This window comes from Lycium ferocissimum, chromosome 4 (assembly GCF_029784015.1).
Source record: "Lycium ferocissimum isolate CSIRO_LF1 chromosome 4, AGI_CSIRO_Lferr_CH_V1, whole genome shotgun sequence".
Lineage (NCBI taxonomy): Eukaryota > Viridiplantae > Streptophyta > Magnoliopsida > Solanales > Solanaceae > Lycium > Lycium ferocissimum.
The window spans coordinates 32,622,872-32,692,018 of NC_081345.1; the positions used below are offsets into that span (position 1 = coordinate 32,622,872).

The 69,147-nt window shown below is 35.5% G+C and overlaps 5 protein-coding genes, 1 long non-coding RNA gene and 1 other non-coding gene across 9 annotated transcripts; 4 read left to right on the plus strand and 3 right to left on the minus strand.

Moving 5' to 3' along the window:
* Positions 1 to 3,055: 3,055 nt before the first annotated feature.
* Positions 3,056 to 14,298, minus strand: LOC132052357 (agamous-like MADS-box protein AGL8 homolog). 2 transcript variants are annotated; one of them, XM_059443861.1, is made up of 8 exons: positions 13,949 to 14,295; positions 8,583 to 8,661; positions 8,369 to 8,433; positions 8,166 to 8,265; positions 8,037 to 8,078; positions 4,517 to 4,558; positions 4,291 to 4,403; positions 3,056 to 3,322 (listed from the first exon to the last, which is right to left on the minus strand). In XM_059443861.1, the coding sequence occupies exons 1-8, from the start codon at positions 14,131 to 14,133 to the stop codon at positions 3,208 to 3,210; spliced, it is 741 nt and encodes a 246-aa protein (XP_059299844.1). In that variant the 5' UTR covers positions 14,134 to 14,295; the 3' UTR covers positions 3,056 to 3,207. The 2 variants fall into 2 exon arrangements, with proteins under 2 accessions (XP_059299844.1, XP_059299845.1); XM_059443862.1 differs by lacking the exon at positions 4,517 to 4,558 and having other exon boundaries at positions 13,949 to 14,298.
* Positions 14,299 to 27,027: 12,729 nt separating this feature from the next.
* LOC132052359 (uncharacterized) lies at positions 27,028 to 33,225 on the plus strand. Its single transcript, XR_009413978.1, has 3 exons — positions 27,028 to 27,421; positions 31,846 to 31,964; positions 32,781 to 33,225. It is a non-coding gene; the product is annotated as an uncharacterized LOC132052359 (long non-coding RNA).
* Positions 33,226 to 34,339: 1,114 nt separating this feature from the next.
* Positions 34,340 to 43,865, plus strand: LOC132052360 (uncharacterized). The gene is made up of 6 exons (XM_059443863.1): positions 34,340 to 34,529; positions 35,482 to 36,445; positions 38,013 to 38,153; positions 38,938 to 39,694; positions 39,807 to 41,928; positions 43,358 to 43,865. The coding sequence occupies exons 2-6, from the start codon at positions 35,590 to 35,592 to the stop codon at positions 43,385 to 43,387; spliced, it is 3,906 nt and encodes a 1,301-aa protein (XP_059299846.1). The 5' UTR covers positions 34,340 to 34,529; positions 35,482 to 35,589; the 3' UTR covers positions 43,388 to 43,865.
* A 3,036-nt stretch (positions 43,866 to 46,901) lies between these two features.
* On the plus strand, positions 46,902 to 52,240 carry LOC132052361 (uncharacterized). Of its 2 annotated transcripts, none has more exons than XM_059443865.1 (7): positions 46,902 to 47,058; positions 47,943 to 49,530; positions 49,614 to 49,695; positions 49,825 to 49,891; positions 50,900 to 51,088; positions 51,174 to 51,234; positions 51,693 to 52,240. In XM_059443865.1, exons 2-7 carry the CDS (start codon positions 47,985 to 47,987, stop codon positions 51,899 to 51,901), a joined length of 2,154 nt encoding a protein of 717 aa, XP_059299848.1. In that variant the 5' UTR covers positions 46,902 to 47,058; positions 47,943 to 47,984; the 3' UTR covers positions 51,902 to 52,240. The 2 variants fall into 2 exon arrangements, with proteins under 2 accessions (XP_059299848.1, XP_059299849.1); XM_059443866.1 differs by having other exon boundaries at positions 51,696 to 52,240.
* Positions 52,241 to 52,727: 487 nt separating this feature from the next.
* Positions 52,728 to 52,799, plus strand: TRNAT-CGU (transfer RNA threonine (anticodon CGU)). Its single transcript has one exon. It is a non-coding gene; the product is annotated as a tRNA-Thr (tRNA).
* Positions 52,800 to 58,507: 5,708 nt separating this feature from the next.
* LOC132052362 (transcription factor TCP5-like) lies at positions 58,508 to 60,704 on the minus strand. The gene is made up of 2 exons (XM_059443867.1): positions 60,184 to 60,704; positions 58,508 to 59,805 (listed from the first exon to the last, which is right to left on the minus strand). Exon 2 carries the CDS (start codon positions 59,776 to 59,778, stop codon positions 58,819 to 58,821), a length of 960 nt encoding a protein of 319 aa, XP_059299850.1. The 5' UTR covers positions 59,779 to 59,805; positions 60,184 to 60,704; the 3' UTR covers positions 58,508 to 58,818.
* A 6,898-nt stretch (positions 60,705 to 67,602) lies between these two features.
* Positions 67,603 to 68,463, minus strand: LOC132053950 (uncharacterized). Its single transcript, XM_059446039.1, has one exon. The coding sequence runs from the start codon at positions 68,461 to 68,463 to the stop codon at positions 67,603 to 67,605; it is 861 nt and encodes a 286-aa protein (XP_059302022.1).
* Between the last annotated feature and the right edge of the window lie 684 nt (positions 68,464 to 69,147).

Here is a 69,147-nt window from a genome sequence, read left to right on the forward strand (position 1 = left end):
CTAAAATTTGAGTATAATAAAAAGGATAAGAATATTGGTGCATGCATTTGTCTGTAAAAATGAAGTCTAATATTCTTTGTGAAAAATGTTATTTTCTAACTTACAAATACTTTATATAATTTAATGTTTTAAAGACATTGAGAAATTTGTCGAACTGCCTTTACAACTAATATAGTGTTACAAAAACAAAACAAAAAGTAAGAGCAACAAAAAAATATGCAAAAAAAGCTGTAAATATAAATTCTAATGTAATTTGAGCCCGGATTTAGCACGAGCCAAATGACACTAGTTATAGTAACAATTTAATTTCCCTTTCAGAGAGTCAAATGTCCACATGGAAAACAAAGGAAACATCCGAAGTCCAAGTAGTTTTTGGAATTAAGCCCATCGATCGACTGCTAGGACGCAATGTCCTTAATTATCAATTCATCAATCATCATAATCCCAAAAGTCAAATATTTGGAAAAATATGTAGTACGGCCATGGAAAATTCCTGCTGCCCATTCATGGTTTTTGATTTGACCACTTACAACCATTTAAAAATGAACTTCATTTTTTGTAGTACCAATCAAGAAGAGTCCAGAACTTAAATGACCCAATAAAAAATGAATTGAACCAAAATACCTCATGAAAAAAAAAAAGTTACCAAAGTACCTTTAACACATATTTTTTATGCGTTATGTAAAAATATGTTAACGTTGCCCGTTTACATCCGTTACCCAAACTTTTAAAAAAAAATTTAAAAAAAGAATTTTTTTTTACATAACGCAGCATTTTGCTGCGCTATGCTGAGTAGCTAAGAGAGATTTAATTTATGATGATAAGGGTTTATGGGTTGATACAAGTCCTATTCATGTTGAGCTTGATGATGATACAGCCCTAGGTGATGGTAAATCTAGACAAATTTAACCAACTTCTACTTCTACTCTAACTTTCACTTTTTTAGTTTTACTTCTAATATCCTATAAAATTTTGTTAAATTTAATATTCTAAATATTAGTTAAAGTTTTAAATGTTACTACAGTCTTATCCAACATTGAAATACATTTTCAAGAAAAAATTTAATTTTCAAAGGGCATAAAAGGCGATCAACATTTTGAGGATATTTTTGTAGTTCAATATTTAGCGTTTCAACATTCATGTTAATTAATTTTAGAAATTTTTATAAAATAAAAGAAAGTAAGACACTTAAATTCGTGTTGTGGGGATATTATTTTTCTTAAGCATAAGCTAAATCTTATATATAAGTATATATTTTTAAAATAATTATAATTATTTTCTATAAAAGAAAGCAATACACTTAAATTGATACCGAAGAGATATTGTTGTTCCTAAGCATAAGCTAGGTATTCTATTTTTGTTTTCTTAGAAATGATTCTTAAATAATAAATGTTCTTGAAAATAGTAATTTTGATTAAAATGTAGTTATTGAAGATAGATAGGGGTAAGATAGTAAAATACATCTTTTATTTATAATTTTTTAAGGGGCGTGTAAAAGGAAAAGTAACAATTAATATGGGACAGAGGGAATATATATTTTACCATAATATTCATATTTATTGGTGTAAGTCTCAATAGCCTTGGAAAATGATTTGAAAATGAGTAATTAATGTGAAGGGTAAAATTAAGAATAACAACAAAAATTTCTTTCTCTTAATATGTTAACATGGACAAGTAAAAGTGAACGGAGGCAGTGACTTTTATCCTCCTTTTCCTTCTTTGTCAATACGTTTGAAGAGAGGACGAACAATAGCAATGCAAATTTGTACCAAAAGTTATATATATTGAACACTTTAACCAACTATTTTTTAATCTCACTTGGACATATGTCATAATACTGAATATTTATTCCCTTTCATAGTACTGAGTATTTATTTTCTTCTCGTGTATGCACGTATACACTTCAATTTTAATTCTTCTACCCATATTTATTCCCTCCGTGCACTTTTACTTGTGCACTTTTGACTTTTCACGTTCTCTAAGAATTAATAAATGAATATCCATAATTATAGTCATTTCTAAGAAAACAAAAATAGAATACCTAGCTTATGCTTAGGAACAACAATATCTCTTCGTATCAATTTAAGCGTATTACTTTCTTTTATGTAAAATAATTATAATTATTTTAAAAATATATACTTATATATAAGATTTAGCTTATGCTTAAGAAAAATAATATCCCCACAACACGAATTTAAGTGTCTTACTTTCTTTTTATTTTATAAAATTTCTAAAATTAATTAACATGAATGTTGAAACGCTAAATATTGAACTACAAAAATATCCTCAAAATGTTGATCGCCTTTTATGCCCTTTGAAAATTAAATTTTTTCTGAAAATGTATTTCAATGTTGGATAAGACTGTAGTAACATTTAAAACTTTAACTAATATTTAGAATATTAAATTTAACAAAATTTTATAGGATATTAGAAGTAAAACTAAAAAAGTGAAAGTTAGAGTAGAAGTAGAAGTTGGTTAGATTTGTCTAGATTTACCATCACCTAGGGCTGTATCATCATCAAGCTCAACATGAATACGACTTGTATCAACCCATAAACCCTTATCATCATATATTAAATCTCTCTTAGCACTCAAAGATAGCGCAAAATAAAATGTTATGTAAAAAAAAATCTTTTTTTTTTAATTTTTTTAAAAGCTCGGGTAACGGATGTAAACGGGCAACGTTAACACATTTTTACATGACGCATAAAAAATATGCGTTAAAGGTACTTTGATAACTTTTTTTTTCAGGGGGTATTTTAGTTCAATTCGTTTTTTATTGGGTCATTTAGGTTCCGGACTCCAATCAAGAAAAGATGCCAAAGAAAAGGCAAGTCTTTTTGCTTGCTTCTCTGACATTCTTGCTAATTAATTTACTATATTTTATTCTAGAACAAGAGTTTATGGATAAGTTAAAGGATACATGACAAATTGACAACCTATAACCAACCAAAGCATCATTTGAAGAAAGAATATCCATCAATCATTCAAGCATATATCTTCTACAAGGAGATCATTCATTCAGAATATTTGGTTAAATCAAGGCAAAGCTCATACAGTAAAGTTCATTTTAACATATAATAATGTTTTACAGCAATCCATCTATAATATATATATTGTATAAATATAAATTAGAGATAGAGTTGACATATATGAACGTTTAGACAATACGTAGCTTGATAATGACCATCAATTTTTTCCACAGTTTAGCCATTAAGGTGGCGAAGCATCCATTGTGGCATCCCAGTACTAGTAGGTTGCTGCTGTGAATTAGCTCCTTCTACTTCTCCATTGTCTACTCCCGCACTCTGGTATGCTTCCCTGCATTTTGCATTTTAAAATCAAAGGCAAATGGGGTTTATATACAATGGGTTAAACATAATCCAATAATTTTGACACAACATAAATATATAATGAAAAACCACCAAAATTTTCAATAAATAATACTCCTCCGGATAAAAAAGAGTGTCCACTTAGCCATTTGCACACCCTTTAGGAAAATACTTACTGCTACACAAAAATAGATAATTTGACTAAAATGCTCTTAATTAAATAGGTATTGGGATTTGATCACTTAACACTTAATAAGGGTATATCTGAAAAAGTAAGGTTAATTCTTTTTTGATTTAATAAGTGGACACTCTTTTTTAACCAAAAAATTAAAGGCTAAGTGGACACTCTTTTTAATCCGAATAGAGTAAATCCTAACCTGTAATTTCAAAGTAATATGATTATAGTGCTAAGAACATTAAATTTTGGATCTACTTATGTGGTACTCAGATCACATACTTTAGTGTTCCCACGAAAGCTATCCCCACCAAATATGCATCTTCATTTTGATAAACGAGAAATAGAATTCCCAAGGTCCAGCGGTGCAAAGTCCGAAAATCGGTAGATAATGGGTGTATCCCTTTATACTTCTTCACTTAAAGATAAATAGATAAATTTTTTGTCTGCTGTAGAATTTAAATTCATGAAAATTCGTAGCCCAAACATCATGTGTTGTGCTCTTACTATTAGACCGAAGCCCTGAGGCCACATGCATCAATTTTTTCTGGAGTACTTTATGTTACTTTTTATTTTTACTCTATCATTGTAATTTGTCCGATTAGAACAGCTAATTACAGAAATCAGTGTATAAAATTTAAAATCTTGATTAGGTGATTGTCATTTGAAGGTTTTCTCATTTCATGATCTTCTTTTTATGCTGCTCCTTGCCTAGCCAATAGCATTAATATATATACCGAAAGTAAAATAAAGAGGGAAAGAGATTGGGGGACTATATATACCCAAGGTGAGGAGAGTCCAATTGCTGCTGCAAAACAAATGAAGATGAGTTGATTTCATGGTTCTGCTGATCCCACTGATTTTGCTGGGCCAGCTCTTTCTCCCTTTCCTTCACCTGTTTAAATGAATTCAACATTTAGAAAAGTCCAATTCATAAGCATTTCTATTGGAGAGTTTGTAATTTGCAGGGAGAAGTAGATGCATTTTGGGGATAAATAATGTAATAACCTTCTTGGAAAGCTGGTTGTTTTGCTCCTGCAATGCTTTGTCCTGCATACCGTGCAAATTAAAGAAAGTTACAGAAATAATTTAGTGGTACTATATATCATGCAATATCAAATTTTTCTTTTTCTGCTTCCAAGAAAAGATATTGTTGATCATAACTTGTTTGATACTATGGGTGTGTTTGGCATGATGGATGATGGTTTCCCCGAAAAATGTGTTTCTGGAAATAAGTTATTTTCTTACTTATTTCTTGTGTTAGTGTTACACCTCGAAGTTTCGTACGTTAAGATTTGTCGTATGTTAGTTGATCTAGTCTTGGACTGGGATTACCTTTAAGGCTACATGACACTAAGCATGTTCATGTTATGTATGTGAAGGTTTAAGTTTATGCTTAGCAAGTATTGGAAGGATTAGAGGTTAAAACGAATCAAAGAAAGCAAGTTTTTCGGAAGGGCATTTTGACACCCCATTTGATGGACCGCAAAATAATTGACGGCCCGTCAAATGGTGGATCCTCCACCGTGAAATGGTCACAGAAAGGTGTGGCTAGTTGGGCTGTTTGACGGTCCATTTGACGGACCGCAAAATGTTTGACGGCCCATCAAAGTGGCCGTCAAAGTATGTCGGCGGGATTTCAAGTGAAGCTTTATATTTCGTTTTTCCCCATTTGGATTCATCATTCCCCATTTCAGACCCTAGGGCTCTCTAAAACCCTCTCCTCAAGTTCATATGCTAATCAAGGTCAAACCCAAGAGGATCAAGAGATTCAAGTGCAAGAAAGCTTACTAGGGTTTGTAGAGTTCAAGAATTCCTTTGGTGTTGAAGTTGGAGGTTTCACTCTAGTAGAATAATTTGATCCAAGGCTTGTTCTTGTGTGATTAAGGTAAGTTTTTACATCTATTGCATGTTGTTAAGGTTGTTTGATTGTTATACAATTTGGTTGAAGGAGGAAAATGAAAAAAAGAGTTCAAATATGAATTGAGGATATTTTGAGCTATGAATTCACTTGAGTTATAATTTTTTGGCATATTATGAGTATAATCTTGTTATGAGCGGTAATAATGAAGATAAGGAAGTGTTGTATACAAGTGTATGTGGAGTTGTGTTGAAATTGTTGTTATAGGTTGATTATGAAAAGGAATTTTGGGCGTTGAATGGAGTATAACTTGAATGAAGTCTCTTAATTATGGTATTGTTAATAATGTTATTGTTGATTGGGAGTTGTTTTGGAATTGGGTAGAAATGGATGAAATAGGGGAAATGCTGCCCAATTTTCGCTAGCTCACAAATTACTCTAGTTTGAACATTAAGTGTGTTTTTAAGACTCAACCTTAGTATGAATCCTCTTGAATATAGATTTGCGGGCTTGAGAGGAGAACGTTAAGTAGTTAAGAAAACGTAAAGGTATGTTAAGGCTAATCCTTTTCTTCTTAAGGCATGATTCTATTGTTGTGGACCTATACATGATATTCATAATGTCTTCCATGATGACTCCATTCCTAGAAGTGCTAAAGCTCATCGTTCTTGATACTCTCATGATATCATTGATCTCATTGCTGCTGCTTTTACTTATGTATTCCTATATGTATATATATATATATATATATATATAGCCATGTTGGGACACCGAGCCTATATGGCCGGGTATGATATTTATTGCGTGCACACCACTGCAGTTGGGTATGGACAACACCGAGCCTTGTTATGGCAAGGAACGAGTGACACCGAGCCTATACGGCCAGGTATGGTATTATTATTATTATTCTATGTATATGTATGAAACGTTTCCTTTAGAGAAAGGTTAAGTATGCATGACAGTCTTCCTAAGAGGTATGGCAAGGTATAAAAGGGTTCTCTTTATCTTATGTTATCTTCATATTTCCATCATGTTACTTTTCATGCCTTACATACTCAGTACATTGTTCGTACTGACGTCCTTTTGTTTGTGGACGCTGCGTTCATGCCCGCAGGTAGACAGGGAGACAAACCAGACCTTTAGGCTGCTTCATCAGAGATTGCATAGAAGTGCTCCATTTAATCCGGAGTTGCAATAGTTGGTATTATTCTTTTGTGTACATACATGGGCATGGCAGGGTCCTGTCCCGTCTTTATGATATTACATACTCTTTGTAGAGGCTCGTAGACAGATGTATATAGCTAGGTATCCCGTAGCCTTATCGGTTCACATTTTGTATATCATTTTAATGGCCTTGTCGGCCTATACATATGGGCATAATTAATGATGTTTATATAATGTGCCTACGCTTGATGGAACTTATGTCATTTGGTTCATGGTAATTATGAGTTAGCCATGTGACTCACCTAGATGTGATTATGAGAGTATGCTAGTAGGTGCTCGGTAGGGTAGTTCCGGGTGCCCGTCATGGCCCTTCGGTTGGATCGTGACAGTTAGATAAATAAGCAAAAAAATATTGAGCCAAGAGCATTGAAATATACTCCTAGAAAAAACTATGGGGGTGGGAAGGTAAGGTCGGGGTCAGATGCAGGAGGCAAGAGGAGTGAGGAGGAGACAATTAGTGTAGAATGTCAGTTATGGAACTTGTTTTTCATACTTTCACTAGTCGAAAATCATTTTCTTACTCCATATGTCACCATTTATGTGACACTTTTCGTTTTTCGAGACTCGAATTATATAAACTTTGACCAATAGTTTTAAAAGTATTTTTCAATCATATTGACACGAGAAGAAATGTAGCCTATAGACTTTTGTTATAATTTTTTAATATCTAAACTTTAGTTTCAAAATATTAAGCTGATCTAAATTGGGAAGCAAAAAGTGCCACATAAATTGGCACGGATGAAGTAAATTTGAAGAAACTTATTTTCCTAAAGAAAATATTTTTCGAAACACTACATTTCGACTGGGAGTAGCATCGGTGGAGGACAAGATGCGGAAAGAGAGGCTGAGATGGTTCGGGCATGTGAAGAGAAGATGCGTGGATGCCCCAGTGTGAAGGTGTGAGAGGTTGGCTATAGATGGCTTTAGGAGAGGTAGAGGTAAGTCGAAGTATTGGGGAGAGGTGATAAGACAGGACATGGCATAGTTCCAGCTTACCGAGGACATGACCTTAGATAGGAGGTTGTGGAGGTCTCAAATCAAAGGTAGAAGACTAGTAGGTAGTAGAGTGCTGTCTCGTTAGTAGTTGTAGTATTACTCATGTAATTACTTGTCCTTCGATGTTTGTTATTATCTATTATTTCTTGTACTTCTTGTAGTTACTGTTCCTTTTTTCATATGCTTTAAACATGACTTCTTCACTTTCATTATTTCTTTTTCTACTTGTTTGGAGTTGCTTTTCTTGAGCCGAGGGTCTATTGGAAACAGCCTCTCTATCTCTCAAAGTAGAGGTAAGGTCTGCGTACACTCTACCCTCCCCCGACCCCATTTGTGGGACTATACTGATTACTGGGTATTTTGTTGTTGTAGTAGTATTACACTTAAGTTTAAGTTGGTAGCCACAAATCACAATCAATTAAGTTCACTTAAGAGGCAAGTTCTCACCTTTTTTTGAAGCACAGAAATGGACTCATGCATCAATTGGTTCTACAAGAAATTAAAGACATCAGCTAGAGGGTTTCTGAAAGAAAATCCACATTATACATATATATATATATCATGTTGTCTAAATACCTTTCTTGAGCGAATGTGTTTAAGAGCAGAATCAAGCTGGTGCTCCACATTATGAAGTTCTTTCATACTTAATGAGTCCAAGTCTTCTCCCATATAATGCCTGCAATAGTCCAAATAATAGACCAAACAAAATTTTAGGAAATGTTTATACAAAGGGGAATATTCTATATTTCACGTAAAATTCTTTAATGTGTGGTGTGTACTTTTGGTTTCTTTGCAAAACCTCAAGTCTGGCCTTGAGTTTTGCATGTTCCAGAGTCCAGCTTCCCTGCACCGAAATAATTTATGTAGTCCTCAAAATGAAAATTGAAGCCCTCTCTGAAGAAATGAGATTAAGTTCTATACACCGACAGTGATAGAGAGTAATTATACGTTAAATTTAGAAAAAATTAGGATCAGAGATTTAATAAGGCATACCGGGGAGGTAGGATCAGTGGGAACAAGCTGCCTCTCAGCATATGAGTATCTTTCATATCTTTCAAGGACCCTCTCCATGCTGATACATAGTATGACAAGAGAGTGGTTATATTCAGGATGGGAGCTAATTTTTTGTAATCAAACAACCACTTAATTAAACTTTGCTCAAATGACACAAGAAGCCACTAGAATGATTAAAGGAGAACTCCAATATAAATAATATATATATTTGGACAAATTAACTTAATCAAATTTCACCGCTTAATCATTTTCTTCCGATAATTTATTTAATGTACTAATTGTTGACAATCAACTTTTGTAACTTTTAACTTCTTAAAGTTGATTTTGGACAATTTGACTTGAACTCAACAACAACAAAAACACACCTAGTGAGTCCCACAATGTGGGGTCTGGGGAGGGTAGATTGTACGCAAACCTTACCCCTACCTTAGGTACGGAGGCTGTTTTCCGGAAGACCCTCGGCTCAAGAAAAAGCATAGGAAGGATTAGACATGGGTAAACAATTCAAAGCAATTATGAAAATGAAAACAACAAAAGTGAATAAGCCATGATAAACCATTCTGTGCAAACAGATACTCGCAGAAATCAAGGGACAAGAAACTAAAGATCAATGCAACTACTCGCAAGAAAGGATAAACGCGACTACCTATTAGCCTTCTACCCTGATCTAAGTCCTCCATACCCTCATATCTAAGGTCATGTCCTCGGTAAGCTGAAGATGCGCCATGTCCTGTCTAATCACCTCTCCCCAATACTTCTTCGGCCTACCTCTACCTCTTCTGAAACCATCCATAACCAGCCTCTCGCACCTCCGCACTGGTGCATTTGTGTCTCTCCGCATCACATGCCCAAACCATCTCAGCCTCGCTTCCCGCATCTTGTCCTCCACCGAGGCTACTCCTACCTTGTCTCGGATAACTTCATTCCTAATCCTATCGCTCCTAGTGTTCCCACACATCCATCGCAGCATTCTCATTTCCGCCACTTTCATCTTCTGAACGTGAGAGCCAACACTCCGCCCCATACAACATAGTCGGCGTAACCACCACTTTGTAGAACTTGCCTTTGAGTTTTGGTGGCACCTAATTTGACTTGAACTCCTTAAAACTTAATCATAGTTCTGATCAACCTTTTGCTCAGATTAATGGCATAGTAGAAACTTAAATCTTCTTAAATTATTTATCCTCCCTCTTACTTAAAACTTAATTATTTTTTATTCCTCCCACTAGTACTAGCCTAGACACTCAACCCTCACCCTCTGTCTGGCCTCTTCTCATGTCTCTTTTTCATTTTTCTTTAATCCTTCTTATATTATTCTCCATATCCAACAAAGTAAGCAGCCAAGTGTTAATTAGAAAGAAGGAAAAAGAAATGAAAAGGGAAGAATGAAAAGAAAAAGACTAGATTGGTATTCTATTCCACGCTACACAGATCCTTGTGACACAATTAGAATGCTAGAAAACTAAAAAGTAGGGAAAAATGGGTACACTTGTACGAAAGAAGATATTTTTCATGAAAAATTGGTAATTTTCTTTTATTTATTTCCTGATGTTTAATAAGTCAGCAAAAGATAATGGGGGTGAACATTGAACAAGTCCTGATAATTGAATTCATTCATCACTCTGTCAGCATCACAGATCATTATCGGATGATATGCCTTTCAAACCTTCTAGTCTAAATTTGCGTGAAGCATGAGAATATGAGTATCATGAGTCATGACTTTCAAAAGGGCCAAAATAAAGTGCATGAAATATCTATTCGACCTTTACGTTATTTTTAAAAAATTTGGTGTTCGAGCTAACTTTGACCGCACATTGATTATTTCATCAAATATTTGTTATCTCCCATCAGTATGAGTATCTGGTAACTCTTTCTAATTAGATTTAGGCGCTGGGCATTATGTTTTCTAATTATTCAGATTCATTTCAATTTAGTACTTGTTAGTAGATTTGGCAATCAGGCTTAAATTAGGAATAAGGCCATGAATATTTTTTTGATTTATTTTTCTGGTTTAGGGTTTAGAAAAGGAGGCTCGGGGTACATTTCATAATTTTAAAAAGTTTGGAGGTTTAAAATTATACACTTAAGTCCCTTTCACTTGTCCTAAAATATACAAAAGCCCCTCTCTCTTTTAAGTCCCTTTCACTTTCCTGCTTTGTATGCTCTCAAGCTTCCAACCGACTCTTCCTCTCCTCCAAGCTCGGAAACTGTCTAGTTGTCATCCCCATGTATTTGTTTAATTTTGCAACTCTGTCAAAGCATTTTGAGCTCCATATTGCCCTGAAAGTTGTTTTTTTGATCTCAATCAAATGCTAGTGTTCATAAAGTTGTGGTTTTTCTTTCAAAATTTTGGAAGTTTAGCATGTTTTTATTGGGTCGAAATATGTGTTATTTCTGCTTATTTTGCTTGTTTCGATTGTGTTTTTTTTGCTTTTTTGCAAATTCATCATGGTCTATTACTAGACTCTTGATCGATTATTCTTGTTTTTATATCGTGGTTGATCAACATTACTCTATTGTTTGTATGTAGGTCATAAAAAATGGTTAGAAGTAGAGGATGAGGAGGAAAGATAATGATCTGTTCTACTCATATGGTTCAAACCCGTTCTAGTGTTAATCCTAATGATAAAAATTAAAAATAAAAAAGAGGTGAAGAAATTAGACGAGATGGAAAAAGAAAAAGAACTATAAAAATTGACAATAAGGCCTACTCAGACCCCGTGGAGCAGAATGATGAGTATAGTGTGGATGGTGATGAAGGGAATAGAGTTGAGGGTGGTGGTTATGTTTTTGAGGATGGTTCAAAGGAGTGTGATGAAGATGTCGATCCCTTGTCCTTGTCATATGGTGCAAAGACAATTGAAGACAATTGATGTGGAGAAGTATGATTTGATTAATTGACTAGATGATTATGAAGTCTTTCCAGGAAAACTTTCTGTTAGGTCTAGCTAGGCAGACGTTGTGCTAAGTCATATATTATAATGACCAAAATCAGAATTTATCAATAATTGAGAGGTCAAAAGTGTTTTTAACCCTATTCCTAATAAATACTATTATTATTTCGTCTCGAAATTATAATGATGGGATTTAATACAAGGATTAATTAATAAATTATTTAGTGCATATACTTTTAATGGTAGATGTTTAATTCATTGAACTAACAATAAGATATATGGGATATAGAGTATTTTTGGAATTAGCTGATTGTAAATAACCGACAAGCATAAATTCTTAAGTACTTAAATAATTTTATAATTAAATAACTATGTGTTCGGATAAAAGTGTTGAAACGGATAATAAACACTTGATATGTTTGGTAAAAAGTGTTGATAAATTGTTCTTTTGATAAAATAACTAAAGCACTCTTGATATTTTTACAAAAATATATTAAATTGAAAGTATCTTTGTAACAAAAAGGAGACAGATACAGAAAACAGTAAAAGATGTTTCGAGACATTAGAAAAAATATTAAGGATAAAATAGTACAAAATTTTATCAAATTAAAATTGTTTATAAGTTGAAAATCATAAGTTGGAGGTGACCAACTTATGGCATTTGGGCTTTAGCTTATAAGCACTTTAGGTGTTCCTGAAACGTGTAGAAAAGCTAAAAAGTGCTTATAAACCAGTTTGATCAGCTGCTTCTTCAATACCTTCATAATATAAAAGACGTGTTTGATCTAAACATGATAAACTGAGATAAACTCTTATTCTTAATTTTAACTTTATTTTTCTTTAAATCTTGGAAGAAAAAATTTGGAGAAGAACGAATGTGTGTTCTCGATATTTTATCCCGAGATTACTAATGATTTCGAAATGGTGAAATCTAATGTGGCAAAATATATATATATATATATATATAATTGAGGAATAAATAGTCCCAGAATTAATAACTTGGTCCGAAAGTAAAAAAATTCTACCAGAGGTAAAATCAAATAATTCCACAATTTATTTCGATATTATAATTCTTTTATCCCATCAGCCCTTCGATATACTTTGCCCTTTGGTTCAATAATATCTCTCCATCATCTATAAAAATCTAATCCTGTAAGTCTGGCTAGTTGCAGCTATATGAATCATATCCTCACATTAAATAAAGTCTGTATAGTGGAGCTATATACGATATCACCAAACTTGCTTAAATTAAATACGTATTCAACATTCAATCATATCCATAAAGGCCTGCTCAAAGCACCGGCAGTCCACACATATGCCTCGCCTATTTTGGGTAATAATATGTCCGTACTTCTATTTTGGCAACTATCCGCCCACAAAATTAAAAAAACAATAATAAATGTATAAAACTGGTCCACTGTGGACCGCGAGATTGTAGACTTGATCAGTGTCTACGAAAAGACATTTGCATGGAACAGAACATCTGAAGCATACTTTTTACTACTGTGCTTCTGAGTAAAACACTGATTAGTTTCTCTGCTTAATGGTTTGTTTGTAACTAAAAAAATGTTTAACTCCATTTTAAAATCAACTAAACCATGCTCTAAAATTAGCATATGCTCCTATGTGTAAACAATATTTTATACTATCAGATAATCAAAATGATATGTACAAGTAAGTCTCGAGATCTTAAAATAAGACATCTTCTTACTGTAAGAGGTGAAAAAAATCTGACGGTGTAAATAGTATTTGTACTGAAAATATATATATATATATATATATTCCTAAAAGCATAGAACCATAATAGGTGGTGGATTCGAGGAGGAATCATCAAGTAAAAGCTAGATCCTACATATATTATATTATATAAACATAACACCAAGAAGTGAATAATAAGTAGTAATAAATAGTAAGTCAATCATAAAAATTGAAAGGAGAACAGGAAAAAGAGCATTTTATATGCTTTTCCAGCACGTGCTTTTCTTCTTATTTGACACGAAGATTACGTGATCTGTTAGTCAACAGGTGGAATAATTTTAAAAAAAAAAAAAAAAACTAGAAAAACACTACTGGATCTGTAATATTGAGTCTGCAAAAGAAATTTTATAGGTTTCTGCATGAGCTAAAAAATTGACTGCTCCACACACAGCAAAATAATAGGAGTTTAAATAAACAAAGAAAGGAAACTACTGCTCAAGATTGAAAGTAATTTACTTGGTGTCAAGCAGTAATAGGTCCACATATATATAACACATAAAATCTTACAATACAAACAAAACAACCAAAATTCAAACACGGAGGATACAAAAAGTCAAAAGTAAATGGGCTTAGAAAAAAGGAAGAACAAACAAGAGAGAACTGTTCCAAAAGCTAATTAATTAAAGATCAAGAATGTAAGAGTAATGTATAAAGCATATTAAGGAGGGGAATTAAGGAGAAAGGAGTAAGTACCAAGAATCAGTAGCATATTCAAAGAGCTTGCCTTTAGTAGAAAAAACAATCAAACCAACCTCAGCATCACAAAGCACAGAGATCTCATTAGCTTTCTTCAACAAACCAGATCGACGTTTAGAGAAAGTCACTTGTCGATTAATTTTGTTCTCTATTCTCTTCAGCTGCACTCTTCCTCTCCCCATTTTGGGTATAATTTAATTAATTTTCCTACTGCTATAATAAGCTAAGGGATAATATATAAATATTGTATTCCACTAGTACTCAAATAGAGAAAGAAAAGAAGGGGTGCAGAATAGAGAATGATGGTATCTTTCTCTCTTTGGTAATATCGGAATGATTATAATGTAAAATTTTGTTGTGAAGTGGAAATATCCCAGATGGGAGGAGAGATGTTGGAGTGGTATTTGAAAAACCAGGTGGGTTTCATCAAATGTGTTGTCGATTTTTGATTGGTTGGAGAGCACATGTTTTTTGCAACACTGGACAATGACCGCGAGTCTAGGTGACGCGAGAGTACGGACTATGGTAACAATCCTATAATAGTTCAATTTATATATATATATACACACACATATTAAAAAAACTTAAAACTTTTATATTTATATAGTATATTGGTATAAACTACTTTTATTTGATTAGTATAATTAATTTGTTAGCCTCTCTGTGTCAATTTATGTGATACTTATATTTGACTGAGCACTTAGGGGTCGTTTGGTAGGATACATTAGAGAAAATAATGCATGTATTAACTTTGTGTATTACTAATATCTTGTTTGGTATTCTTTTTCAACCTATGTATAACTAATGCAAGTATCAATTATACACCCTATTTAATGGTATTATCCTTTGTATAACTAATACATAGCAAACAATGGTATTAGCAATACAATGGTTATTTTTAATACATGTATAAGCATGGTTAAAGACACAACTGCCCTTGAAATCCCTCACATAGTATAGTATAGAGGGTATTTTTGTAAACTACTGTGCCAATTTTTTTAGAGATTATGCAATGCATGTTATTTCTAATACATCAAATCAAACAGTGGATACACTACAAGAAAGTATAGATATTGCAATAGCTCTTTTGGCAACAAAAATAATATAGTTGGCAAAAGTCAATATTTGACAACAACTTAGTTTTATTGTTGGCATATATGATGAATCTTTTAAAAATAAACTTTTTTTTTATTGCCAAAAATTTAATGTTGTTGCCATATAGTATTGACTATTGTTGCAAAAAGTATTTTTGACAGCTAAGAAAAAAAGTTGTTGCACGTCGTTGTAATAACAGCCGTTGAGAAAAGTGTATACAACAACCAAAAAAAAAAAATTGTTGCCAAAAGTACTTTTTGCAACAATAACCTATCTATGGCAACAAAAAAAAAAATTGTTGCCAAATATCTTCTTTCTTGTAGTGATAAGAAATAATCTCAAAGATAACCAATCTTGGCATTATTAATACACCCTATTCAAAGATTATTCTTATACACCCTAACAAACGACCCCTTAAATATATAAAAAGGACTTTTAAGACTTTGGTCTAAAACAATTCATAGACCCAACTCGTTTCATTAAAGTTAAATAAAAATTTAGAGTTGAATTGTTTCTATAAAAATAAGTATAATTTTCTTGGGGACAATACTAAAAAGAAAAGTGTGACATAAAAATTGGGATTGGGGGAATGTAATAGATTGTATGTCTTATATTTATGTATTCCATTCTATTTTTATGAGTTATATGAACTTATTTTTATGTTGTCAATGTAGTTTAATTTATGGTAATAGATTTTTTGTGTTACTTTTGTCTAACTAATTTCAATTATCATGAATAATTATTTATTACTATCTTCTGATCTGATGATATAAGATTCTTTTATCTCGTTAGTATTAGAGACGTAAAAGCTAACTAATTCATTGGCTGGTGGTAGCCCTGGTGTGTATGACCAAAGGTTTTACCCAAAAAAGAAAAAAAACAGAAGTATGACCAAAGGGATTAAATAGTTGTGGGATCCAACTGGATATTCACTCGCTTACTTACCAAGTACTACTATTTGAACTTTTTCACTTCGAGCCTGTTTGGCTGGGCTTAAAAAAAGCGAACATTTAAATTTAAACGAATATAAGTCAAAAAATATAAGTTGGGGTAACTTAACTTATTTTTTTTTTATAAAAATTTCGCTTTTTAGATAAACTAAAGCCTAAACGGGCCTAATTATTTTTTTGGGCTTATTTTAAGCACAAAATGGCTTTAATTTTCGCCAAAAAAACACTCAAAAAAGTTAAAAACGACTTTATAAGCCAATCCAAACGGGCTCTTCAAGTCATTTACTGTTTACATTTAATAGCTAGGTAAAGTTAAGATTATTTATTAGCGTTATTTCTGGTGACAGAAAAATTATGATATGCTACTCCTTTCGTTTCAATTTATGCCACACCTTTCATTTTTCGAAAGTTAATTTGACTAATCTTTTAAGTTAAATTGGATTAGACAACTCACTATTTTAAAATTAAATTTTAGATATTAAAAAACTATACGAAAAATTACTATAAGTTGCAATTTTTATCAGATCAATATGATGAAAAAAGAACATTATAAAATGTTGATCAAAGTTTACATAATTTGAATTTCGAAAAATGAAAAGTGTCACCTAAAATGGGACAAAGGGAGTAATTAATTTCTCGCCTATTTACAATGGGCAATTTGCACGATTGCCCTTATTCGGGGGTGGTCTTTAATTTTTGCCCCTCAAATTGCTGGTCTTTAATTTTTGCCACCTTTCGCCTAAAAATCCATGGGTTCCGGGTTCGAACCTCGCTCAGCCAAAAATTTTAAAAAAAATCGCAAGGCAGAGTTTGAATTTCGCAAGGCAGAATTTGCTTACAAAACTCTACCTTAAGGCAGAGTTTATCTTTAGGCATAGGACGCTGCTTTCAGGCATAAGGTAAACTCTACCTTCAAGTAGAGTTTGAATCCAAGACTCTGTCTTACGAATTTTTTCTAAATTTTTGACTGCGTGGGAGTTTGAACCCGAAACTCAAAAATTTTTAGGTGAAGGACAAAAATTAAACATACTGCCTTGGAAGGGCAACCGCGCAAAAAAAATGATTTACAAATGAAACATAAGCCAACTAGTTGTTACGCTTACACTAGGACTGGTGGTTATCAATTAGATGGGCTATTAGTAACTTGCAGTATGTCAGTGTGTAGGAAAAAATGAGATTCTGAGAACCGAAAAGGGTCAAATATATCTCTGTACTATCAAAAAATAGTTTAAATATAATATATATCTTTGCACTTTCGGTCCAAATATATTTTTTTCATTACATTTTGGCACAAATTTGTGCTTAATTTTGACGGAAGGACACTCAATAAGCTCAAAATTAAATTATTCACCCCTAATTTTAAATACTCGATTCCCTTAAAAATCACCTATCTAATCTGTCCCCGATCCATTGAACCTGAAAAGACAAATTACTTTAATACTTGCACAGAACGGAATTGATATATAACAGATTCATATAGTGACGCCAATTTGCTTACTACAGAATTGGCCCATATTTGATAAAGTTTTACGAATATTAGAGCATATCAATTATGTAAAGTTAGGTAACATGCTCAAAACTAACGGAGTTATCTCTTTGACATGTAAAGTTAGGTAACATGCTCCAAACTAACGGAGTTATCTCTTTGACATTTTGTGAAACGTCACTTTATCCTTGTGTGGATTCTCCTTCAAATAGGAAAGTGATAAGAAACTGTTTGAATTTCTTTTGTTGTCAAAAAAATATACAAGACAACAAACTTATATGCTGTAGACGGAATCTTTAGAAGGACTAAACTAAGTGGGGTAATATTTTGGTAAACCACCCCCCCCGCGCCCTCTCTTGGCCCCACACCCCTAGAAAAAAAAGGTAACCTATTAAAGCCGATCTAAGCTCCCATTTGATCAGACATTTAAAAAGTTTTTTTTCAAAAAAAAAAATTAAAAACATTGTTTGCCATGGAACTTGACCAGTTTTTTAAAAAGTTTTGAAAAAAGAAATTTAAGTTCGAAATACTAGTAGTGAAGTTTTTCTTCCACTCACAAAAACATCAATTTTTTCCAAATAAAATGTATGTCTAAATACAACTTTAAATTCCAAAAACTATTTTTCAACACAATTTCCAGAACTCTTTTTCTCAAATTTCACAAAATCTATGGCCAGATGCTAGCTAAATGCACTAAGTATGTAACTTTTTATTTTTTTTGCACCGTAGAACTTAAAACTCTTCAAAAAATAATTGAAATGTATAATCATTCCATCTAAAAGCTTAAACTTTTAGAATGAGCACACTTTTAATTTAAATAATTTTGTTCTCAACTTGCTTCCTCATCAGAGGCGAATCTAGGATTTCTGGAGCATGGGTTCATCACTCAATTTTCAACCAAGTGCACCATTTAGTCTTTTGTAGTATGTGTTCCCGTAGGTAGTATTATACTAATTGTAGAAAATGTATACATAAAATACCTAGTTTTTTGGAAAGACCATGTGTTCACGTGCTCCAAAAAAAGGCCCTAAATTCGCCATTGTTCCTCACATGCGGGTTTCATTTTTTTTAAATAAAAGGTGAGTATAAGAGTGATCCTAAGCACGCTATTTTTACTTAATTATATAGTCAACAACAATGTGCTTGAAGCACACTATTATTTATTTAATTATATACTCAACAATAATGCCAATCTAAATCCATACACCCAAGCTGGAAACTAAAGACAAACGAAGTAGTCTAAACAAAAATTTATGTTCTTTCAACAAACATCGTTGGTATTATAATCATAACCCTTGTGAAATGATCACACTTAAAATAATAAAGGTACCTGAGGTATATGAATAGATAAAGATGGAATAGAGCTAAAAAAAATATATGTTAGAAGGCCTCGTAATAATGTCTACCCTCAAAATGGGAAGCATTTTGCTGTGCAACGCAGTGAAAATCTAAAAGAAGAAAGAGAAAAAACAGAAAGGGTAATTGGCGTGGGCTGGATCAAGTCGTGCACATAGCCAAATTTCCCGTTCTGGACATATGTGCAACTTGTTTACTCCATACGCGTTAAAAAGGTACAAGTATAGTTGGCTGTGGTCCATAGGATTTAAGCCAAACTTTGGTACATAGTTGTAATGCTAAAGGGGTACATAGGTTTAAATTATGTTTCTCTTTTTGTCTGTTCGACTTTTTGACGAATTGCTTGGTCAAATGAAATAAGAATTTGAGGCATTTTAAGCTTGTCTAAACATGGCAGTCACTTGTTCTTTTTTTCTCATTACCTACCACCATACCCACTTTCTTCCTTTACTTGAGTAATATTAATTATCAACATAAATTGGATTGTTTCATTCTGTGGAAAAGAAGGAGAAAGAGTTTAAGTTATGGATTGTCACGTTGATAGTGTGAACTTTTTTATGTTATCAATATAATTGAATTGCTGTAATAAGTTATTGCTTTATTTTTTAGGTGGTTATGTTAAGTTTGATATGAAGAATTATTTATTATTTTATCCAACCAAATGGCGGGAACAGATTTCCGTAGGGGTTCAAAATATAAAAAAGAACATACGAAGGTTCACAGGGGGTTCAACATCTATTATATATACATAAAAAATAATTTTAACCTTATAAAAACAGTGTTTTTTTTCTGCCGAGGGGGTTCGGATGAACACCCTCGGCATAGTGTGGCTCCGCCACTGTATCCAACAAAGATATGGGTAAGATTATCCGCATACACTTCACTTTCTCCATAACCCATTACGGGATTATATGAATAGATGATTATTATTGTATATCAACTTAAGTAGTAATAGTTTAAAATTCTTTATATTGATTCAAGAGTTCAAGATGAGACGGATAGAAGAGCTTTAGGTTAGGGTTTAAAATTAAAAAATGTGAGAATGAATAGTACTATTTCAATTCTAGTGGGAGATAATTACACTTTTGCTCTTTCAATTATTAGTAAATTCTCATTTTAAATTCTGTGATTTTCGATTAAGCATATTTAACTTTTTTATTTCAACTGGTTGATGTATACACATTTAATCCCTTAACTTCTGAATCTTCACAAATTAAATGAATTACTAAGTGCTAATCCATTTGATTACCGATATCTTATGTTAAATTCGTAAAGTTGCTCCATATTATTTGAGAGTAATGTAGTTCTATAAATAGTCTAAATATTACTTTCTTTGTACATAGAGAGACCAACAACACTTTTTAATTAATTAAAGATTAAATGTGTTAGCCAACTATTACAAGGAAAAAATCATAAATTATCAACAACAAATGGACCAAAAGTGCAATTATACATTCTAACAATGAATAGATCATCCCGAATGAACAATCATCCCATTACACTATGTTTGGAACGTTGTTACCCATTGTATTATATTGTATCATTACTACAAATATAATGTTTGTTTTGATTTTTATTTAAAATTCATTGTATTGTATTGTTAAAATTCCGTCGTTACGTAACAATGAAAAACCTCATTTTATGTAACAACCAATTTGGTGTTATCCCATTGTTATCTAATTTCTCTTTCCAATTATGTCCTTACTTAATATACATAATTCTATTTTACCCTTTACCCTATATTATTTAACTCCACCCAAATATCCATCCGATGTCTTCCTTCTTCTACCTCAGTCAACTTCTTGTAAATCTGCTCTCTTCTTCATTTTTCAGCTTTGTCTCCTTTTTTATGAGAAAACTTTGCTTATCTTTGTCTCCTTCAACAGGAAGGAACTGAGTTATTGGTCACACATTTTCTCCCAGTTGCTTCTACATCGAATTTATAAGGAACTTCTAACGAAAAAAGAACTTATTATTGCTTTTTATATTATAATCTGTTTTTATTAACTTTGTTAGAATTTGCTTGAATTTAATAGCTTAATATATTTACAAGGCATAGCTTGTGACAAATTAGCAGAAAGAAGTTGTCCTAAATTATTATTATTAGTAATTTATTGATAAATTTAACATTTACAATAGCTTAGGGCATTTTAGTAAACTTACCGGTTAAGATACAGCGCGATACAGTCAAATCAAACAGTAAAAATGTTATTAAACAACCGCAAATGGTACAGTCCATCCAAACATTGTATCTACAAAATAGTACAGTACAATACAATATAATACAGTACAGCACAGTATAGTACATTGTGAAACAATGATCCAAAAAGAGTGTTAATGGAAAACAAAATCTTCTAAATTCTTAAAAGTTAGTAATAGTACTATTTAACCTTAAAATGGAGAACAATTAAATTTATGCGCGATACCAAAGATATGTGGCTAAATTCAATTCGAGATTAAATTGCAAGATAAGTCAATAAGTAAATAAAGAAGCAGGTCTGACCAAATATTGATTATGTCCAGCCTCGGGTATAGAAACCGAGGTCGATACCCTCTATTGAGAACTTACACGATGAATAATAAAGATGAATTTAGGAATAAAGATGAATTTAGGAACCAATGGGAATGATTTCAAAGGATTCTTATTATTTTCTGATATGAACTCTTTCACTCTTTCTGTTGTCAGCCCCCTAAAATGGATGGGAACCTCCTCTTTATATAGTGGAGGAGTCCCAACCCTAAAACAATTCTAAATAAAGGAAAGAAATTTGGTGACAGCTGTTGCCGAGATCGACGCCGAAATATCCGGTTGAGGGCGGATATTTCGGTCTTCTCCTTATGGCAGTTAACCGCCCTTCCTTTATCGCCTCATCCCAGATCGAGCTCGATGCCTCGTTCCCGATGAGCCGGTCATATCGTGCCCGAGCATAACCATGACAACAGGAAACTGAGCATGTCCGTATCCTCGGTTTTACCCGTATACAAGTACTGTTTACTACTCACCTTGTGACATAATTGTTTCCTTGAGAAAACATTACCGGCAAAGTAAAATTAGTGAGACTTTGCTCTCAATTGACAAACTAACCCCTCATGTTCGTGATTAAATATATACACTATATATTTTCTTAAAAATAATTTGCTTTCTAGCTTAAGAAGATTGATTAGTTTAAATTTGGATTAATTTAAATTTGATCATCAGAGCAGATTACGCATGTAAAATACCTAATTAATTGGAATATCTATGCAACTGTGAATGTCGTCAAAGTATGCGTGGATAAATACAGTAGCCACCCACTTTAACGTTTTTCAAATGCACAATCATCAGAACTTATGAAAAGGGAGGGCCTTGCCAAGCTCAAACAAGGAAACATATACTTTCACCTTATTTGTTGTGATAAGGGCACTCAAATAAAAGTAGGTGTTTCTCTGGAGAATAAATTCAAGATTCATTTGATCATGACACCAAAAGAAGTTAAGCAAACACCTCATACAGATGAAAATGATAGAATCCGACTATATATATATATATATATATATATATGCCCTACCTATAACCTAATTGGCAATTGACAGTTAATTGACAGTTAGGATAAGAATATTCCTAATGCATTCGCGTCTCTCTCTGTGTGTAAATATGTGTCCAAATATATGCCGTGAAGTTTATTACATTGCACGAAATGCCTTGTTATGCTTCAATATTCAAAATGCCCTAGCATTTTAGATGACAGGATAAAATTCTTATTCCTAGTTATATGTTGTAAAGCAATCCATGGAAATTCATTAGCGGTGCTTTTATGATTTCAGATAATCCATACACGATGAGTTAATTTTTGAGATTAAGTTAGGTTTAAGATTTATTTTCTTAATAGGATATTAAAGTCAAATATATTCATAGTTTGTTATTTACCCAATTGATATGTGACCTCATCTCATGTTATTCACGCTTTTCAATCAAAGTGTGAGTGGTGTTAGACTTTTCTCCTGCATGTAGGTTGAAGGGATCGTCATTTCATATGTGAGCTAGTTTTTGGTGTTGAGTTAGATCAGAGGTCCAAATTTTAATAAAATGATCTCTAAAATGTTAAATGCATTTAAGTTTATCTCCAATGTTATTAAAATGAACTTTGAAATTGATTACTCGATATATATGCTTGTGGAAGGTAGTACGTGACCTCTGAAATTAGTTGAAATGCGCACAAACTGGTAAGAAAACCACAGTTTTAAGGAAAAAATTTGAAATTGATTCTATGAAGGTACTTGTGTCGAATTGAATGGCACGAGTCGTGTCAGATGAGATAATTAAACGCAAAAGCAGCAATTTTAAGATTTGATATTATTGCTTTGAACTCATAAATGTCCAGAAGTCTCATTTGGAGTTAGAGCCCGTTTGGATGACTTAGGCTTAGAAATTTTTGCGAACATAAATTTGAAAAAAATAAGTTGGGGTAGTCCAACTTATTTTTTTTATTATAAAGCTTTTTTTTAACTTATAAGCCGCTTTTATAAACTAAGTTAAATGGGTCCAATTATTTTTTTTGAGCTTATTTTAAGACAAAATGACTTTAAAAATTTACTACCAAACACTAAAAAAATTAAAACAAATTTTATAAGCCCAACTTATAAGCCAATCCAAACGGGCTCAGACTTGACAATCATAACCCGCAGTTACTATTAGCTTAACGCGCTTAAAGTTCTCAAACTGGAGTTATTTATTTTACTCTCTGTTTTGTACTCATGTTAAAGTAATTCAAGTGGATCAGCTGATGACCTTTTAAACTTGAAGCACCAAGCTGGAGTGGATATACAATATATCCTAAAGCAATAGTGTAATACACTGAAAAGTAATGTCTCAACAGAAAAAACATGTTTGGGAGGAAGTTGTTTAAGTTATATACATTGTTAGTATAAGAAAATTTTATATTATCATATTATCTTTATCTATTGTAGTAGGTAACGTGTCTTACTTTTAACATTACAAAATGCATATATTAAAGAGACTTACCTATAGATTTCTTTGAAGTGAACTAATAATATATAATGGTTATATTGACAATGTATAGACGTAACCCAAACTCCCACTTTGTGGGATTTCACCTAGTATATTGTTGTAGTTGTTGTTTGTATATAACCCAAATCCCAGAATAAATAGGCGGTGTGTTAATTTTGGAGTATGTTACGTTTTAAAACGTTCAATTTTGCTAGACATCATTTGAAGAAAAAAAAAAATAGAAAACCTTTGGACTACTCTTAACTTGTTTAGTTTTGAGTTTCTGGATTTAGCTTCCTTGCTGTTTTAGGCCGGACAAGGTCCAATTATCAGCCCACACAAGGCTACGATTTGGGGTGTTAAATAAGTGGGTTGAGCTGATATTGAATCCTTAAAGGAAAATTTACCTATCATAGCTAACTCTAAGAGTTATTTATGGACAATAACTATCTTTTAATTTAATTACTTTTCATAGCTATAACAAATTTTTAATTTACCCACCATAGCTATATCAAATACATAAAGTCATTCCATTGTATTAATCTTTTCCGTCAACCCCTCTCTCTTCTCCCTCAGCCAATCACTGTCATCGGCATCAACTACTCCATCTCCCTCCTCCTTCTGGTTCTTCACCGTCACAGTCACAGAAGAGAGAGATGGACAGAGACAGCAAAAATTGAAGGAGAAAAAGCGAGCAAAGACCAGCAGAGAATAACAAAAAAGGTGTTTGTTTTGTCCAACAAGAGCACTCCATTTGTAAGGTAGCTGCTATGTATAGAAAGTAGAAACTACTCTAGAACGTGGAGGCAACCATGGAGAATTAATATTAATAGAATAATGGAGATCTTAGACTAAAGGAAATTTCTTCACTTTTAGCCTTACAGCTAGGGCTGCATATCGGGTGGTTCGGTTCAGGTTTGAAAATTATTGGTTAAATTTATCGGTTATCGGTTTGTAAACATGTTAAATCGTTAAAGAACCATTAAGATATCGATCAATGGGTTATCAGTTAATCGGTTTTTGATCGTTATCGGTTTAACCGTTAAGATATCACATGAAATTTTTTCAAGAACAAAGAACCCATCTTCAGATAAGAATCAGAAATGAATTAACGAGATGCAAAATGAATAAAGTAGCTACAAAAGAAAGTGCCTGCAGCAGTTAGCCATAAATGGAGTTTGAAACTGGAAGCTGGCTGGCATCTCCAAGACGTTAAAAACTTGAAACCTTTTCTTCATATTTACATGAATCCTAGTTCCCAGACCACTGCTGACAGCTTTCCAATTTGACAATGTTGTCTTTTTTATGCTTCTTCATCCGAGTCCTCAACAACTCTCCTCATTTTTGCTCTCTTTACCCGTTGCATCAGTGGCACGCAAGTTATTTCCACAAGCATTTGGTACTTGATGCTTGGTAAAGTTTGTTTCACACCTTTGGAAGCAATTAGAAGCTTTGACATTCGCTAAGTTCTTGTAAAACCTTGCGACCTAACTTCACCAAAGAGAAATAAATTGACTTAGGATTTACTAAGTAATTATATATGGAAGGGTAATAATGGAATGAATTCACTGGGCTGGACTCCACAAATTATATATGAAAAGTTATATATGGAAAGGTATAATTGTAATTAAATAAATGGTTATTGGGTTATCGGTTCACCCGTTAACAAAAGTGGTGAACCCGAGACCCGAACCGATACCCCAATAACTATAGAACACCACCCGATACCCGAACCATTAACCCACTAACCTGAACCATTAACCCAATAACCCAATTATCGGTTTAGGTTATTGGTTTAACCGTTAACATGCACAACCCTACTTACATTAGATCGAGATATTCTCTCAGACCCGAGAAAAATATTATCACCGTGGTCATCTTCTTCTCCTTTTTTCTTTTTCAGTTCTAGATGTGAGTGTATTCGAATAATCAAATACCTCCGAATATAGTATATTTTTTAAAAGAATTTGAATGTATACATCTTTTTTTGGTGTAATACAGTGGTATTTTTGTAGTTCGCTTGTATTTTTTTGAATAGAGCGTATTTTTTTGTATTCACTTGTATTTATGTATTTCATCGGAGATCCAATCGGTGTTATTGTATTCTTCTTTTTTAAATACAATATATTTTGTATTTTCGCCAGAATTATGATTAGATTTGACTGTATTCTTCATTTTCGTAATTTTTTAAGTGTAAATACATTCAAATACAGTCGAATACATTCAACTGATGCGACGTCAGGTGGCGACTTTACTGATCTGAACTTGAATACATTTAAATATAGTTAAAACAAAAGGATTAACAGTATATAAATACAATGAAATACACAACTCCTTCGTGTATTTAAAGGATTTACTCCACTTTGTTTTTATGATACATGTATTTCACTGTATTTAAAACACGAAAATACAGCCGAAATTCCTTCATGTATTTAAATAATTTACTCCACTCTGTTTTTATGATACATGTATTTCGCTGGGTTGTTGTTGTTGTATTTCGCTTTATTTAAAAATACCAAAATACAAACGACATAAAAGATAGCTACGGTTTGTAAATTGCGAACTTATAGCTATATATTGTTAGGAGCTTATAAAAGATAGCTGCTTTTAAATTAAAATTGATTGAGTTAATAAATGAGGTTAGCCCAAAAGTTATTTGGGCTGAAATGGGGCTAAAAATGAATTGGGTCATGACCCGCCTAACTTGAGCCAGTTTTATTGAAGGCTCAAAAATATTTTCGAGGAAAATATTTTCTGTGAACATTTTTCTGTGGAAAATATTTTCGAGAAAACATTTTTCTGTGGAAAATATTTTCGAGAAAACATTTTTCATGAAAAAAAAATTCCTTCATATCAAACACACGATGTATAAAATTCATGATATAAGAAAAATGAATATAGAGAAAAAAATAAAGTACATCTCAAGCAATAAATTCTAATTAAAGTAAATCTTATTTTGCGTGGATTGTCGTTCTTTTGGGATGGTCTTTAATTTTTGCCCCTCAAATTGCTGGTCTTTAATTTTTGTCCCGAAGTTCTGAGTTCGAATTGGGCTAGTAATAGTATCAAGCCAAGTTTTTTTTTTTTTTTTTGTAAATTTAGGCCTTGTGGGCCATTTTATTAATGAAAGTAAATTGGTCCAAAAGACTGGGCCACTCAGAACAGCCCAGTCCAAAAATGAGAAAACAAATTACAGTGAAAAGCAACTAAAAAACGGACAACAAATAAAATTTGGACCACCCTCAATTAGGAAACTAGGTCAGCAGCCCCCATTTCATTTCCTCTCTCTATCCGCAGCCTCTCTCTAGAAATCTCGCCGTTCCGATGTGTCTTCCGAGCAGGTGAGGATGATGATCGCCACTAATGGTGTTTTTGAGACTCCAGTAGTGGTTCTGACTCTCCTTTGTGTCGTCAAATCTCTCAATCGCCTATTCTTATGCTCCAGGTAATGTATCTCTTTGCCCAATCTTTTATTTGCGGATTTTGTGTATTTGAGCTCTAATCTGTATCTCCTTCTTTCATGAGCTGAAATGCTGAGCTGTATTTGTTTCCGCTGAGTATCTTTCATCAAAGATCTACTTGCAAGTTACTCTCAGGTACGGAATCTTCGATTTATCACTGTTAATGATTCTCCTTAGCTTGATATCTAGCTCCATGAAAGATTGGCAATTTACAGGACCAATATCTAATGCTATGTTTGCTAGAGCATCTGCCATCTTGTTACCTTCTCGCATTATATGTGTGTATATGTACTGCTTTCTGCGCTTCAATGATTTAATGTCTTCTATGTATTTCACAATATTCCAATGTGGTTTCCACTCTTCATTTAGAATCTTCTCGCATCATTAATGAATCTCGTTTGAATGATTACCTTGTTCCTCCGTGTAAAGTTGCACCATTTAATTGCTTCCCATATTGCTATTGCTTCGCCTCGTATTGTCGATATGTCCCAATTCCTCTCGCTTGAGCATGAATGATATCCCCTTCCTCATTTCTAGCACAAAAGCCATAAGACCCTCCGCCCGGGTTTCCCAGCCGCCCCATCAGTATTGCAAATAACAAAATCTCTAGGTGGTGATTGCCAGATAACCTTAGTGACTTTCACTTTAGGTTTGTACCCTTCTAGTAATTGTAAAAGTTCATCCCATCTATTAGGAATATTCTGAATAGATGGATTTCTAATTTTGACCAGTCTCTGAATAGTAGCATACACCTGGAATATACATCTTCCTACTGATTTCTTATCCCCATGCTTGTAAGCATTCCTCCTCTTCCACAGTTCCCACATAATTACAGCTGGCATAGCTTGGAATACTGGTTTAAGTCTGTTGTTTACAGGCTCACTCCACCATTTCACTATGATTTGCTGTAATTGTAATCCTTGAATCTTCAAACCTGCAAAAGAAGAGAAAAAGGACCAAGTCCTGTTAGCAGCCACAGACTTAGTAAATAAATGTTGTGCTGTCTCCTCCCTAGGACTTGAACAGCACCAACATCTAGATGCTAAGTTAATATGCATTCTCTTCAACACCTCATCAATTGGTACTTTAAACTTCCAACACCTCCACAGAAAGAAAGAAATTTTGAATGGTAGTCCCTTAATCCAGATGTTCTTATAAATATCATTCTCCTGCCCTCTAACTCTGAAGTACTCCCATGCAGTCTTCACTGAAAATTGCCCCTTATTGCTCAGAAGCCACCATGGTTCATCCTCCTTGTCTAGACTATTTGGTGGCTTCACTGTCTCCACTATGTGTTGTACTATCTCCCCTGATAAAAGACCCTGCAGCTTCTGTTCATCCCACTTTCCATCCTTCACTAATTCATGCACATGTTGAATTGAGTCATCATATGTATCCCCTTGTGTAGCATAGTAAAGTGCCCCTAATCCTGTCCAGTTGTCATACCAGAATAGAGTATTTCCTTTCCTCACCTGCCACCAAATTTGATGTTCTATAATGTCTCTAGCCTGTAGCAACTTTTTCCAGTTTTGTGACCCATATTTCCATTGGACCACCACTGGATTCTCCTTTTTGCAATACTTGTTGAACATAAAAACCCTCCAAAGAGATGGAGTAGTCCTAAAATTCCACCATATCTTACAATATAGTGCCATGGACACATCATGTAAGGATCTAAAACCAAGTCCCCCTTCCTTCTCAGGTATACACAACTGTATCCATGATACCCAGTGTCTACTCTTACCTCCCACAGTATTGCTCCAAAAGAATTGAGCAAAAATTTTGTGTAACTGTCTAATCACCCCTACAGGTGGGTTAAGAGCAGATAATAAATGCACAGGCATTCCTTGCAACACATGCTTGATCAACACTGCCCTGCCCCCAAATGATAACATCTTACCTTGCCAAGACTGTAATCTCTTCATGATTTTTGTTACAATAGGACTGAAGAATCCAATCTTCTTCCTACTGTAGAAAATAGGACATCCTAGATAAGTAAAAGGGAAATCTTTTCTATTCATGCCTGTCACTACTTCAACAATCACCTTAATGTCATTTGTGACTGAATGATGTAAATAGACAAAGCTTTTTTCCTTATTAATCTTCTGGCCTGATGTCTTCTCATATCTTTCCAATACCTCTATGATTAACTTCAGGGAATCCACCTCAGCAGATGAAAATATGATCATGTCATCTGCATAGGATAGATGATTTACCTTAGGACTCCACTTAGGTAAACCAAAGCCTTTAAACTGTGGGATCTGATGTAACTGATTCAGATTTCTGGTCAGAACCTCTGCTACTAGAATGAAAAGAGTGGGTGAAAGAGGATCCCCTTGCTTGACCCCCCTTGATGATTGGAAAAAACCATGTTGTTGACCATTAATTAGCACTGAGTACCAATTATTGCTCACAATCCTGAAAATCATATCAATTACCATGTGAGAAAAACCCATTTTCCTCATCACCTTTGTTAGAAAAAGCCAGGACACCCTGTCATATGCCTTTGCCATATCCAGTTTCATCACCACATTAGCAGTTTTGGTCCTTAGCCTTATATCTGAAACAATTTCTTGAGTTAGCAAGATGTTCTCCACTATACTTCTCCCTTTAACAAAACCAGCTTGATTTAAGGATATCAAGTCTGGTAATAAATTTTGCATCCTTTCATGAATCAACCTTGAGAAAATCTTGTTTACAAAATTGCTCAAACTAATAGGCCTCATATCAGAAAAGGTATTAATAATATCCTTTTTTGGTAAGAGAACCAAATTAGTATGAGTTATGAACTTAGGGAGCTCAGCACCACAGAAAAAAGCAATAACCATATTAGTCACATCTCCCCCTATGATTTCCCAACTTTTCTGAAAGAACATACCAGTAAAGCCATCTGGTCCTCCTGCACTTTCCCCATTTAAATTCATAACAATATTTTTAACCTCTTCCTCAGTTGGAAATGCAGTGATGCCATTATTCTGATCCTCTAAAATCATGCATGGTACATGATCCAAAGATTTCAAATCTACTAGGGTCTTCTTCTTTGGTAAATTGGTTGCTGAAAAAATTAACAGCCTCTCTTGCAATCTCCTCTGTCTCCTCCAGCCAAAATCCATCCCTGTCCTGTATTCTCCTCAGCTGCAATCTCTTTCTTCTCCCTTGTACAAAGGAATGAAAAAATCTAGTATTCCTATCCCCCTCCTCAAACCATTGTAGCCCAGCTTTCTGCCTCCAAAATTGTTCCTCCAAGTGTAAATACCTGTTAAGATCAGCTTGAACCCTATGTAAACTTTCTTTGTTGCTGGGTGATGGCTGTAGTTCAAACTGAGTCTCTTGCTCCTTGATCACATCCTGTAATGTTTCAATTTCTTGAAATATGTTCCCATAGGTGCTTTTACTCCACTGACTAAGGGCAGCTTTAACTTTTTTCAACTTATGGTGAAATATAATAAAAGGATTGGCCATAAAATCAGCATGCCAATTTGCTTTCACTATATCCAAAAAGGAATCATGCTTAACCCAAAAATTTAGAAACCTAAAAGGTTTCTTAATAGGTTCAGCATTGCCTTTATAGGTAATCAAAAGTGGGGCATGATCAGACCCTGTTCTGATCAAATGCTGAACTTCAATATTAGGATACCAACTTTGTAAGCTTTGATTCCCTAAACATCTGTCCAGTCTCTTAAATATACAATCTTCTCCACTTTGTCCATTCCACCATGTGTATTTACTGCCTTTGAATCCCAAGTCCTGCATCCCACAGCTTTGAATACATGACAAGAAATCCTGCACCTCATTACTACTTACTGGAAGACCACCATATTTCTCCTCATCCGAGGTGATGACATTAAAGTCACCCCCCACCATCCAAGGTTTATTTATACTATTTGCCATCCCTTCCAGGCTATCCCATAGCTCTAGCCTCTCTCTTTGAGTACACTTAGCATAGACCACTGTTACAACTAGTTCCTCTTGCATTCCTTGACTTTTTAGTTTAATAGTCAAGTGATGTACATGGTCCAAAGAGTACCTCCACCTCAAACATGTCATCTACAAACACCCAAATCTTTCTTGATGTATTCACCAATGCCGTATTCATATTCAATCTTTTTCTGTATCCTTCTATTCTGTCTGCCTCTTGAAAAGGCTCTAACAACCCAATAAAACCAAAATGATATTGTAAGTGCATTGTTGTTAACCTTTGAAAAGCTTCCATTGTGTTCACAGACCTAATGTTCCAAATCATAGCATTCATTATAAAACAATAGGTTTAGTGCATGAGCTTCTAGTTTGATACCTTGTTCCTGGTGGAACACTGGTTTCCCTTTTCTTTTTTCCCTTGCTAAGGCCCTTTTGGTATTTTGGGGATAGATCCCCTTGCCTTATTGCTGATTGTAAATTTTGTTCCAATGATTGACCATCAAGATCTCTTCTCTGCTCTACTGATTGATCACTGCTTGTCTGCTGCTGCTTGTCATCCCCTTGAGTGATCAATTGTTTTCTTTTATTACTGCTACCTTTATCTGTATTATTCTTTTTCCGATGACTCCATTGTTTTGCAGATGTGTCTACTTCCTTTTCAACTTGACCAGTGTCCAAGTTGATCATATTTTCACCCCCTCCTGATGCCTGATTGGTATGATAACTGCTGTTCTTCTTGTTTGTACTTCTTATACTACAGGTAATATGAGCTCCATCTCCCTTTTGGCTTTTACTCTCTGGTGTTTTTTCTATTTGCTCCTCCATGTACTCTTTTTGGTTATCCTCTTTTGGCCTTTGACTTCTGCCATCCACTGTGTTTGCCACTATAGTCTCCCCTACTTCACTTTGTATCAACTCCCCTGTTATTTTGTTTACTCCCTCTCCTATAACTGCATCCCCCTTATTCTCCTGTTGCTTTTGCTGGTTTGGTGATGTACTTTTGTGGAAAGTATTTTCTATCCATTTCTTAGTATCAAATCTTTGTTCCACTTCCACTACGTCTTGCTTCTCATTTTCCTTGGTCAGAACATCAAATGCATTTTTTGTTTCTACTGTCTTGGCTTCTTGCTTGTTATTTTCCTTACCTACTTCTGCTATTATAATCCCCGATTTATCCCTTACATACTTGTTATGCCTGCTTTTCATCCATTCCTGCTTCCCTTTATAATTCCATCCTCCTCTATTGTTCTTTTTTTTTTTTGTTGTGCTTCTATCTCTATAGGCTCATTCTTCTTCATCTCCTCTTTGTATTGTCTCTGCAATTCTGGATGAAGATTTCTGCATTCTTCCTCCCCATGTCCTTGTAACTTACAGTGTTTGCAGTACTTTGGCAAATAATCATATTTAATGTTGATCCATTTAGACTTGCTTTGACCAGTTTCTTCATTGATTTCTGCTATATTGATTCTGGTTGGATGCTTTGCTAATAAATCTAGTTGCAATTTTACCTTTGCACAACTTGGCTTTGTTCTGTTTGCTGTTGCTAAGTCCACTGATAAGGGTTTTCCAATTGCAGATGCCATGGAAAAGACTGCTTCCCTTGCAAAAAAATTTGGAGGGAGATCTGGAAAACTGATCCACGCCACTGCAACTGATGTTTCTTCCCCAGGCTTGAACCATGGATCCCAAATAAGAGGTCTCATCTGGCAGTACCTCTCCTTGACTTTAAGATAAAAGGCTGGAGTGGACAACATCTTCACATAGTCTTCCAAAAGAGATAATCTGATCAGGATGTACCTTTCCTCAATCAATTCTATTGTAGTTATTCCTTTCAAACCACATTGTATATGAATTATATCTCTTAATTCCTTCATACTAATGATATCATATGAAAACTTCCCAAGAACTGCATATTTTAGATCTTCCTTAATTATCATCTGTTGTACTTCCTTTGAATTCCATGCTATATATGGCTCTCCATCTATGTATTCCACCTGTTTAGATGGAATAGTGATTTGTTGCATGTTATCAGTCGTATGAAAAGGCTTTAGAAGGTTGGCATAATTGGTTTTGATTGAATTATCTATATTTGCAACAGGAGCATTAGGCACATTATTGTTGTTGCTTTTTGGTGATATGATAGGTGGGAAAGATGTATCATAGGCTGAAGGTGTTATAGTGGATGGTATAATGGGTGGTCCAGTCTCAGGGGGAGGCTGTCCACCGGCCATATTGGCCATGGTGGTCGGCGGCAACTAGGTTGTGGTTATTTTGGTGGCCGCTAGGTTATTTTTGTATCAAGCCAAGTTGAAAATCACTTTAAAACTTTTTTTTTTTTGCATGGATTGGCCTTCATCTAGGTTGGTCTTTAATTTTTGCCCTTCAAATTTGTGGTCTTTAAGTTGTGCCCTTCGCCCAATACCCTAAGGTTGTAGGTTCGAACTCAAACTCAGTTAAAAAAAAATCGCAAGGCAGAATTTTGCAAATTTATCCATACAAATTCTGCCTTAAAGCCCAAATTTTGCCTTGCATGGCTAGATTTGCAAGGCAGAATTAAATTCTGCTTTGCGAAATTCTGCCGTGTGATTTTTTTTTTATTGAGTTGGGGTTTGAAATCATAACTTCGAGGTATTAAGTGAAGGGAAAAACTTAAACCACCAATTTGAAGGACAAAAATTAAAGACCACCCCAAATGAAGCCCAATCCGTGCAAAAACAAGGATTTCCACAATCCTGGCCTCTTGGGCCAGTCCTTTTAGCTCATATTCCTAGCCAAACCAAGGGCCCGTTTGGATAAATATTGAACAAATTATTCCACGAATTGTCCTTCATTCGGATTAATTTTACATAAATTATGAAATATTATGATATATCAAAACCATATACCAACTATGCCGGCCAAGTTTTAATTCATTGCCGCGCCAAAAGTGCTGAAAAGACAAAAATTAAAGATCACAAATTTAAAGGGTAAAATTGGACCAACCCAAATAGGGCGAATAACCCGATATCGAACTTTCACGAAACTCGTTTAAGCGCAAGCCCATCACCCGACTGCTTTTCCACGACCGTTAACTTTGCGGAATTGCGGTAAAAAAAAAAAAAAAAATTGTTAGTCTTCCGTTTTCTATTTTGTTTTTTATTTTGTTTTTGTGTTTAACTGTACTCTCTCTCTCTCTAACTGTGTGTGTGTTTTTCTCTCTCTAGGGTTTTAATTTAAGCCATAAGAGGACTTCAAAGTTGTCGAATGTTTAACTCGCTGGATTTCAATTCAGATCTTCAAAATCAGTTTAATTTCACATCTTCGAGACCTGCTATTTCGTTATTTGGTATGCATTTTAATTGTATTCTGCGTATTTTTTTTTTTTACTGTTGTACTTTTATTTCTGGACATTTCGTTACTGTCACTTGAAAATACTTAAGAATTTAAAAGCTGAGCTTATTTTTCCGTTCCCTTTCTCTCTCTATGCTTATAAATTTGGGATTAAGATGCTTTTGGTTGATTGATTATTTGGTTTAAGTAAAACTTTTTGTTTGAAAGTTTGAAATCACCGATTTTTTGTGTTTCAAAATATCCTTAACTGGAAGTGTCAAGTGTCTTGATGCTTAGGACAGCTTTAATGTAAGCTTTGGAGAAAAAAATTGAGGAATAGATAGGTTCTTTAGTCAAGTTGATGATTTAAGTGTGTAATTTTTTTGAGGTTTCTTGTTGATGATTTTTTTTGGTTGGGTTGGGTGGGGGGGGGGGGACTGGGTGGTGGGGTTGGTCCCTAGGGTCTTCCTGGTTAGGGATTAAGTTAAAATTTATCCTGTTATTTGGTTAAAGATTTCATTTTTATTGAGTATCATTTAGCATGTCTGCCTGGGTGGTTCTGTAAAATATGTTGTCAACTTTGTGGACATTCATGCATTCCTTATTTCTACGTCACTGGAAGTGTATTAGCAGTATAGATAGTGGTGATAGGCTTTGCTGCAGAAAAAAAAAAAAAAAAGGCATGAGTATGTGATGACCTAGATAAAATTCACTGTCATAAACTGGAGGAGGGAAGTATCACTTTGAAGTCGAATTCTTTAAATTTGGTCGGGTAATATCAATGCTGAGATTAGTTTATTACCTTTTCAGTTTTTGCATTGACTTATTTTTTCTTCTCTTTCCCTTGTTTCTTTTACTTGATTTCTGTATTTGTCTGCAAGGTCAAAGAAAGTTGTGTTTTCCCTTCTTCCATGAATTATATCTATGGAATCTTTGGATTGTTACAATGTTGCATTTTGTGTTTGAAGGGGCTGCTGTGGATGAGTTAATTTGGTGATCAGCACGTGGGAACTCTTGGACTGGGTGGGATCGAGCACTCCAGATTTCTTAATTCTATTGGTAGCTAGCTGTTTGAGATGTATGGTCAGGGTAACTATGGAACTCAGATTGGTCAAAATGCTAATACTTCTAGGCCTCAATTGCAGCAGTGGCCTCCTCCCCCTCCACCTATGATGCCACATGGTCATCCACCAGGACCACCCCAAGTTGGTCAGCATGGCCCTCCTGCATATCAGCATGCCCATCCTGGTGTACGTCACCCTTGTCCACCTTTTCCAGTTTCAACAAGTGGCAGTGATTCTAGTCTATTTTATCCACTGCCCCCTCCTCCTCCTCCATCTGCCCAGCAGCATTCACAGTGGAATCCCAGTATGCATCATGTTCCACCGGCAATAGCTCCGGGTGCTCCTAGAGTTCTTCCACCACCTCCACCACTGGGTCAAATGCCTTATAGAGGTGCAATTCATCAGCCATCACCAGACAGTATGCAATTGTTTCATCATAATCTTCCTCCGCCACCGCCACTACCACCTAATTTGCAGAACCCTGGTTTTTCCACACCTTCTGGATTTGACTCCACGCATTCGAGAAACCATGATTCCCATGTACAACCTGCAGTACCTGGCCCTCCTCAGCCACCTTTGCCGCCTTCACCTCCTGGGGAGCCACCTCTTCCACCATCTTCACCACCTCTCATATCTTCCACTACAAATGCTAATGGTGCTAAAGATGAGGGGGCGTTTGAGCACGACGGACGAATTGTTTACAGAGAAGGTTTACCAGTAAGTAAGAAGTTGTCCTCGGGTCTTCCATCTTCTCCTCCTAAGCCTATATCACTAGCATTTCCAGGAGAAGGCTCATCAATTCAACTTATTAATTCAATAAACTCAGCTCCGTCTCATTCAGCTGCTGATTCTGATATGGAGATGGAAGGTTAGTGGAATATATTCTGTTTGTATGCTCCACGTGTCTATTCTCTATTTCTTATTGCTATTTTATGCTACTTCTATCCCAAAGTGGCGGAAATGAGAATGCTGTGATGGATGTGTGGGCACACTAGGAGCGATAGGATTAGGAATGAAGTCATCCGAGACAAGGTTGGAGTAGCCTCAGTGGAAGACAAGATGCGGGAAGCGAGGCTGAGATGGTTTGTGCATGTGATGCAGAGAGATGCAAATGCCCCAGTGCCGAGGTGCGAGAGGCTGGCTAGCAATGGTTTCAAAAGAGGTAGAGGTAGGCCGGTAAGTATTGGGAGAGGTGATTAGACGGACATGGCGCATTTCCTGCTTACCGAGGACATGACCTTAGATAGGAGGGTATGGAGGACTCATATTAGGGTAGAAGGCTAGTAGGTAGTCGCGTTTATCTTTCTTACAAGTAGTTATATTGCTCTATAGTTTCTGGTCTCTTGATTTCTGCGAGTATCTGTTGGTTTATAATGGCTTATTTACTTTCATTGTTTTCATTTTCATAATTGCTTTAATTTGTTTGCCGTATCCGACCTTTCATATGCCTTTTCTTGAGTAGGGTCTTAGGAAGCTGACCTCCCTACCTAAGGTAGGGGTAAGGTCTGCGTATACTCTACCCTTCCCAGACCCCACGTTGTGGGATTCACTGGGTATGTTGTTGTTGTTGTCTAACCCAATATATGGGCGTAGCTTGACCGAGTATTAAAATCACGAGAATATAACAAATGTGAGTCGCTTAGTATTTGTTGAGGGAAACGTGACCACATGCTGTCTTTGCCTATTGAAGAATAGAAATTGAATAGTTCCTATTAAAACTTTCTAAGTGTATAGCGTCGGGAGAGACTAAACGAACTAGCGTCGGGAGAGACCAAACTGACTAACTTATTGGAAAAGAGCGCATTTTATAGCAAGGATTCTAGCATATGTTTCCTTTGGAAAGTGATCTTTGGTTCTACATGTTATTGGAACTCTTCATTTGGGTAAGGTTTCCTTCAGTCTTATTTTCTTTTGTGCTAGTCTAGATCCCTGAACTACGAGGACCTTTGCTCATATTTGAAAGACAGATAGTGGACGCGATACGCTGCAATGGGTCAGATGCAGGGAGAACCAATCAATTGCCATTAGTTGCCTCTAATTTATCTCTCATGCCTAGTATAACAGAGGAAAAGTAAGAACTCGGAAGTTTAAGAGGACTCCCTACTAGAGCGCCACGTGCAGCAGCTGAAGGAGTCCTTACTGTGATTCTGATGTGTATTTAGAAAAAGAAGAGAAGCGAGATTCTTGCTATCTCAGTTAAAAGAATGTGAGGTGATTGAACTACACTTTTGGAGTTGTTGATTGCTTGATCAAGTTATTTATCAAGTTGCACTTGCCACTTTAATATATACTTGTTCCCTTTACAACCCGTTCCATTGAATCCTTCGCGTTTCTGTATTACCTGGAAGCTTCATTTTTCCTGATTGATGAGTGTAAAAGTTTATAGTCTATGGTTGGAACTCTGAAGCTATTTTGCTTCTCTGTTGGACTATCAGACGATATCACCCAGCTAGATGAAGATCAACAGATGCACTCCTTTGGGGATGATAAGCAGTTACAGGATAGCTTAACTGAAGATATACTACATCAAAATTCATCGTGCTGTGGGTCCTTGGAGCCAGAGGAACAAAGACAAGGTGCAAACTGTTTATGTAAATAGAGGAATTAAACTGAGAATTCTGTGCAAGTTACTTGTGTTAAAATAGCTGAATGCATATCTTGTAGCTTTGTGTTTAATTCTTTTCTAATTCACAGCATTCATCATGAGTACACAATAGAATGTCTATAGTTTAAAATTTGTTAGGACTCTACCACAGATGTGAATCGCCTTCAGCTGATATGAGATAAAGACAGCCCTGGAACATTTAATTGCTTAAAATAATTATGCTAATGCAAAGTAGTATGTTGTCTCTAGCTTCGTTTTGGTGTTCTTATGAAGTCCCTATTAGTATAGTGGATCTCTTTTGTTGAGAACCATATTTTGGTGTAGGTTCTCTTCTTTTGGTATATGTCTTGTACATGGAATTTCCACACTTGTCAATAAAATTATTTACCTTATCAAAAAAATATAATAATTATGCTAGTTGCTTTATTTTTTTGTTTTGCTTCTGACGACATTTTGATTTGATAGCTGGTTGAGGTTGCAGTAGGGTGAAGTCTAGCTTAAAGATAGTTTAATCGTAAGGAATCATCTTAACAGTGAATTGAAATGAAACTGAATGGAGCGTAATGGATACATGGATCCATATATCCAACCCATCTAACTTGGGTTGAGGGTACTTTTTGATTGATTGGCTGATAAGGTTCTTAGCTTTTGGCTTTGATATTTTAACTTTGTCCAAAAATATAAAAGAGATTTTGACTTCGATGCAAAGTTGCCTCCTTTGTGTTTGTATCCTCTTACATCTTCAGTCTCTGCAGATTCTCCATACCGTGCTCCTTCAAGTCCTCCGGCACCATCTTCTGAGGCCAATGGTTTAAACAGGGATAATGAACCCTTCCTGGATGATCAGGTGCAGATATCATCTTCCCTAGAGAAAGGTTTGAGCCATCCTAGTGCATCACCCACTGATAAGGAGGTTGATCTTGAGAATGTTGACAGTCAGCTCGTGGAAGCTGCCAGTCCTTTCAGGCTGATTCAAGGCTATGCCTCGGACGACAGTTTAGACAATGCTAGTGAGAATTGTCTTGGAGATCTTGGCTGTTTGACGGTTCCTCCGCCTAGTGAAGTTGTTACTATAACTGCCAGGACTGATACTGGGAAATCACCCTTATCTTCAGTTAAACCTTCAAATTCTGTTGCCAGAGATGATAAAGAATCTTTTGCTGCTGTAAAATTTGAGGATTCCACTGATCATAGTAGTGGGAATCGATTATCTTTGAAGAGTGATACTGCTCCTGGAGGACCTCATGGAGAAAATGTTTTGGGTGTTGATGATAATGACAGTTTTGTTTTGGTTAGGAAAGATGCTAAGGATAAATCTCCTACACGGAAGGTTGATGAGTATGGGAGATTGGTTAGGGAGGGGGTTAGTGACAGTGATTCTGATGATTCACCAAGGTATAAGCGGAGACATGGAAAAAGAGGAAGAAGCCGGAGCAGAAGCCGCTCTCCATATGATAGGAGGAGGAGGAAGAGTCCACGGAAGAGAAAGGACAGGTGGGATCGATCTCGGAGGTACTCATTTTGATTTGCTTTTGCTATGTTTCTGGCCAATATCTCTTCTGTTGATTTGATTTCTACTGTAGTTGTGGATGATCTTAAAATTGTCAATGCTTAAACTTTACAGCATCTCTCCAAAAAGACGCAGAAGTAGAAGCAAGTCGCCTTCTAGGCATGGGCTATCTTTTGTTGGCGACAAAATGAGAAGGGACAGAGACTATCCTCCCCAATGCTTTGACTTCCTTCGAGGCAAGTGTTACCGTGGAGCATCGTGTCGATATTTCCATGCTGAGCTTGATAAGAGTGGTAGATCAGGATCACACAGGAGCAAACATCAGCACCGAGATCTTCCACCTATGTCAAAGGATTCTGATATGCACGATTCAAGGGATTCTCATACACATGAAAATATTGGGAATAATCATGATAGATCCAAAAACCAGGATATTCCTGATATGGAAACTAAAGATATGAAAGAAACTGAACCTACTTCTCAGCTTTATGGAAAAGAGAATCAGATGGAACTTGCTGACAGTCCAGTAATTGTTGCTGAAGTGGAGAAGCTTCCTGGTGATGCTGCTGGGGGCGGGCCCTCCTCAGTTGGAACTATGGGGATTAATCAGTCTGAAGATCATGTCTCTGATCAGATGCTCTTAAATGCAGATGAGAAACTCAAAGAGGAATGTGATTCATCTATTTTGGAGTTATCATCTGTCCAAACATCATTCATGGTCCCACCAGTCCAGTTTCCTCAATTTGTATCTGCTAAGGACTCGTGCCCATCAGATGTACTCCAAACAACACCCTTATCTGCTTCCTTTCCTTCACTTCCACAAGCTTCAAGTACTGCATTTGCTCAGCAGATGCCCAGAGATCATTACTTGCCCCCATCTTTTAATTCTGCATATATCGGAAGTGCTCCTCCATATCAAGCTCCATTTCCTCATCAACCGTCTCCATTCGCTGTACCTCTGAGTTCCTCTTGGAATTCTCTTCCACCACGTCCAGCACTGTCACAGGCACCACACACTCAATTTGTGAACGACTCCTCTGGAAATGTAGCTGGTGGACAACATAGTGTTCCTCAAGTACATTTTCAACCAAATATATTAGTTCCAAGGAATGACTTCTATGCAAGCTCATCGCCAAATATTCCTCAAATTGGTGAACATCATGCCTATGTGCGTACTCAACCTGTCTACTCTAGGGGATCACCGACTAGACCACCAGCTTTCCTCGGTGAATCTACGGCTCTTGGTGAACTTCCTGGTCCATCTTCTAATATTTACCCTTACATGCAACAGCCACATGCTGGTCGTCAGACCGCTGGTATTTCTCGACATCTTGCTGAGCCTGGAGTTAGTTCCTCTGCTTCAAGGTACGCATCTGATTTGTTAGAACAGAATCAAGCTCCTCGGTTGCCTGATTTTGGTGGATCCAGATTTTCAACTCATTTCAACCCTTATGCATCTACATTTGACCAGCCACTAACTACGAAATTTGGTTCGGATCCTTTAATACATGGAAGAGATACACTGCCTAGTAATAAATATGGTGCATTTAGTTTGAGCAATATGCCAACAGATGGCCATCCTGCAGAAAGTCTTGGTTCACGAAATATTACCCCACCATCTGCCAGTGCAGCCGAAAGAATGTTTCCCCAGCCTGGTGGTAACCAGTATGATCCACTCTATGACAGCATAGAGCCATCTACTAACTCACTTAAGAAGTCTGATCCTGGTCAAAAGCGTGAAGTAACTGATGACTCTGGCGTTATGTTAAGGCTCAGTGGATCCAATGAGCCACTAGATGTGGAAGTAAACAAGAGGCAGAAAGGAGATGGAGCTATCGCATTTACCGCATCGGCAGAAAATGATGAATTTGGCGAGACAGCTGAGGCAGAAGTGGGTGCTGTTGAGAATGGAAGTCCAAGTGATTCAAGTGATGAGGAAGATGTTCCTGCAGGAGAGATAGAGATGGAACAGGTGAAGGCATCTGGGGAGAAAAAGAAAAGTAAAGATTCCAGATCTATGAGGCTTTTCAAGATTTCAGTTGCTAATTTTGTGAAGGAGCTGTTAAAACCATCATGGCGCCAAGGTAATATGAGCAAGGAGGTTTTCAAGACAATAGTCAAGAAAACTGTTGACAAGGTCTCCGGAGCTATGAAAAGCCACCAAATACCCAAGTCTAAGGCAAAAATCGACCATTACATTGACTCATCACAAAGGAAATTAACTAAATTAGTGATGGTATGGCCTCTTCTTGTCTATACCGTTTCTTGAATCTCCTTTTATGTGATCTACTGTGATGTTTTTTTTAATTGTTAGATCTACTGGTGATGTTTTAGTTTTTGCCAAGGGATTTAATCAATTTTACATCTAGTAAAACATTTTTAGCTTAATTAAACTAGTGATAGTAAGCTGCCTGATCCAACCAAGTTTATACGGGTTGGGTTATGATTTGTTGATTGGCTTGACCCAATGAGTTGATTCCGAAATGACCCATCAAAAAATTGAGTCAAAACGGGCAACATAGTGTAACCCACGAGTCAAAATACAACCCTAACCAAAACATACATAATCAAATTTAGAGACTGGAGTAATGTACATTTGAAGAACTTAAGCTAATAACTTTTTAAAAAATACTCCAGCTTTTGCATTCTTACTAAGAAGTGTTAAAAAAGGATGGAATGTTAGCAGACTTTGTGTGGGTTGGGTCATGACCTGATTATTGGGTTGACCCGCTTTGAACCAGCCCGCCCATTTGCCGCCTTCTGGTATATCCTCGTCTATACTCTTTTACAAAAACCCTCTTATGTGATCTACTGGTGGGGTTTAGTTTTTGCTTATTAGGATTGAGTCAAATTTACACCTACTGAATTTTTAGCTTGTCTATAATTAATGTGGATTATTGAGTTTACGCTAAAGTGAATGTGCTGGGCATACTTTGCAATATCCGTAACCGTAAGTAGGTGAGTCGGGGTTGTTGGGAATGATTAACTAGTAGTAAAACATCCTAAAGCAAAACGGGGGCAAAACATTAGAACAAATGTAATCCTTGTCTAATAACTCAGATCAGCATACTTCTCCAAAGCCACTCCTCTGACCAAACCGTGGTTCTTTTGCTTCCTCCTTTGGGTAACACCTACTTGCAGTGGTTGCATGTTTGTTTCTCAGTTTTCTGATACCTAAAGTAGACAACTTGCTGTTGCCTTAGCTTATATAGCAGTCTACCTGTGTTTCTAAGTGATGACTTTAAATGCTGGAGGGGTCAGAGAGATGAGGTAGCTGTATGGTAAGCTGTTTAAGTATGGCAATTGAATCATCCATCGATTTCATTTTCGTTAGGTGCAATTCTTTTTATAGTTAAGTGTCGCTGTATTGTTCAACATTCATCGAGGGACTACATGATATCCCTGTTATCTTTGAATGGATTCTGAGGTCCCATAGTAAAGAGTTGAATATGCGGTAAAATCCTAGGTATGCAGATTAACTCAGCTGTGGCCTTGTTTGTCTTGAGACTTATAATCTTTTGACATCTCCAACTTTGTTCACCCCATGTTCTGAAGTTCACAGTTCTCATCATCTAGAGATTTGATGTAACCTTGGTTGTGTAGGATGCTTTGATTAAAAGACATTGCAAATTCATTAGCATGTAACTAACAGTTCTATTTTCCAGGGCTATGTTGATAAGTACGTCAAGGCATAACTGTCGATTCGTTGGCTGTCGCAGTTATTTTGCTTTGTATTGTCACTGCGGATAGCCACTGTGACTGCCTACAACTGCTTATACTTTGAAACAAAGTCTTTCCTGACAAGCAGTGACTATTGCTTTGCTGCTTATTTGGATAAAAGCTTATATGCACAACTGCCCCAAAACATTGATGCCTGAAAATATTTCCTTGAATGAGTGACATAGTATTTGGGACAAATCTTTGGTGGGAATGGGATGAAGTGCTGTGATCTGTAGAGCCAACATATACAATCCAACACCAAAGTGTTGGAGGCCTGTGAGAAGCGTACTCTCTCTGCAGATGAATTATGAGACAGCAGCAGCACATTGAGAAGGGCTTGTATGTAATAAGTTTTGGTTCAGCTTAGTTTCTTCTTAATAGGTGTATTGTTTAATGGGTGTTGTGTATATGAATATTGTAATAGCAAGCCTGTTCTAATTTTTTTCTGCGTTATTGGTGTTCCAGAATAATGGCCTTTCAACTTGCATTAGTGAAAAACGAGGAAAGCATATACTTCAGATAAAGCTGCTACTTAAACAAGTACCGTACAATTAATGAAGAGGAAATAACTCTGCATTAAAGAATAATCAGAAGAATTAGGGTAACCAAAGCTCAAGGTACAAGTCGCTGAAATAGCTAAGCAGATGAACAGAAATTGGGGTTTTGAATATTTGATTATGTTGAAGATCATGAAACTTCATTTGCAACTTTTTGACATCTTTTGTTAAATACCACAAATCAAGTTTTCGCATCCATGATGCGCGGCTCCTGTAACAACATTGCAGTGTCATCTCAAGTGGGGTCGGTGAGGGTAGGATATACCCACACTTTATCTCTACCTTTGTGGGGTAGAGGCACTTAGACTCCTATAAAACTTTAATTTCTGAAATTTTTTCTTGCTGATTAAAACTATGTGATAAATAATGAGCATTGATTTCTAACAATCTATAGAAGCTTCTACATGACATGAACCTTCAAATCACAAGTTTAAAGCAAATGGGCGAAGGATTAAAAATGTTAAATTTAATTTATTTTATTACTTGAGAAGGTTTAATTCAAGCAGAGCCAAAATTAGAAGCGAGTAAGCTTGTACACTTACCTATGATGTTTTATGTAATGATCTAGTTTCGGCATTATATGAACTCTGAAGCAAACAAGATTAAAGTTTCATGGAATGCACATGTCGATGAAAAAACGTACACTTCACACACCTTGTACGTCTAGGTTGTCTAACTTCTACGTCCCAAGAACACGTTTGGGATGCTTTACAGCTTGGAATGTCATAAATTTCTAGCTAATTTTTGGTTAAAGTATTTGATTATAAATTACCAAACATAGCTTTTCTATCATCAAGAATTCATTTATCTAAGATATACTAGCAAACTATGCCCGTGCAATGCACGAGATCCAACATGATTAATTTGATTACTCAATTTAGTTAGTCTTTATAGTTTGTATATTTTGCAAAGTATACTGCGATTCTACTTAGTGAGTCTCCATATTTTTTTTTCTTTTCCTCTTATTTTTCCCCTTAATTTCTCAATTGTTGTTAAAATTTGCCTTATTTTGGTTATGTCCGCCTCTTTTTATATTTAGTAAGTTGACAATTCAAATATCCTACATGTCAAGTTTATAATCACAAGATTCAAAGGATATTTTATTATATTATACACATTTTTAATTTAGAACCACAAGATTCAAAAGTCTATATTTATTTCTTAAACTCCATGTCTGGTCAAACGTATGCACTTAAATTGAGACAGAAGGAGTATATGCCAAATGAAGGAAATGAAAGGACAATTGAGACACTAGGGACATGTGGGGTCTTAAAAAGTAAACACATAAGAGATAGAATTAATGTTCAACTTCTGAAACGTACAAATGTTAGTCTCTGCTTAGCGTACAATTTCAGTTGCTTTTTGTACAACTTATTGTTGTTGTGTTCATCCACCTTGGGCGTTTAATGTGGCCAAGTAATATGGGACAAAGGGAGTACTTCATTTATTAATTTTTAAAAAACGTGAAAAGTCAAGTAATGTGGCCAAGTAATATGAGACGGAGGGAGTACTTCATTTATTAATTCTTAAAAAATGTGAAAAGTCAAAAGTGAACAAGTAAAAGTGCACGAAGGAAATAAATATGTGTCGGAGAATTAAAATTGAAGTGCATACATGTATATATGAGAAGAGAATAAATATTCAGCAAGAATGTGAAAAGTCAAAAGTGAACAAATAAAAGTGCACGGAGGAAATAAATATGTGTCGGAGAATTAAAATTGAAGTGCATACGTGCAATAAATATTCAGTACTATGACATATATTCACGTGGGATTTATTAATTCTTAAAGTACGTGAAAAGTCAAAAGTGAACAAGTAAAAGTGCACGGAGGAAATAAATTTGTGTAGGAGAATTAAAATTGAACTGCATAAGTCTATACATGAGAAGAGAATAAATATTCAGAAAGAACGTGAAAAGTCATAAGTAAACAAGTAAAAATGCACGGAGAAAATAAATATGTCAGGAAATTAAGATTAAAGTGCATACGTCTATACATGAGAAGAGAATAATTATTAAGTACTATGACACATGTCCATGTGGGATAAAAAAATAGTTGTATAAAGTGTACAAATTATATAGCTTTTGGTACAAACATTCATTATGTGTACAATTTGTAAAGCTTTTGATACAAGCATTTGATGCGGTGTTAGTCCTCCTTGGCCAATTATGTGATAGAAATTTATGCAAAAATGTTATAATGCTAAGTTTGGTATAGTCAAATTTTCTAGATTTTTTGCTTTTGGATTTCATCTGATACGTGATCTTTTTTTTTTTTTTCAATTTTTATACCTATTTAAAATTGTACTCCCACCGTCGACTTTTACTTATCCTGGATTAATTTGACAGCCTTTAAGGAGGCATAAATAAAATGACAATTTTATTATATCACTCTTAATTATTACTCCCTCTGTTTCATAACAAGTGGTATTTTTAATTTATCCACACCCCTTAAGAAATTGTTCACTCCTAAAAAATCAGTGTTTTTACTAACTTATCCCAATAAAATTTTACCTCTTTCCTAGAAAAAGCTACTTAATGATTCTTGATTATATAAATAAGGGCAATTTGGAAAGAATAAGATCAATTTTTTCTTAAAATTCTAAAGCACCATTATTTTGAAATAAAATGAAAAGCTTAAAACACCACTTATTTAGAAACGGAGGGAATACCAAGTCATTTAATGATTGAAATCAATCAAATATACTCTAAAAGTTGTGAATATATTAACAATTTATTAAAGTTTCCAATTCAATAATTAATAGTAAGGGAAACCATCTCTTGGTTTTCTAAACAGTAAAAGTGAACATCAGTTTTTAGTATACAGGCCAAGTAAAAGTGGACGGGAAAGTACTTTTTATGATTTCTAAACCTAGAAAAAAGGGTAATATTTGGACAAAGTGGATAAGAATAAGATTGGTCGGAATTTAGAAGGATCCGAATCCCCAAATGATTCAAATCCTTGGATCGGGTATCCAAGAAAGTCCATCTTATGAATCTCTGGTCCTTGCACTTCTTACTCAAAATATCAAGATTCACTGAACCCATTTTTCACTTCTCTCTATATCTCATCATCAACACATTCAACTAGGTATACTTTCATATGCTTCAAATATATTTAAAAAGAATGCCCTTTTTCATTTTTTTTCTTGATACGTTTAGTATTTCGATTAATCCATTTTTGAGTTTTCTAGGTTAAATATACATAGGCATTGCCTCATTTTTGGAATGTGATGTATTATCCATTTGTATTCATTCATCTGTTTGTAGGAATGTGACTGCTAGAAACTGAATATGGTTGCAGTATCTATAACCAGCTGACAGAGCTTACTCTGTTTTGGGGGTTGACCAACTTGTTTGTGCCTGTGAATATATTGCTCTTTTCCCTTTTTTTTTTTTTTTTTGATAACCGTGGTGTTAGGGACGGCTTGCACGCACCTCAACTAAATCCACGGGGTACCCGTCACCTCCCACCAGTAACAGGTACCATGTAACTCTGTCCACCAAGGCTAGGACAGATGGGAAGAAATGTAGGTGATTTTTTGTCTCTGTTGGGATTTGAACCTGAGGCCTCATGGTTCTTAACCCACTTCATTGACCACTAGGCCACACCCTTGGTTTGCTTTTTCCCCCTTTTTCGGGAATGTAAACAGTTGTTAAGTACTAAGGACGATTATGAGGATAATTAGGGGCCAAAATGTTTGTGATTGTGAAAGTGTGTAAGTGAATATATTGCTGTTTTCCGAAGTGTAGTTTGTTTTCAAGTTATATCTTTCTGCGTATTTGTGATTACCTGTTTCTGCCACTAAGTTGGTTTTAATGACTACGGTAGCCACACTTTAGATGGCCATGGAAATTATGTGGAAAAGTTTCTACTGGTTTCATGCTTCCGCTTTTATTAGGAAAATGCACTATTAAGATTCTTCAGTTATAGCCTGATATTTTTCACTTAAATTTGGTTTTGTATCATCACAGGACCTGCCTGATAAGTGTTAATGTTGTTTCACCATTTATCGAATGAAAAAGATGCATAGCAGTAGGATTGTTGTCCAGGCATTGCCTGCGCCTGGGGCTCCAGACTATTGGGACACTGAGAAGAGTAAGAAGAGTGGTACTAAACTGAGAAAGCTGAACAGCAACGCTTCTTTTAGCAGAGGAAAGTATAACAAAGATGTTGATGACTTCATTCCTCGGCAGTCAGAAAGAATAAGAAACAAGCAAAATAGGAGGATCAATGCTTTGTGTTTAGGAGCTCCAGCGAGGATCATGAATCAAGAAAATAATTCACATATATTGTCTTCTGACAATATGAAATCAAGTACACAAGTAAGAAGTTGCATTCAGGACTTGAGTGCATGGAAGGTAAAGAAAAAAAGAAGCATTCTGAACAGCAAGTCCAATTCCTTGGAGAATAATGTAATTACTTGTGAACAGGAAAATGCTGCTTCTGTAGATGAAGGTAGAACTTCAGAGATGGGAGTTAACACATGCTATGAAGGAGATCTGGTGATCAGCAGTAGTGAGATAGGGGCATGTCCGCCTAAGAATACGTGCGATGGGGTAGAAGAAACTAGTCGGAAGAATCCCTCTAAGTCTGGTACTGATTGTGATCTTGAAACTTGTAGTGATAGGTGCAATGACATTTCTAAGGGTCACATTTTTGTTACTTCAGAATCAAAATCTGTCTCTGAAGTTGAAAACCGGAACGAGGCAGTTCCTAATGTAGACAATAGTATGACTTCTGAAAGTGGTGTCAACAATGCTGCAATTGAGAGGAGGGGTCTACGAATATACCCAAGACTGGAAATGCTGATAACTTATTCCAGGAAGAGGAGAAAGAATTCTAGTGCTCCTGCAAGCAGTTTACCATTTATCACGACGAATGCTACCTCCTCTTTCCCAATTACGGAAAACAAAACAACCACCAGCTCAGATCGCTACCAAGTGTCTATATCGTACTCCAATAATTTGCCTGAAGAAGTCACTGCCGGAGGTGGTACCTTGTTGATGGGTGTGCAACAAATGTTATTAGAGAAGGCAGCAGGTGACAGTTCATGCAGTGAAACATGGAATAAAAAGGAAACAATTCAGGATGATAATCAGAAAGGGAACATCAACAGTTCAGTGGCTTCCATCAAGGATGAGTCTCCAATAAACTCCAAGACAGAAAGTTCTGAGCAGGAGAAGAGAAACGAGACAGACGCTGTCGTGAATATGTCATATGATATTGAATTCGCTAAAGAGAGTTCGCGTTATGCAATGCCATGTGATCTTAGGGCCTCCAGTGACACTCATTGTATTATCACAACCAATGAACCCTTGAATGGGGAAAGACAATCAGCAACTGAAGATAGTCCTTCTCAGTCAAGAGCGAGTGGTTTTGTAGCTGAGAAGAGCCAAATCACAAATGTGGGTATCATCCCTCCCTTGGGGAGAGCGCTTAATGCACATTCCAGTAAAAAGCTTCTTGTACTTGATGTGAATGGATTACTTGCTGATATTGTTCCACTTCGATACGTCCCATATAGTTTGGAGGCGAGTATCATTGTATCAGGGAAAGCAGGTGGAGTTGGACAAACTTTGTATTTCACTTTTCGTTTTTACTTTTCCTCCTAGTTGCTAACTGGGTTTTTTCTGCTGTACCAGTTTTCAAAAGGCCTTTCCATGACGATTTTCTGCAATTCTGCTTCGAGAGATTCCATGTAGGTGTATGGTCATCAAGGATCAAGTACTCTTCAAACTTTGTTTCCTCACCATAGTGACTTTATTAATATCACTAGATATGAAACTATTCGGTAGTTTAGATATGGACTCATATGATTTTATGTGGCCCATGTATGTTTTGAAAATTTTTCAGGAGAAATATGGAATTGGTTCTTGATTTTCTGTTGGGAGATGCCAAGCAAAAGTTGCTGTTTTGTTGGGTAAGACTTTCTTGCTTCTCAGATACTTTTTTTTGACCTGGTGCTAGTTGTATCTCTAGGTGTTTGAAGCAAAGGACAAAAAGAAAGTCTTGTGATGCTTGGACTTTAATATCAGTTGAAAAAGGCAGCAATGAATGTGCGTGGTGACAGTTAGTTATATTTCTGATCTGTTGGCATGGATTAATAATGCATGGTTTTATAAATCCGGAGAGCATTGGGCACCTAGGAAATAGCTGCTTGGAATTAGAATCAGATCCAAGTTGAGAAAACATGAATTATGTTATATTGGTCCTGTTGGTCTAAGAACACATAGTATATTTCTTATCTCAAATATTATATGAGGATTCCAAATCCATTTATTCTTCATCATTTGACTGTATAAGGAAGGATATTCAGTCGTGCTTAAACTCAGAGACATCCATAGATTGTGGTTTGAAAAGTTAATCTATATGATTATGAGGCTTGATAGTTGCACTGCTTTGTCATTCTTCTGATGCATGGATTTCTAATTCATGAATCAATTCGAGTCTCAATCTTTTCCTGCTCATTTCCAGATTCAATAATGAACTGCTCTAGGATTCTAAATTGTTGGGGTAGATTTAGAATCACTCTATACGATGTTTTCTCTGTGCAAATTAACATTATATTCAATTATTTAATTTGCTTTTCAGGCTTGATGTGCCTGTTTTTTTCAAGTCATCCTTTCGGGACTCACGTTATACAACATTGGTCACCCTTCCCTTTATATGTCTGATTAAGTTCTGGGTGTGATGTGGACCTTCCAATATCTGAGAAAAGATAAACAGCTAACTCTTTCGTTCAATCGTTTAGTTTCCTTTTGTGAGAGTATAAATGATGTATTTGATAAGAGTTGCTAATTTCCAACCTGCTTCTTTTTAATCACAAAAAGCCTACTTTTTTCCCCTTTGTATTATTTTAGTTTCTTATTTGCCTCTTACAGTTGTCCATCTGAAAGTAGTATAAACAAACTTGAAACTACTTATGCAGGATCAGTCCCACTGCACTGATACAGGTTTCCCTGTTGTTGGGAAAAGGAGGAGCAAGCCTATTATCTTGAAGAAGCTAAAAAAGTTGTGGGATAATTATGAACCGGATCTTCCGTGGGAGAGAGGTGAATTTGATGAGTCGAACACTCTTCTATTGGACGACTCTCCTCACAAAGCATTGTGTAATCCAGTGAGTTTAATCCTTTCCTCTTCCTGGCAAAGTTACTGCATGACAAAAATTCATTGAGTTTCAACTTGTATTTTCTGATTTTCAGCCAAACACAGCAATATTTCCAAATTCATACCACTACATGGATGAGAAAGATGACTCGTTAGGTGAGTTTTCTCCCACTATGTGTGTGTGCGCGCGCTTTCCCTTGTAAAACCATCGCAAGTACAGTGTTAGGTAAGCCAGGCATGTCCATTGTGAAATTTGTTTCTTGGACTTCTTCATTGAGAGACTGGTAATGGTTGGACATCGCAAGTATCCATGTATGGTTTCGGATGAATCATGCATATTGATGCTGAACTCTTTTTTGTGCTTTCCTTTGTACAAGCCTTTTAAGTTGTTGTTGATAATTCCTCGCTTTACAGTTCCAGGAATTCATACTTCCAGTTTTATGTTTAATTAAAGCGATTTTACTTTATATGACCGCTTTAACGGTCTGTCATTCCTATCATGTATGGTGTAGGGATTTTGGTCTGTCATCGACATTTACCCTCTGTTTATGCATGATATAAAGAGTAGTTGTCCAATTCATACTGTTTATGAAATTCATTTTGTTTATCCATAGCAGGGCCTGGTGGTGATTTGCGTGTTTATCTTGAAGGATTATCCATGGCAGAAAATGTTCAAAAGTATGTGGAGAGTAATCCATTTGGTCAACGACCTATCACTGAAAAGAACGCGTCTTGGCGTTACTATCGTAAGGTTATTGCAGCTGATGCGTATTTACAAGAAAGCCGTGCTAACAAATTCTCTACTTATAAATGTCGACACTGATGGAAGCCTTGATTTCTGCAACGGGTGTCTTTTTGTATCATATTTGGCTCAATAGCTTTTGGATACAGGCAACAGCATAGAACTTTTGGTTTTGCTTTGTAGCCAGCACATCTAAAAACAGATTTTGCATATATACTTACCTTATCCCTAACCCAAATATGTCTAGTTATTTCTGCCCCAGCTATAAACTATTTGGGGAGCAAGTTGTAAATCTTAGGGCTAAGTTTTGTTTTTGTTGTATAATAGTACTAATCCCTGAGAACATGCGTTTTCGCTGTATACTTATACTAGTCCTTGGGACCATGCATTTCTGTTGTAAACTTTGTACTAGTCCTTGTGCTCATGCAGACCGATATTTTTCTTTTGGATGCAACAATGGGTAACAGAAATATTCTTTACTGATATTTGTACGAGAATTTGTTTTTGCTCTAATACTAGTAGCTTCTTAATGCATCCATAAAGTCCAACACAATTCACTGGTATCGACCTTTGTTCAGCATGTTAGAACTTTACTAAACCAGTAGAGGTTACTAGTTCGACTAAACATCTCTTCTACTTAGCAGGTTATATTTATTAGTAAAAGCAAAATTAAGTTTTTTTTTTTTTTTAAGTTTCCGTAGGAACAGACCGGTGCGTTATAGACCAGCAATACAAGCAGCAATAGTGGCTGAGAAGGGCCAAATTAAAGAATTCTTTTCCTCGACTTCCTGGTCGCTGTCAACATTACAATCCTTTTGTTAGAATCAATTGCTCCAAAGCCAATCCTGAATGTGAGTTAATTGCTGAACATCTCTAAAAAAGGAAAAATCAGTACGAAGTATAAGCCGCCTCCGTAGCATAGTGGTAGTGCGTTCGCTTCGTAAGCGAAAGGTCGCGAGTTCGATCCTCGCCGGGGGCTATTCTGTTTTGGCACTTTTTTCTGCTCCCTTCCAGAATTTGGTTCGACCAAATAAACCAACATCACTTTCTCATTTCACGAGAGGGACAACTTTAAACTTGGATAACTTCTTTCATGTTAGATCAGCCAATGACGTACCTTTATGCACTTTCATCGTATTGGATGTGCAGCCAAAATTGTACATTATTAGCTTTTTGTAAGAAAAAGGTCGTTACATATAAGGTGTAGTTAGTAACCTTTTCTAAAGAAACCATGCGAGCTTGGTCCTATATATATGGGATGGAATATATATGTTTGTATGATCTGTTATAACTTTTTCCTACTGCTTCTGCACTTTAATAATTCAGGACTTAACAGAAGGTTCAGTGAAAAGTGAGATGTTACGTTTCATTTAGTAGATGGATATATGATGATGGGTCCACAGCCTCCAAAATAGACTCAAATTATCTCTTTTATCACATGCATGCCCTAAGTTATTTTAATTTGGTGATTTTTCTATTTTTTCTTATTCTTGTATGAGGACCACAGAAACCTTTCGCTGCTTTACAAAAAGTGCAAATAATGCTGTGACCATTCCTTTAAAATTTCTTGGATCTAGTGACATGCTCATAGTTGAGTCTACTGCATTAAGTCACTGTCGAACCATAGCTTAATTATCTCATTTCCCTTTCACCCATTGTCACGGAAGAAAAATTGATATATACACGCACAAACGGTGGAGTAATAATTTTTTAAACTATCAGTGATTTTTTACATGTTATATAGTAAGTGAATGACCATTTTTATTTGGTTTTCGATTAATTTTTATTATAGAAAATTACTTATAATTGTTTTATGAATGATCTGATTCATTAAACATTTTTTACATTGTCAGTAAATGGAGCCTAAATTAGAGAAGAAAAAAAGAACTTTCCCGGTTAACATTGCGGCCATTTATGTGCGGGGGGGTTCGGGAAGGGTCGAACCACGAAGACACTATCGTACTGTGACCTTTATAGCATTTATGCAAGAGTTATTTCTACGCCTCGAACCCGTGAGCTTGGTGGCGGCGAAGAACTACTACCTTTACCATTATGCCGAGGCTCCCCAAAACTCTAGAAGAATTATTATTCGGAAAAGACTTGGTAACCTTTCTTTTCTCGTTTCCATGACAGCATCGTCTTCATGTAAACGATCCTTTGAATCATTAGGGTTCTCATTCTTTTCTAGGGTTCTTTTCGATATATGTAATGTATCATGTATGCATTAATTCTTACATAATGTACGCGGGCCGATTAATTCAAATTGGCCGTAAATCCAATTATGAAGTAAACCTATCAAAGGCTTCCATTCTCAAAACTCAAATCCGAAACCTCCTGTTGAGTACTTACTGGTTACCAACCCCACGGCCCCCACAACAACTTTTGGTAGTTGAGATTATTTTAGAACATAGGAGCTGCTAGGTTTAGTTAACCCAGCCATGACTAGACAAACCAAGACAAGCATTAATTGTTTTTTTCTTTTCTTTTGGTGACTCAGGTAATCAGAGGCGAATCTAGAATTTCTGGAACATGGGTTCACCACTAAAAAAAAGAAGGAAAAAATGTCTTAAATCCGTAGTCCCCTAGGTAAATAACTCAACTTTCAACCAAGTGCACCGTTTAATCTTTTGTAGTATGTGTTCTAGTAGGTAGTATTATACTAATTTTAGAAAATATATACATAAAATACCTAGTTTTACAGCGAGACCATGTGTTCACGTGCTCCAAAAACAGTGCCTAAAATTGCCCTGCTCATGTTTTAAAAGAAACTCATTACTGGCAGTCTGAAACCGTAAAGTAGTTGATGAGCCTATGTAGAGTTAGACTACATCATGCAAACATGCATATATCACACTTATGACTCACATGTAAAAATTGGGTGCTTGAGCACCCATTGAATAAACTCAGAGTATGTGTAGTTATATAAAAAATTTAAGCAAACCCGTATAATGTGTCAAGAAGCACCTAGCAAATAAAAGGTCAAATGGGTCCTTTGGTTAAGAAGTGATATTGTAGGCTTTAATGAGGTGTGAGGGGTTGAGAGTTCAAAACTCACTCCTAACAAGTCTTTTTTACTTTATTTCTTGTGTGCTCCACTCCTAATTAGGTCCTCTTTTTATTCTTTCTATTATCCGCCTTTTTTAACCCAATGCTACGTTTTTTTTTTTTTTAATTTCTGTTTTACCCTCCCCTATTCAATTTTTATTTTTTAAAATTTTTTACCTTATTCTCTATAGCAAAGAAAGGAAAAAAAAGGAGTACTCCAAAGTTCGATCCTTTCTAAATACGAAAATCCAACAAATGTTTTTTCTTTCCAGTTGCATTTTTCATCACAATTTCACGGTCCATGCGTCCATTATATTAATATGACTTTTCTCATTAATTTTTTTACCATCGTGTTCAAATATTTGTGCACTTCTACTATGTGATTGGTAGTAACTACGTACACATTAAAAAAGTTAAGCATCCACGAATCTAAAATTTTGGATCCGTCACTGCTCGTAGCTTCTTGCTTTTGATTACATTATTGTTACCATATGTTGTTTATTGTGTTTCTCGCATTATTTAGTTGTCGCAGTTGTTCCTTTTTCTGAATGCTCTATACTGCTTTCTATTAGTTGCCATGTTTTCTTCACTAATGTATTTTCTTTCTCATTTGCCGCACTTAAGGCGAGGGTCTTTCGAAAATAGTCTCTCTACCTTCCCCAGGTAGGAGTAAGGTCTGCGTACACTATACCCTCCCCGGACCTCACTTGTGGAATTACACTGAGTATGTTGTTGTTGTTGTTGTTATAATTAGCTATGAGAACTGTGCTGCTATCAAAGTCAGTTGAAAGCTCAGATCTGTACTTTTATTTACGCGTACTACAGTACTATCAAGTTATAATTCAGTAGAGAGCTTAGTGTTCGTAAGCAATTACAAAACCCAGAGGCAATATATATAGACTTTGTTTTACATATGACAAAGGATACTTCAATTTGGGTCAAATCTATTTAAGAGAAAAGGAAATATGCAACTCTCTGTCAAATCTTGGTTAATTTAAAATAAAAAAAACACTTCCTTTACTCAGGTATCAAAAGCAACGAAGTTAACTTTGCATGTTTATGCATGCTCAAGTACTTAGGCATTATACTCCCTCAGTTTCAGGTGAATGTTCTGGTTTGACTGAGAGAAGACTTTGACATGAAGTATATTACTCCATACATATAATCTTAAATTACGCCATCTGGTGGCGTCAGCCTATCATTGATCAACAGAGAATTACAAACAGGAGGGGAACCAAATGTCTTTACCTCACCAAAACACTAAGTTTTTGTGTGTGTGTAAGTAGCTACTAAAATCTTAACTTAATTTTAACAGCTAATTAGTTCAGTGCAATGTTGATGAATCTATTAAGTTTAAGTTTTGAATCCAGCTCTACATGTGGGGCGCATGAGATTACTTTTATTTGCACAAAGTAGAATAGAAAAGACCATGATGAGAGTAAAAATAAATAAATTCAAGTAACTCTAATGGAATACAATGGGTCTGAACCTAATATAAGTTAAATTGTTTCATGCAGAAACATGGTCAAACCATTTCCATCGGGTCATAACGTATGGCTGCTAAAAGAAGTTAGTAACCCTTAGTAGGCGTTTGAACATCGCAATTTCATGTCATGATGTCATGATTCCAAAGCCATGAGATGGAATCAGCCTTTTGGACATCTCATTTGATAAAATCCCAAATCATCCAAAAAGGCATGATTTGAGACTTCAAATCATGATTTCAAAATTTTTAAATATAAAACTTGATCTATAAGTTTATATTTTGTAAAAAAAAAAAAAAAGACCAATAAGTTGGTAGATATTTTTAACAATTATTCCCACCAACCTCATTAACATCTACCAACCGTTATTTATGCTCGGACCATGTGGGAGGATTATATTAAAGTGTAGTTACATTACTATTCATGTTAAATTTTCCTTGTTATTGAACTAAAGTTTGATCAATTGATGTTGTATTTTCTAGAAAGGCCTTCTTGTAGCGTATTAATTTTATTATGAACTATGACTTGCTCGTTTCGTAAGATTGTATAAGAATTGGGAAAGTTTTGACAGTTTTCACAACTTGTGGGGTTTTTATGTCTATAAGAAAAAATACAACTTAAGAAATCCAAATTGCATGTCCAAATATGATTTCATCTCATGATTTCAACTCATGTCCAAACCGCTCAGTTTTTACTTTACCTATAAATGCCCCAAAGAAAGAAAAGTATGACAGTTTCACGGAGCCAAACAGAATTGCAGACTTTTAGTGAAAGGAGCCAAGAGGTTGCTTTAGAAATTTGGAACTATATACTTTTGTTAGACTGACACTGACTACGGTTAGGTATATTTTGATAGTACTAACTTTTATAAGAATACTAGAATTATGTTGAAATATTAGCTAGGTTCATAAATCATAAAACATAAAACCCACTCATATCATTAATTAGGAAAACTCAACTCTTACAAAGAGGCGTTTTATAGATGTTAAAGCTAAGGATAATTCTGGACTCAATATATTGTTATATACATTTAAACCCTCACAATGAACTGGGCCAACTTAAAAATACAAAAGAATGCACCTAAATAACATAAAGGCTATGCACCTAATCACATAAATATCCTAAAGTCACATGAATAACATCAAAGTAAATGCACTTAGTAAATCTAAAATAAAATATTTAAAATTATTATGTTTCTAATACTCCCCATTAATTTCTGAAATTCTTCAATCTTAAGAAATGTTTTAACAACAATCATCTCTACTCTTTTTCAAGTTTCTTTTCTGCCAAACTTGAATCTATATCCTCTCTTTTGTATCATTCAGATTAGAAATTCTATAGGATTTGTTGAGACCACCTTCAAACATAACATGATCAATTATTTCATCCCAAGGATAACAACATCACTCTTTGATGAACACGCCTTATATCTAAGAAATAATCTTAACTATTGACAATTCATTCTCCATATGTTTTTTTTGACATTGGCTATTCCAAACCTAACCGACTGAATATTTCTCTGTCTTATTTTCCTATCTTGTAAACTCTTTCAAGACTAACGCTTTCTCGAAAGACGGCTCTTTTCTTACTAACTAGTAGGATTTACTTTCTTTTTGCAAATAGTCGGCCTCTCCATGAGTCCTTAACCTCGGAAATATACCTTTAATGGAGACTGCCAAATATTTCTCTTTACTCCGATCGAACCAACCCTCTGATGCTACTTGTTCCAATATTAGGTCGGTCCTTCCTATATCTAATAACACACAAAAAGGATGGGAAAGGGAGATAAACACAAAGCACAGTAATATTATTAGAAAAAACTCCAATTTTACAAAATAAAATTACAAAAAGGGTTTTTATCTGTGCTAGCTAATAAAGTACTGTATATAACTCTAAACTCAATATTACTAAATACTTTCACACCCTCATGAATATCACCAAGCATGCACCTAAATAACATAAAGACTATATATGCACTAATCATATAAATATGGAGTGCTAAAATTCACATGAATAACTCAAACTGCATTCATTTAGTAATCTAAAAATATTCAAAATTATATTTCTAACATATTATATTTCCGTACCAACCAAAAAAAAAAAAAACTAGGAAGACCGGACCAGCCGCCCAACCCACCCCAGATTTCAAAGAAAGAAATTAAGAAGCTACAAACTTTAATATAATATATATTGACCACGTAGTGGTAGAACATAGACTCTGACTATCAATATTATATTGTGTTCCACGAAGTAAATAGATAAAATTTATAAACATAAAAGAGATAGAACAATCATGTCTTACTGTATTGTTGTATAATCTGTGAAGCAAGAATATTGTAGCAAGTTTATATTTGTTGCAGCATGGGTCTTTCCAAGGCATAGCTGATGATGTTCTAAACAAATTCAAGACATATATATAGCAGCTTCAATTCCATGTGGCACACTAAAATTTCTTCTGATCCATGCTAATTAAGGATCACTGCCTTCTTTATGGTTGTCATGATCATCACTTTCTTGTGACTTAAGCCCCTTATTCAGACTGAAGGAGGATTTCACTTGGGAACTGATTAACTGAAGAGTTGGCATGATCGAATTCGGATGGACATGTTGTGAACTTGAGTTTATGAAATGGAAGTGGTTGAGCTGGGGATTAAGTTGTGGAGGAAAAGACATATTGGATGACATTGTTGGAGCAGTTGGACAGAAATATAGTTGAGAGCCTGGAGGAAAAGACATATTTTGTTGGCACTCTTGATGATGATCAGTTTGTGATGCTGAAAAGGAGTGGTAATTTGCAAATGGACCTAAAGACAAGTTTGAATTAGGTTCCCAATAGGTATTATTGAGGGGAAAATTGCTGTTTAATATGCCTGCAGGTAAATTAGAAGATTGATGATTTCCTAATTGAAAGAAATTGCTACTTTGTGATGAAAGTAGTGGAACACAACCAATATTAGTAGCATTTTCTTGCTCATTTGTGGCAATCCACTTGTCTTTTCCAAATCCTGTTTCTCTCAAAGTAGCATCAAAATCTTGATGATTTGTTCCCTGATCTTTCATATTGAACACGTGAGAAAGAGATGGATGTGGCATTTGCAAAGGTGGAAGCTTATCAATATCAAGTTTAGTGGCATCTATCAACCAGTCTACAACTTTGCTAGGTTGGCTCAGCCCAAGCCTATCTTGAAGATCATACAATTGAATTGCAGTTGGCACTGAAAGTCTAATTCTCCTGTCTCTTAGTCCCTTTACAGTGCATACCTTACTGTGCCTATCTTTCCCGGCAAAGGAACGCGATACGCGTACAATTCTTGGATTTTTAAAGCTGCCTGCCCATGACTGCCTTGAAGAACTTGATGGAGTAGTCCTTGAGAATATTTTACTATTGTTGGTGTCATCACCACAAGATTCTTTCTTTCTTGAATTCATGATCAACTTGATTTCTTCATCATTGATCTACAGAAATTCAACAAAAAATTAACAAGAAGATAAATGATATCTGTTAGAGAGGGTAGTATAAATTTTTCTTGATGTGAATTTCAAAAAATAATATCTATGCTACTCTTTCCCACAAGGTGGATTCTTTTACTTAGATTGCAAGTTATGCTACCTAAGAACTTAAAGGAATTAAAGAGCTAATTAATCAAGAGAAGGAGCTAGCTATAAGTGTAACATTTCTTGTATGCATTATTTCTAGCTTATGCTATGCTACGATATAGATAAATGTCGATAGCTGTGTAGACAATTAGGTATATCCAACTTGAAAGTTCCATTCATGAAATTGAAATTCAAAAAATAATTAGGGGAAAACATTAAAGGCTTAGTGTGACTAACCAATATCTATCTGGAGAAAAATCGATTCTTCTCCCATAGATGTACAATAGAAGCCTTTCACAGACTCGGCTCTTTTGTATCCTCTCAACACTAACTGAACTAGAAGTCTGCTGTTGTTGATCTGATATTCTATGAGAAAAGTCTTGTTAGTCTTCCGTTTGAACGATGATATCTATGAGCATATAAAGGTCACAGGTTGAACTCAAATCAGATTTGTAGCTCGAAAAGATCTCTTAATGACATTAAAGTCCTCTGTGTCCACATCAAAATGAAAGACTGAAGCAATTTGATGGGAAACCTAACTCATGTCCAGAGAAAAATCTTACAGGATAAGTTACAATTTTATGGAAAGAATAAATATTGTTAGAATCTTACCATGCCATATTGCTAAGGCAAGGAAAAGAATAAAAAGGTATGGCAAATTCGTGGCCATGTGGTATCGATACAAGCTGACACGTCGATTCGATAGGCTTAACACGAATTTGAACAAGATTACACTGCACAAATGAACAAATTTTTGCACAATAATGAAGTACTTAGTGTGCTGGTTAACGTTATAATGCTATATAAGTAAGGTAGGCTGTTAACTTCAAAAGGACCCCCCCTATAGTTAGAAAAAGAAAAAGGAATTACTTTTTTTTCCTTCTTTTTTTTCCACTAGTGAAAAGTAAGTTGTTAATCAGATAGTAGGTTTTGATTGCATATCTGTCCTATTTCAAGAAATTAAAAGGTAATTCTGCAATTTAATTTGTTGTAGTACAATTAATTGAGATAAATGCCATCAAACTAGATAAAATTGTAGCAAGTTGGATCCCAAAGTTGTGGTTCATGATGTTGTAGGGATGAGATTATTGATAGTAGAACAGCTACACTTGTAGAGGAGGGACCAGCCATACAAGTTCTTAAAAGCCTTTTTTCTACTTTGTTTACACAGAGAGGACCACATTTACTTTTGCAGTGAGCTAGCATGCAGCAATTTGGATTGTACTAACTTAAACCAACTTTTGTAATTATCAGCCCTTGAATTAACTTTTTCGTATCTTGCAACTTTGTTGTATTTTATTTTGTGGTAAAAAAATAACCCATACAATTACAGAAGCAATTCAACTGTTAGGCATAGACACTGCATAAGCTTCCAAAATAGGAAAAGTATGTTGAAGTTACGGTCAATGATTAGGTTATCATCAAGAATGATCAAACACCAGCTATTATACGAGTGAATATGGAGAAGGAGAAGTGACAAAATTTCAGCACAAGTAATTCAATGAAATTTTGACCAAAATAAGCTATTATTTAAACCAATTCACCAAAATAATACGTTTTTAATTTTTTTACGTGAATCAAAGATAAACGTATTCCCCGTAACGTACGTGCATTATTTTATTCAAAAATTATGACGGGAAAAATAGTAGTTAACGATTGTTAAAAAAATTCCTATTTGTGAACGTAACGTATTATGCCTATCAGATCCCAAGACCACGACTATTAGTTGTCTCTTCATTTAAAATAACGACATCGTTCAATGTTTTCTAATATACGTGAACAGATATACAACCGAAAGTAAACGCTCATTGAACAAATTTTCCTTTTCAACCTAAAACCCCTCTTCAAAATAAAACCTAGCATCACTATCACCAAGAAAACAACAAAATTTACTCGATCCATATATTATTTTATCTATCTCTGCAAATTGATTTTGTTCCGATGATATAGATTGTGACGTTTATTCAATTTTTTGCCACAAATTTTAAATGTGAAACTTTCAAAGCTCAGTATTTTGTGCGATTTTGCTTGCTAAAATCGATGAAGAAGCTTGGAACAGAAACTTTTTTTTTTTTTTAATTAAAGGCCACTAGAACTTTGTGCCACGATGAAGAAGTTTTATCGCAGGCGGCTATTTTATTAATAAAGGAAAGGTTCAACCAAAACCAAATGTCTTTGAAAACGTGATTTTCAACAAAAGCAAATAGACTAAGCTAAGTGAAAAGGAAAGTGCACCATTCAAGTCAATCCGAGCGGCCCGTCGTCTTTCGGTTCCTTGACGTTCTTCGGTGATGATTTGGCCTTCGTCCCTCCACAAAATTCCATCTTTGAAGCTCCTTCAACACAGTTTGTTGCTTGATCTCCCTACCGATTTCTCCCATTTGTACTTCGGTATTTGTGTCGATTTGGGTTGAAATTGCTCCGAATCGATCTAATATGGTGTGTTGTTTGTTGATGTGTCTTCATTGTTTCCAATTTTGTGGTGAGTTCGGACTTTCTCGACTTTCTCCGCAACTTCGATTTTTATTTGAAATTGCTTAGAAATCCTTTCCGATGTTATGTGTTGTTTGTTGATGCGCCTTCATTGCTTCTAATCTTGTGGTGAATTCATGATCTCTGACTTTCTCCGCAGCTCTGTGGTTTGCGTTTGCGTGTATGGTATACATTTCTAGACGCCTCTTCGATCTGCTCCTGCTTGTGAACAATCGGGGTTTCTGAGTTGCAATTGTCATTGTGTGTCGTTGCTCTGTGGAACAGGATACTGTGATTAAGGTATGTGTTTTTTCACACACTAGTATAGTGGAAGAATTCTGGATTACGTTTCAAACTTTCAATTTCTGGATTAGAAGATAATGGTATGATGAATTTCCCCCTTTATCTTCAAAAAAATGTAGTATTCTTGTTTCTGTGTTTTTCGTTTGGGAAAATACAGAGTTTTTTCTCTCGTTTTTTCACTTTCTTAAGAAGATGTGATGTTCACATTTTTTAGGAAAACAAGCATAGAAGTTTCATAGAAAATATTCACTTGTGTAGGTATTTTTGTTTTATGGCGGAAATTAATACATATCGGATGGATCCGGTCCACTCGACTCATCCGTATTGAATGAACAACTCACCCATAGGTCACGGGATATATGGGATGGAAAGGATAATGTGATTTTGAATACAAGGAGATGTGATGGAAATTTTTGGGACTTCGTAAAGGAACATCCAATTGATACACGAGTCTTGGAAGTGATTAGACTATCGGGATTGTACGGTGTTTATAGATCTCATCGACCTACTATTGATCGTAGTTTGATTACTTCATTAGTTGAAAGATAGAGCGTCCCGAAACTCATACGTTCCCACTTTAGGACGGGAGAAGCGACAATCACGTTGCAAGACGTAGAGGTGTTGTATGGCTTACCCGTGAATGGTGATCCAAGATTGGGAATGAGTTGGCGAGGAGCACGGAGGATTGGAAAGACATTTGTCAAAGATTATTAGGTTTTAGTCCACTTCCCGAGACTTTAAAAAAAATAGCCTCAAGGTATCTGCACTTAATCAACACATGCTACGTCATCCAAAATTACTTGACACGGCAACACAAGATATGGTCAATCAGAAGGCTAGATGCTATATGTTTTGGATGATTGCTGGTATGATGATGGCGGATACATCTCGGAAGTAATTTGAAGCTTATGTACTTACCTATGCTCGAGGGACGTCAACACACAGATCTTACAAATTGGGGTAGTGCGACCTAGCATGCTTGTATCACTATCTTTGTAAGGCCTCACAGTCGAGCAACATGAGATAATATTCCTACCACTACTACGTATACCTAAAAATATTAATAAAAGTATTAACTGTATCTATAAAAAAAAAACTTGTTCAATTCCTAAACGTATAGTTCTCTTTCTTCTAATTAGATTTTTCTAACCTTCTTACATGGAATGTCCTCCCAGAGTATACATATAGTTCTCTTTATTTTCTTTCTAGCTAAACGATAAGATTTTTTATTTCCTTTTTGCTATAATGAAAAAAATGATGTTGATTGTTTTAGTTTACTGCAGCAGTTGCATTAAATGATGCTGAAATTAATGTTTTTTCTTTAGGTTTGGGCATGGGAGAGAATTACTGTCCTCAGGCCCCAGATATTAAAACAAAGGGACGCGAATGCTGGTTTACCTAGGGGTCCACGCGCTACTAGATGGTTTGCACATTTTAGTTGGACCAACACTACCCAATATGTGTTGAAAGTTTTTAGGGATGCACTTGATTCCATGACGGAGGATCAGGTACAATGTTGTATTAGTTTTGTTTTAATTTTCATGTATATTGTAATTGTAAGGACTCATTCGATTTATTTGTTTCATTTAGTTTATTTGGGAACCATATTCTGATGAATTGATTGAGAGCCTTCCCGATTATTGTCGTGTTGGACGAAATATATGGCGTGCTAGAGTCACAATATTTTGTTGGGATGTTGTCGAGGTTCACTTGCTTTGATCGAGTTATGAGGCAATTTGGAATGATACGAGATACCACCAACTCCGTTTCCATTTGATCCCACACATTTTAACCACGATCGTCGGGAAGGCCAAATACAAATTGGGAATTGGAGCATGCACAATGGTTACCATTTTGGCACCAACGACTTCGATACGTTATTAATGCACGGTCAATCAAGGAACCACTTCGGTACGACGACCCTACCTTGTTTGGTTCGTACGCATTACTCGTCTTGTTATTGGTAATCCTACTTCGCGTCCTCAGCGGCAACAAGGTTATGTGCCTAATGCAACGGCTTATGAAGCAATGGTAAGTGGTGCATATTTATTTTGGTTCAACAATCCTACATGTTTCTTGTATATGCAATGTGAAAACTGTATCAGATGATCAGTTCTACACTAGTTGTAGCATATTAATAACTTCCTTTGTCTTTGTTGTTTCGGTTAAAAGATCCTACCAAGTAACTAATCATTTATAAATTAATCTAGTGGTTCTTAAGTTTAGTTTCAGGTGAACTGTTTGATAGATGGTATATTACAACTTGTGATATACTAGCCACCTCTTTCTCCTTTTTGAAACTATGATGCATGCTCTGCCCATAATTCTCAAGCAAATTTGTGTTAAAAAAGGCATCGTTTGGTTCCATGAAAATGCATTTGGGACGAGTATTACCGTACTATTCTAAAGATGCTTGATTTTGATGTGGTTTCACACAGTGCGTTATATTCATTCGATGGTTGATAAAGCAAAATCACTCGGTGATCGACCATTATTTGAGGAATTTTATATGTTTCGTGCAATGGTGCGGATCGAAGGTGAAAAGTGCTTGACATATGTGCACGAGGCTGATAGAATTCATTTACAAGCCGATTATAAAAAGATGGGTACATGTGCGACCGTACACGTCCCTCGTTCGTAAGCGAGGAAAAAGGTGGTGTTTGTGGTAGGAGGAGAACGTGCTATTAAGAGAGGTCAAGTTGTCTATTGAAATGGATGAAATGCATCGGAAGATGCCCCGGCGTAAGATGATCCGGAACAACAAATTGTAATATTGGTTCCACTTGAGGGCGACACTCACGATTCACTCGGCATCGGGTATGACATATCAACCAACAACTACTCGTATCAGGCCATACATGACGCCACAAACTCCACAATATTCAAGAGATCCAAGTCTTTCGTCTTTTGAGAATATATTTGTTGAGAATGGTCTGTTTTTCAACTCATCGCCTGTGCAAATGTCCATCGATATCCCTGAGGCCACTAATAGAGATGATGGGCAGGACTCCAATATTGAGATACAAGGTAATGAGTTGGATGATTCCAACGATGAAGTGGATGGTGAACCATCAATGAGGCGGCTGCAAAATTATTCGTAAGCGTTGTGCGACCGGGAGTCACTTTCTTGATCAGCATGGTAGGATTAAAAAGCAGCATGGTAGAAGTAAAAAACAGCAAGGTAGAAGCAAAAAGAAATGAATGCATCACTAATAGTTTGGCTTGTAAGTAAGATGAAGGCACATAATCTCGCATTTAGTAGAATGATTTCTTTTTTTTTTGCTTTTTGCCGTTCTGTGTTGTTTTGAAGTAAAAAGAAACAACTATGGTGTATTAGTCTTTTTTTGCTTTTTGTATTCGGCTATGGTGCAAAAAGAAGTTTTAATTGGAAGTCATGATTGTATTTGGTTTTTGCTAGCAAGTCATGGTTGACATTAACCTTCAATCATGATGTGTATTTCTTTTCTTTTTTTTTTGCTCACTGCTGGTGTTGTTTTGAAGCTGGAAAAGAAACAGCTATGGTGTATTAGTCTTTTTTTGCTTTTTGTATTCAGCTATGGTGCAAAGAAGTTTTAATTGGAAGTCATGATTGTATTTGGTTTTTGCTAGCAAGTCATGGTTGACATTAACCTTCAAGATGTGTATTTCTTTTTTTTTTTTTTTTTGCTCACTGCTGGTGTTGTTTTGAAGCTGGAAAAGAAACAGATATGGTGTATTAGTCTTTTTTTTGCTTTTGTATTCAGCTATGGTGCAAAGAAGTTTTAATTGGAAGTCATGATTGTATTTGGTTTTTGCTAGCAAGTCATGATTGACATTAACCTTCAAGATGTGTATTTCTTTTTTTTTTTTTTTTTTTGCTCACTGCTGGTGTTGTTTTGAAGCTGGAAAAGAAACAGCTATGGTGCAAAGAAGTGAAATTTTATGAAAAGATTTCCATGAGGCATTTATATGTATTTCTTCACTTTATTCATATAGATGCTGAACTTCACTTTATTCATACAGGTGCTGGTTTATTCCTACTAGTTATGCTTTTAGTTAATTTTTCGAGAACTAGAAAAGATTAGTACAGGTGCTGAACTTCACAGAAGTTTCATGTAATGAGGCTGGCCAAATACTTGTTGGAAGAGATGTCTAAGATGAATATTTCTATGTAATGAGGCTAGCCAAATACTTGTTGGAAATACGTATTGATCACTCCTACATAAAATTTAGGAAACTGAGCATATTGATCATATAAAATAAAGAAGTAAAAAAAAAATAAAAAAAAATTAACTGATTACTAATGAACTAATATAATAACTTGACAAACTCGACTAACACTAAGTTTGACTACGGGTTGGACATTGACGCCTATCATGTCCAGTTTGCCTACACAACCCGCAAGCTCGCCCATAAACTGCAGGACCACGATCCATCTCATTAGGAATTCTAGTTGTCCTTGGTCGATTGGGACGACGATAGAGTTCATTACTTGTCATTCTAAAACTTGGAGATGGCCAATACGCCTCATGCCCAACTGGCGAGAATGACCCAGAATATGTTGTAGCATAGTTCTCTATTGTGAAATGCTCGCTGACAAAATTTCTAGCCAATCCTCCCATTCTTTTAAGAATCTTCATGACATGTGAACATGGAAACTGCAAATTAGCCCATTTTCCACAATCACATTTTTTTTTCATTCAGTGAAACACGGTGAGGATTACCACCAGTACCATCAACTGCGCATAGATCTAACCTCATATACCCCTGTGGGTATATTCCAATCATAAACAAAGTGCCTTTTTGAACTTTCATAGTTCTTTTCCCACTTCATTTTGAACCTCCCTGTCCATAGTTCATTTTGCTCCGTGTTGTTGCGTTTGAGACCTACGAGTATACCGTTCAGCTTGCCCCAATGTGACAGCTTAACCATAGCGATGACAGCAAGCCTCGTGCTTTTTTCGTAACTCCGTTGAATGACTCTGAAAGATTTGTTGTCAACACTCCCCATCTTTTTCCATCATCATGGCTAACTGTCCATTTGTCCAGGGGAATTTCCATGAGGTATTGATATGCTTCAACATTTTCTTCCTTAATTTCCCACATCAAGGCTTCAAACTTCCTTATTTGATGGGCTGAAGCAGCCCTCCACATCAGTTTACTGAGGTCCTTGTTTGGATATCGAGATTGAAAGTTGCTCTTAAGATGCCTTAGGCAAAATCGATGGAAGGCCCGAGGCTCTTGATACCGCCGCAACTCCGATAAACTAGCCAAAATTCCTTTTGCCCTATCAGAGATCACACATATATCTTCTCTATCCTTTATCACATGTAAGCTCAAATTCCTAAAAAACCATTTCCATGCCTCTTTCGACTCCCTGTCAACAATAGCAAATGCTAGAGGAAGAATGTTATCATTTCCGTCAATTCCAACAGCAATTAATAATTTGATGTCATATTTGCCATACATATGAGTTCCATCTACTGAAATAACAGGGCGACACGTTTGGAATCCATCAATGCATGGCTTGAAAGCCCAAAATACAAACTTAAAAGTTTTTACCTCTGGTGAACTCGTAGACTCTTCGTGTTTCCATTCCACAACTGTTCCATGATTAAAGTGCTGAAAAGCTGCAAAAAATTTAGGAAGCTCACTAAATGATTTTTTAAAGTCACCATACACCAATTCAAATGCGCGTTGACGTCCAAGCCACGCTTTCCTATATGTCACTTGATGACCAAATTTCTCGTGAACCCTAGCCATGACATCTACTACTAACAACTCGGGGATTTTTTCGAATTTGGTTTAGAAATAGGATGCAATCAAATTGGTATCTAGGTTGACATGACACTGTCGTAAGCCCTTCATCTCACATCTATGATTATCAACATACTTTCCTATCTTCCAAAGGTTATTTCCAACCTTCCGCCTCGAAGAAACCATAGACAACCTAATAAATTATAAAACCTGCATCTCACAACCCATAGACTTTTGTTTGACATTACCACCTCGAACCTTTATTTTTGCGCAAACTCCAAATCGTCACGGCCCGTTTCAATTTTGCTTTGCTTTTAAAATACATATTCTTTTCCAAGTCTTTGTTGGCATCCTCGGACCAAGCTAAACAACATCCCATCTCGCATTCTCGTGTAGAAATGAAAATATCTTCCTCGTTCTCCAATGTCGTAAAGTAGGGTATATCATGACATGGAATTTCGGACACACATGACCAAATTGATTATGAGGATTTACACCAATATTATTTTGAAGTAAATCTCCACTATCACCGATATATTCATCGGGGTTCACTTTCTCTTTCACTCTCTTCATCCTCTCCCCGAAGGGTCGTCATCCTCTCGAATTTTCGAGCTAATTTCAAAGATTTGCATCATTATACATATCAACGCCGGCCTCACTTTCTCTCCGTGGAGAAAAGGAAGAAACCAT

Coding starts and splice junctions, on each gene's coding strand:
- LOC132052357 (XM_059443861.1), bottom strand. CDS start 14,133: ATGGGGAGAGGAAGAGTGCAGCTGAAGAGAATAGAGAACAAAATTAAT. Junction 8,434..8,582: donor CCACTGATCCTACCTCCCCG/GTATGCCTTATT, acceptor ATTTCGGTGCAG/GGAAGCTGGACTCTGGAACA. Junction 4,404..4,516: donor ACAACCAGCTTTCCAAGAAG/GTTATTACATTA, acceptor TCATTTAAACAG/GTGAAGGAAAGGGAGAAAGA.
- LOC132052361 (XM_059443865.1), top strand. CDS start 47,985: ATGAAAAAGATGCATAGCAGTAGGATTGTTGTCCAGGCATTGCCTGCG. Junction 49,892..50,899: donor AAAAGTTGCTGTTTTGTTGG/GTAAGACTTTCT, acceptor CTACTTATGCAG/GATCAGTCCCACTGCACTGA. Junction 51,089..51,173: donor ACAAAGCATTGTGTAATCCA/GTGAGTTTAATC, acceptor TCTGATTTTCAG/CCAAACACAGCAATATTTCC.
- LOC132053950 (XM_059446039.1), bottom strand. CDS start 68,463: ATGGCTAGGGTTCACGAGAAATTTGGTCATCAAGTGACATATAGGAAA.
- LOC132052362 (XM_059443867.1), bottom strand. CDS start 59,778: ATGAATTCAAGAAAGAAAGAATCTTGTGGTGATGACACCAACAATAGT.
- LOC132052360 (XM_059443863.1), top strand. CDS start 35,590: ATGTATGGTCAGGGTAACTATGGAACTCAGATTGGTCAAAATGCTAAT. Junction 39,695..39,806: donor AGGTGGGATCGATCTCGGAG/GTACTCATTTTG, acceptor TAAACTTTACAG/CATCTCTCCAAAAAGACGCA. Junction 41,929..43,357: donor AATTAACTAAATTAGTGATG/GTATGGCCTCTT, acceptor TCTATTTTCCAG/GGCTATGTTGATAAGTACGT.